Source organism: Rhodamnia argentea, chromosome 2 (assembly GCF_020921035.1).
Source record: "Rhodamnia argentea isolate NSW1041297 chromosome 2, ASM2092103v1, whole genome shotgun sequence".
NCBI classification, from domain to species: domain Eukaryota; kingdom Viridiplantae; phylum Streptophyta; class Magnoliopsida; order Myrtales; family Myrtaceae; genus Rhodamnia; species Rhodamnia argentea.
Window position 1 is genome coordinate 15,993,024 of NC_063151.1, and position 72,089 is coordinate 16,065,112.

The 72,089-nt window shown below is 38.5% G+C and overlaps 2 protein-coding genes, 1 long non-coding RNA gene and 1 other non-coding gene across 9 annotated transcripts; 1 reads left to right on the plus strand and 3 right to left on the minus strand.

Annotated features, from left to right (window-relative positions):
• Positions 1–1,511: 1,511 nt before the first annotated feature.
• LOC125313903 lies at positions 1,512–3,946 on the minus strand. The gene is made up of 3 exons (XR_007197616.1): positions 3,792–3,946; positions 3,340–3,344; positions 1,512–1,633 (listed from the first exon to the last, which is right to left on the minus strand). It is a non-coding gene; the product is annotated as an uncharacterized LOC125313903 (long non-coding RNA).
• Positions 3,947–4,821: 875 nt separating this feature from the next.
• Positions 4,822–4,894, minus strand: TRNAA-AGC. The gene has a single exon. It is a non-coding gene; the product is annotated as a tRNA-Ala (tRNA).
• Positions 4,895–17,864: 12,970 nt separating this feature from the next.
• Positions 17,865–28,624, plus strand: LOC115727106 (sugar transporter ERD6-like 6). 4 transcript variants are annotated; one of them, XR_007197603.1, is made up of 18 exons: positions 17,868–18,387; positions 18,651–18,713; positions 18,792–18,881; positions 18,993–19,052; positions 19,141–19,206; positions 19,295–19,360; positions 19,449–19,524; positions 20,507–20,571; positions 20,654–20,746; positions 20,936–21,194; positions 21,439–21,485; positions 21,594–21,656; positions 21,729–21,788; positions 21,887–21,952; positions 22,048–22,107; positions 22,778–22,892; positions 23,001–23,165; positions 28,590–28,624. XR_007197603.1 is itself a non-coding variant. In XM_030657263.2 (18 exons), the coding sequence occupies exons 1-18, from the start codon at positions 18,196–18,198 to the stop codon at positions 23,111–23,113; spliced, it is 1,461 nt and encodes a 486-aa protein (XP_030513123.1). In that variant the 5' UTR covers positions 17,874–18,195; the 3' UTR covers positions 23,114–23,495. The 4 variants fall into 4 exon arrangements, 3 of the variants coding, with proteins under 3 accessions (XP_048131000.1, XP_048130999.1, XP_030513123.1); XM_030657263.2 differs by lacking the exon at positions 28,590–28,624 and having other exon boundaries at positions 17,874–18,387; positions 20,936–21,016; positions 21,110–21,194; positions 23,001–23,495; XM_048275043.1 differs by lacking the exon at positions 28,590–28,624 and having other exon boundaries at positions 17,865–18,387; positions 22,778–22,921; positions 23,155–23,495.
• On the minus strand, positions 24,308–28,825 carry LOC115727107 (7-methyl-GTP pyrophosphatase). 3 transcript variants are annotated; one of them, XM_030657264.2, is made up of 10 exons: positions 28,665–28,824; positions 28,376–28,447; positions 28,210–28,284; positions 27,845–27,928; positions 27,032–27,112; positions 26,664–26,733; positions 26,493–26,584; positions 25,372–25,413; positions 25,185–25,265; positions 24,308–24,602 (listed from the first exon to the last, which is right to left on the minus strand). In XM_030657264.2, the coding sequence occupies exons 1-10, from the start codon at positions 28,689–28,691 to the stop codon at positions 24,531–24,533; spliced, it is 696 nt and encodes a 231-aa protein (XP_030513124.1). In that variant the 5' UTR covers positions 28,692–28,824; the 3' UTR covers positions 24,308–24,530. The 3 variants fall into 3 exon arrangements, with proteins under 3 accessions (XP_030513124.1, XP_030513127.1, XP_030513126.1); XM_030657267.2 differs by lacking the exon at positions 27,845–27,928 and having other exon boundaries at positions 28,665–28,825; XM_030657266.2 differs by lacking the exon at positions 27,032–27,112.
• Positions 28,826–72,089: the final 43,264 nt, after the last annotated feature.

A 72,089-nucleotide genomic window follows, 5' to 3' on the forward strand; every position in this document is an offset into this window, starting at 1 on the left:
TGATCTAACATGGCACGTTTATGTGATCGAATATAAGTTTAGGAAATGTTTAAGGATGTTTGTAATTTTTAAAGATGGTGAATTTCTTTTCTCAAGGCATATGTTACTGCATTTATTGTAATGGGAGTACCTTTTTTATATTGAGAAAGAGTCCACTTTGTTGTGAATTTTCTCCGTTTGAAATCTTTAAGCAAAAGAAAGAAAAATAAAAATAATTTTTTTTAAATTTTTTTATACATATCCTTAACATTGTTGTCAATATACAAATTTAAAAGGTTGCATAATTTTTTTCATCATTAAACAAATAAAAAATTAAAAGCCTAAATTAATGGGCTTTTCAAATGTGTTTCTACCAAACATTGCTTGCCAAAGCACAATTTACCAAACAGTCTTTGCATATATCCAAAGTTCTATAGGAAACTCCTTTGCATTTCCTCCGAAGCCCATTGGGAAAAGCTGAACCAAACATAGCCTGAGTTATTTTAAGAAATAGAGATTATTGCAAGACCAAGAAGATTGCTTGAATTGAAAATGGACTTGGAAAATGCTTATTGGATGGTAGATATTGATGTTCCATATTATCTACGCAATCGTTATATTTTTAGCTAGCACGCCTTGAAGATTCATTTTGTGTTTGCTTTCATTGTACGAACAAATTTGGGCAGATTTTAGATAAAAGCTCGAGATTATAGTTTCCTTTTGTGTTTGTTTTACTAACTAGAGAGATTATAGAATGCGCCTCTCGATTGCGTCCTTCTCATATACGATTAGGACGAAAAGGAAAATTCGGATATGGGTACGATACGTTTGACGGTAGAGACAACGCCTTTACTAGCATCTTTTGAATGTATGCATACTAATCAGATAACGCACTCATCGAAATGTTTTCTCTTCTCACCAAGCTATGGACCTAATAAAAATCCAGAATTATCATAGGTTTCCTCAGAATATCTATACTTGTCGATAATGTTTCTATGATCTTTGAATTGGGATCTAATACCCCCACGCAAGCTGATAAAATGCTCAAGCAAACCCACTTGCTAATACAAAAATATCACATCAACATGGGGCTTCACAGATTGAATTATCCCACAGAAAGTTCTCAACCTTTAGCAATGATGATTCTTGTACACCTCTCTAGTCCTAAATCAAGGGAATCACATCTTGTTAGTATATTTCAATTTCGATTTTATTTCAAAAAAAAAAAGGCCAACTTGGAGAGAATCCCAAATCCTCCCTTGCTTATAAGTAGCCTCATCACTGCAATCTCTCGATATATTCCACAAACCCTAGACCTTGAGTCTTCAACAAATCACACACAAATCGTTCTCTTTTCTTCTGGGATTTTTTTTACTCCTTGCGTCTTTCTCGTATCGTTTTTGGTTATTAAGGACGGTAGTTGACATGGCATCGTCATGGACAAGAGAGCAGAACAAGAGGTTTGAGGATGCGCTGGCTTCGTTCGATGAGAACAGTCCGGATCGTTGGCAGAAGGTGGCGAGAGCGGTCGGTGATGGGAAGAGCGTGGAGGATGTGAGGAGGCATTATGAGGCCCTTGTCAGGGATCTCAACATGATTGAATCTGGCGAAATCCCTCTGCCCAACTATAGAGGATCCGGCCAAAGTGAAGAGACTCGTAGGTAGTATCTGTCACTTTCTAAGGAAAGTCATTCATTTGATAATTATTCTCTATTTCGACATGGCGAGTTTTTTTTTTATTTTCCCCCGTTTGAAATAATGCTACGTATGCAATGATTTGTTTACAAAGTTGGTTTACAAACTTACCTGACAAAATGTACGTGGGTATTCTGTTATGATTCAGTCAGAATCGATCGTATCTCTTCATGAATAGATCGTGATATACCTAGTATTATTCTTGTTTTTGTCCTTATCTCTTCGGCTTCAACACTCTATTTCATTAGAAACCCAAACTGCACGAGCGACTGTGATGCTATCGTAGTGCAGGGCATAAGAGCTTTCATAGAGATAATGAAGTTGAAAACCACTCCCCTAAAAAAGGAGGCCTTAATTGTGTAATATGAAAGGGTAACTTTGTCTCTAGCAACATGTATCAACTTGTCTGAAAAACCCGTCTTTCTATTCCTTTTCATCGCAATATTATTCATTGTTATTGCAAATTTTACTGAAGAAGGAACATCGAAGGACAGTTGAAAAAACGAATCTATGTAATATTTTTTGAAAGAACCCGTCTTCTAAATATATTCCTAAAAGTGTATCCCGAAAGATGCCAAGATACTTTCAGGATTGTGCGTATATTTCCAAGAAATGTCGTCACATTAATATAATCAACAATTAAAAGTTGCTTGATTAAGTCAAATGACAATGAGACACTTGAATTATTATTATTTTTTTATTCTGGAAAGTTCCATGTCTACATTTATACAAGTTTTGATTGGATGAACGATTTTCACTTTTCCATGTACCTTAAGGTACAAGACTCGAACCATGTCCTTACCTTCGTTAAAGCGAAAGTTCCACTAACCCTAGCTTTCCATCGTTTAAAGTCCGACCAAACTTCTACCAACCATCTCCCGAAGAAGCAAAGTGATCGCTCGCTATAGTCGTCTCTCATGCGCATGCCAATGCATTTTATGTAGTTTAAAGCGTGTTGCATGGGAATAAATGATCTCGGGGTCATGTGCTGGCGATCTAAAACAAGGAAATTTAGTTAAAAATTTTCATTTGGAAGCGTAATGCAACCTCATATTTCCCAAGTTAAAAGGGTAGAGCATAAATTACACCTTACTCTATAATGATCAGCAATTCATGGGTCTAAAAATTCCTTTTTTAGCATCGCAATTATCGTGCTATGAAAATGATCCGTCTTAGTTTCATCTATCTATCATGTATTTGGTTAAAAGGTTTGTCAAAACATGTTAGAAAAATGCTTTATTAATTCAAGGACGAAAAACCATGAGTTTTTGGCTCGATGGTATGTGAAAGCAACATAATAAATTTTTTTTAAAGATGTTTAATTGCTTTAAGACTATGAACACACTAGACTACCTTTCTTTACTGTCTCCTTGGGGGCAATAGAGTGCAAAATCTATAAGAATATAAGAATAACAAAGTACATTGGCGGCTGAAAGAATATTGACAAGGTTGTAAGGAACCCAATAGAAGTGTACGTCTTTCCATGTGTAAAGTATGATATTTCTCGAATTGGAAGTAAGTTCTCAACTTTACTTCAAATTTCATAGTCAAGAACATTATCTAAGAATATATTTTCTTAGTTTCCGATTTTTTGATGTGAAGTTTCTTAATGAGAGCTAGTCAAAATCTTGAGATTTTGAAGAAATTTTCACATTTTAGGGGGACCAAGGCTACGAATTTTTGTAAAGTTCTCTTGTTAAATTGGGTCGACAATTAAATTGATTTGGATCGTAAGAAAATATGGTGGGGCTCGACTAAGAATGCAACAGTCAAGACCGTATTTTATGTATCGGTGATACCGCGTTGGCAAAGTGACGAGCATTATCCAATAGTCACAATTCTTGAGCTTGTTGACATTGTATACTCCCAATGAAGCCTTTTATATATTTTTTAGTGATAAATTTTTTAGAGGGAATAATCAATTCAACATTAATATCATGTTGTCAACATGACACGTGATATAATCAATTTACAAAAAATGCAACTTCCCACTATTTAATAACTAGATAGGATGTGATTAGTCGCTACCCCTCGAATTGTTAACATATCATATCATATTTCTTATGACAAGGCATGATTAAATTTTTCGTTCTTCTAAAGGTTTTACCTCTCTTAACAGGCTCATGAGGAATATGAGGCTCCACTGAAAGCAAAAGGGTCACACTTTTCAGATCAGGAGCTCCCTTAATTTAGCTCTAAAGATGCTAAGTGGGTGGCATATATACAAAAATAACTGTAAGTCAAAGAAGCCTAAGTAATTGGGAAAAAAAAAAGGGAAATAGGAAGAAGTGAAAAAGAGTGGTGATATTATGACGCTAAAAGTACTAAGACTTGTGGATCCTTTTTTTTTTTTTTTACCGTGTAAAAAGCCTACTTTCTTCTGTTCCCTTTTCAACTTGTATTCGAGCTGATAGGCTTTGCAAAGGACCGTCGGGTGTGCTTATTCTCACAAGATCCTTAATTGCACTTATTAACTTACAACTACATGCTAGCATGATAGTTTAACAATATTGTTATTGTTTCTGACCTCATAATATTTCAATTAATGAGCACTTTATACACACGGTGATGATGTGTAGATCTATGATCAGAACTAATTGAAAGTCTTATCAGAGAAACATTCTCCAACACGTCTATGTACTTACGTCTTTTTGCGGGCTAATAGAGAGAGTGGTAGAGCGCGGTACATCTGCCAAATAAAGTGCATGCCGGCAAATTCAAGACATGTTTATTTTTACGAGAGGCCATGGAGTTGAAATAACTTAATTTTACGACATCAACATCTGCGGCCCCTCAGCACTTGAACGTAGCAAATCTGCTCTTCATTTCATCAGTAAAAGTTCAATGCGGGACATGTCGATCTCTTCGGATCGTTTCTGTGGGTAGATTTCTTTTGGTATCTCTTTCTTTGGGTGGTGAGAATAACAGATATTAGAATTCAAAGTGAGTTTTTGTACAAGGAAAATAAATCAATTCAAATTGAGTAATTGCTTCCGACCAATCTTGTAGAAAGCCGATCGTACTCCACAAACAGAAAGTCTCGACGATGAAGCCCAGCCAGTAGCTTCTAGTACGAAGATGAGCTGATACCATAGGTGGGGCAAAGAGAGCCAAAAAAAAAAAAAAAATAGAGACGAAACACATGAATGGAGATGCGGGGTATCGATCCCCGTACCTCTCGCATGCTAAGCGAGCGCTCTACCATCTGAGCTACATCCCCATCTTGACAGATAAGTCACATGTAATTTTCAACACCGCAACATTACGCAACTTGGAATCTAGGGGTGCAGAGTCGATGACAAGTGTGGTAAAAGGTTTAACATAAAGATTCCGACAAAAGATAAAACTCATCTATCGTGACGATTAGTGGCTGACATTCTATCTTGGGACCGCATCGCATTTTCCCCGTTGGAATTTATCTTGCACGACGTGTTTGTCCGATGAGATCCACGTCGTCATCGCTCCCATCTTTCAAAAGGATCTTTCCTTTTTATTTTTTGTTCTCATAGCTTTATTGAGGACGTCAACAGGTTCGAGTCGAGCAGGTTTTTATGATATCTGATCCGACTGTAAACATTAAGAAAGTGTTTTGCTACAACCCGAACCACATGTGGCCAGACCGAAAAGACCATTTCACTTATATTTTGCCACACAACTTTTGTACTTCGCCGGAATTAAATAAAACCGACACGAAAAGATAAGTTGGGAGTATTTTCTTGAAATTATAGTAACAAATTTCCATGCGTTATACAGGCTTGCAAGACCGTACTCTTATATGTAGGCTTCTTCTTCTTTTTTTTTTTTGTTGTTGGGTCTGGATATGTGGGCTTCATTTGTTTTGTAGAAAATGAGTGATTTGAAACATATTTTCCTAAAAATGATTACATATATCGCTTAAAATAATTAGTCAATGGAAAATATTTTCTAAAAATTTGCGTTGATACTGAAAATATTTTTCGTTCATTCAATTTTGCACGCAATGTAAGCAATTATTTTTTCGAAAATGTTATTAAAATCATTTATTTATCGTGAAACAAACGGAGCGGCAACACGTATATTACTACTTTTATTTCTTACTTAATTATATTTAGCTTAAAAATTGGATCGTGCGATAATTTGTAGCTTGATTATTAGAAATGCTCTTGAAGAAGTGACGATTATTCACAAAGCCAGTTGCTCTGCACAATTTGAATGGTAAGAGCGCTAATCAGATGCAAAATATGTTGAATAGTCTCTGAAATGGCAAAATAGCTTTTGTATTACCATTCTTAATATTCTAAAAGGAAACATGTCAACCATATTCAACATGGAGGATCTTTGAGGAAATCAAAAGGTACACTTCCATGCACCGCACAAAATAAATTGAAGAAAAAAGGAGAATAAAAAAAACAATGGCACATCAATTATGAGAATTTGTACATAGTAATTAAAGAATTTTAATCTGCAAAATGAGGTTAAGATAGTCAAATGTTAAGATATTGTTCCACGTAGTTGACGACAACTAATTATGTAAATCGAAACGTCTTAGTTTCATGATCTTAAGGTTTTTAATTAATGATCTTATTTACCTATTGCAGCTCCTTTCCTATAAAAAAAAAAAGTACAGATAAAAACTTAATTTATTTATCTCCAAGATGATAGATTGAAGACAAAATGCCTACTTTAACCTAAACCAATAAACATAAGAAATCACTTTAACCTTCGACATCTATTTATAGAAGTTGGAGATTGAAATTACATTTTCAAAAGCATGAAATAATTTTAAGTTTATGTCCAAATAATTGTTAGTATTGGTGTTAATTTCTTGTATTAAAATTAATGAAGGGGCTTATTTATGAATCACCCTGTCACATAATGACAAGAAAAAATCAATCTATTAATACAATTTTTGTTAATTCAATAGTATATCACGCCAATAAAAGTAAGAACCAACATAGTCACGCAAATTATATTTGCAAAATGTATCGAAAGTAATTGTTTAGTTTATTGTCAAATTAGAGGTCTCTAGCGCGTAACTTTGACCAAATCCAAAGTCTATTATGGATGGTAATTATACGTAGGAGTGTGCGTTGATCCTGGCCCAACCCCAAAAATCGGACAGGTTCTAGATGGTTCTTGCATAAATCAGTCCGGTTTCTGGTTTGAAATTTTTGGAACCGTGAATAACCAATCCGATTTAGTAACCTAACCGCCCGGAATGAATTGACAGAATAAGTCCAAAGGATATACTTTTTTTCAGCAAGAACAAAAAGTACAAATTATTGGCCAGAGTAATCTCTTTCTTTTCCTAGTATCTTTCATGTGATTAGTAATTTCATTCTATACTAAAATGACGTGCAATATATTTAGGAATTTTGAGAAGGAAAATAAAATATTAAAAAAACACTGATGATTCTCAGGACGACCCAAGGAACTCAACTAGGACCAACCGATTGTCTAATCCGATCCGGTTCCAGGGGATAGACAAGGTCGGTATCCGACTCCACGGATTGGAAAAAGCAAACCCAATCTAGTCCAGCTCCCATTTCTAGGTTGGGAACTGGTCCACCATGGAGTGGTCACCCCCATTTACTTGTCTAGCTTATGTTCATGTTGCACTTTCTTCCATGCACAAAACCTTTTAGGGCCAAATCATGGATTGAAAAATGGCAAGCATTAATGAGCATGTTATGGTATTAATATAATATAAATGCCACATGTAGTAAAATTGTCACGTGGCACACAGTCAACTCCATTTGGCACAAATGTCACATGGCGAAACAACACTAATTCTCCCAACTTTATAATGATATATGGGTACGTTTAATATTCAGGATAAAATAAAATTTATCTTATCCTATGTCTAGTGCATGCTCAAAGCAGGATAAAGTTAGATATAAGAGTAATATTACTTGATAAGTTTATCTCATGAGGAGGTAAATAAATAGAATGATATTTGAATCATAATAATTTGATCATATGAAAAATTCAAAATAACAAAAAAAAATCAGAAATTTCATTTTCATTTATTCATGTTTTATTCATATAAACGAATTTTTTATATCTTATAAGGCACATTCAATATAGACATATGTATATATCTATATAGTATTTATGTTTTATTACATATTTTTAGGTATTTCAAGTATATTAGTATAGTATACTGATTATAAAATTTTTATTAGAGAATGAGGGACGGGAAAAGTTTAAGAAATAATAAAAAAAAAAGACAGGAAAGAATGATAAAAAAAAATAAGCAAAGAAAAATGAAGTAGGCAATAGTGTCATGAGATATACTTACCATCTCAATTTGTAAAATTTTCAGGTTCATTTATACCGATATGTCATTAATACCACACAATGCATATGATAAGTTTTAAAAATATCCGACTTTATTACTGTTATTCACCAAATAATGGAAATGATATAACAAAATTCATGATTCCATATTTTATCCTATCCAGTCCTATCCGACTAAAAATTCAGATAACTGAACGTAACTTGTGAGATTTGGATCAACGAGGGTAAAAACGGATTAAGTATTGTGGCCTAGGCTTTCCTTCCCGAACAAATGGGGTAAAGACGATGATAAGGTCGCTTTGTGTGGGTCCCCCGGTCCAGTGAATCCCCGTTATCAACAATTGTGATGCATTTGGATTTAGGCAATAAATTACCGCATCTATGATCACCACCACCAACATGTGACTTGTGAAGGATTCAAGTCCCCCCCCGGCTTGAATCAAACCCGAGGGTATGTTTTTTTTGGGGATATGTCCTCCTCCAGAACGCTCCATGTTTGTCGCCTATGAGTAACGAACCATTTTTCAAGAATGAGTCTATCTCCACACAATAGAAAAAGTGTCAAAAAGTCCTAAACTTATTGTATTTGTACCAATTCGGTCATAAACCTTTCGACCAAATTAATTTAATCCTAAACCTTTATGCATTGATACAAATTCAATCCATCTAACCAATTTTAGTCAAAAAATATTAACGTGGATGCCAATGATGCCACGTAAAATTGTCGACGCCGACATGGACATTATTTAATTATTTTTAAAAAAAATTATTTCTTTTCTTTTTTCTTGAAATAATGGTTTGGCCAACGAGGTTCGCCAAGAACCCTCGCCGACCCTGGGCAAGGGCCGACCTGCCCTCGACAACAACCGAGGAGGGCTGGGCAACCATCAATAGCCGCTAGCGAGGGTCGCGGCCCTTGCCAAATCGGGACGAGGATCGCCTTGCCGAGGACTGCCTTGCCAAGGGCCATCACAACCTCGTCAGCCCTAGGAGACGACCTTTGTGGCCTCCCACGCAGCCGCAAGGGCTCATCGGCCCTCACCAACCAAACCCTAATTTTAGAAACAAATAATTTAAAAATAATTTTTTAATAGAATATTATTAAATAATGTTCACATCAATACCGGCCATCTTATGTAGCATCGCTGGCATCCACATTAGCGTTTAGCCAAAATTGGCCGAAACGACTAAATTAGTATCAATGCAAAAGGTTTAAAACTAAATTGATCCAATTGAAAAGTTTATAACTAAATTGATACCGATGCAATAGGTTTATAATTTTTTTTGTACTTTCCCCTCTACACATCAACTCCTCTATATCACACATATATCTTCCTCTTCCAATGGGGCCATAATGCCTGTGAAGTAGTGTCCTTAAATTCGAGAATCGCCCGAGCTCCCGGTTGATAGATCAATCGCTTCAATCGGTTGAGTGATCGTGTCAATGAAATTAGACAATTCACTAAATTCGTATTATATACAAAGGGTACCCACTATGAACACCCATTCTAGGGATTAAGGTGCTTTTTTATTTTATTTGGGTTTCTGTGCAGCCTCATCTGCCTCAAATCTTCATATTCTTAGACCAAAGTTAAAACACTTGTTCTTGACCAATCCAGGTTGAACAGGAAAAAACGGATCGGCACACAGTCCTATTCCTGGTCAAATGGGCCAGTATGGGGCTTGAAAACACTGCTATCGAGGGCCTTTCCACTTTCTATGGTCGAGTCTTGAGCCCAAAGAGTCCGAACTTGCTTGAGTAAAGACTAGTTTATCCATAAATTTCGTGTTGCCAACTTTAACATGTGTAATTTATATAAATTTAGCTAAAATTCAGAATTTACAGCAATTCGTAGAAAAGGAGTGTCCTAGAGAATAAAAATAGAAATGCCTTCAAGATAAGAGTTAATATAATATAAGAAAACTATACGATGCCTTCACTTCAAAAGAGAACTATCTATTTCCTCGATCACTTAGTTTCAGCATGAGCGTAGTGGGTCGTGTATATCACTCTTTGTTACGAGCCCTATTCTTTTTCTACTATAACTTTTGCTTATCGTTTCCTTCAAGATTAACAAATAAAAAGTTACTGATTCTAAAAAAGTTAGGTTAAATTCTATCCGTTAAAATGTAGAAAGTTGAAAGGTTTCAAGTCCTTTCGTTTTGAATAAAGTGTGGATTGATGTGAAATCTGTATAAACAAGCCTAAAGTTAAAATTGTAAGTCAACACAAAAATTAAGTTTTGTTCTTCGAGTTTCTTTTAAGTTATTAACATGCGCATGGACTTGAATCTTTATTGATCTTTTGCCTCCTTCCTTCTACTCCCCATATGTGGGGTGCGCCTTAGTGCGGTCTTCCCTCGACCCTCATCGTTCTTCATTTATCCTGCACAATGCACATGTATCTAGAAAATCATACTCTAGATACATGTTTGTCCTCTAAATCAGCATGACTTACGGGCATGTCTAGATTTACTTTCCTCTTTTTCTTTTCTTTTGTGTTTTAGCTTGATACAAATTTTATATTTCATGTACTTTGACTTTTCTTTTTCTTTTTCTTTTTCTAAATTCGAGACTCCTCAAACTTTCACAACACTTATATAATGACACGCAAATCTAAATATGATTTTGTTGATAACTTTCTAAAATATGAATGTCATTTAAAATTTGATGAGAAAGGTAAGACCACATTTTGCTTGTGTGAAGTAGGAGTGAGCAAGATAGAAGTCATCGGTTCCTCAAGGTGGGAACGGGCAGTCTAGTTCCCGATTTTAGTGGGGAACAGGACCAATTGACCACCTACTCGGACTGTCGATTTTTTTTTTTTTCAAAATATTCTTATACACAAGCAAGTTCAACTGAAAATGCATGTGTCAATACCTTTAAGATAGATGTGCTAAAAACAAACTAGAGCTGCATTGCAAAGCCAAGTGCATGTGATTGAACCCATCTGGGTTCAGCTTCCGAGCAAGCAAGAGCTTCAAGGTGGCCAATGCCACAGCGAAATTGGTTTTTCCGACAACGGCAGCTCCTTGTAAAGGAGTACTATTCAACGACATCTTGTCCATCAGAAACAAATGCCATTCCCTCTCTCGTCTGGGGACTATCCATCTCATAGGAAAATGTAATAATTCAGCCAATTATAGTTATTTACCTTTTGTTTTCATTTTTTACCAATTTCATTGGATTGCTCGGGATACGGACCGGACTAGTGGGGTCCAGTGGTCCGGTCTTGTCCGATCCCCGGTTCCGGAAATTGAAAACCGGAACCATTGATCCGGTCCCCGGTTTCAGAGAGAACTGGACTAATCTGGACTATGTTCACCTCTAATATGAAGTGCAAAAAAAAGCAGACCAAACTCTGTCAATATGCATAAAACCAAAAAATGGCCGAGCAAGAAAAGGTACAACGATCTTCATATACAGAGAATAGAACACAGACATCACGTTCAGGAGGAGGAAGCACCGACTTCTTCAGGAGCTGACCGGTAGAGGCGCGATGTCTGGTTGGCACGTGACCTGGATCACATTCATGTGTACGAGACTGTCCACCGGTCCAAAACCATAACTCTAGTGGCTATAGTTTCCCACGTGCAAGAATCTAACAGGCGGAGTTTGGTTAGGTGATGTGAGTGGGATACGCGACCCTTACTAACAAGGATTATGTGTGAAATCCCAGCTCCGCGGATTTCATGACGTGGTCTACTGTTGTCGCCACAATTTATGCATCCAATGCTTTTTCTTGGCGTGGACACAGAAAGGTCTGACCTTGTCATTGATAGATAGTTAGGTGAAGCTATGGTCTCCTCATCGTGCCGGTTGAACCCTTTCCTTATTTCTCAAAAAATTACAAAAAAAAAAGTCATGAACGTATTACATTTGTACTAATTCAGTCCTAAACATTTTAATTGGACCAATTTAGTCATAAATCATTTTGAATTAGTACCAATTAAGTCCATCGAATCAATTTTGGCTAGAAATTACTAATGCGAACGCCGATGTAGATAATTTTAATAATATTATAGTAATTTTTTTTTTATTTTACATTTTTTTCTTCTCTTTTTTTTTTTTTTTTTTTTGCTAAGAGCCAGCAAGGGTACTCTCGTTCGTGTTGGGTGGAGGTGTGCCACCACCACCAGCTTTGGGCGAGGGTCGCAATGCCTCATCGACCACTAGGCGATGGCTCACGACACTTGCTGTGGCCGCCTAGGGCATCGCGGCCTTGCCTAGGTATGGCAAGGACCATGACGCCCTTGTTGTGGCTTGTAAAAGCTTGGAGTGGGTCGCTAGGTACTCACCGGATTTGGGCCAAGCGAGGGCGTCAAGGCCCTTGCCGGCTTTGAGGCCCTTGCCCGCCTCCGACAAGGCCACAATGTCCGGATCGGGCAAGGGCCCAAAGCCCTCACCCATGGCCGATGAGGGGGCCCCGGGCCTCGCCCGTGATCACCGAGGGTCGGCGAGCAACCCTTGCCCACCCTCTCCAAAAAAAAATAGTAAATTAAGGAATTGAAAAGAAAAAAAAAAAACCAAAAAAATTATCAAAAAAATGATCAAAAGATTATTAAATTAAAGATATCCACATCAACATCGGTTATGTCATATAGGACGGTTGGCACGTCAGCAATTTCTTGGCAAAATCGGCGAGCTTGACTCAATTAATACCAATACAATAGATTTAGGATTAAACCGATCCAATTATAAATATATTATTAAATTGATATTAATGCAATATGTCTAAGATTTTTTTTATACTTTTCCCGCCAATCTCCACATGCCGCAGCTAAATCCAAAAAGTGCTATCAAATTGGGCAATCTAGTTGTCAAAACACTACTTCAGATAGGACAATATATAAGATTGAAGTTAATCCCGAAATTCGGAATATGACACTATGATCATATCCAATCCCAAAATATTATTAGCATGGTATATTGGTATTTATATCCGTTTGGTACAATGCTGGATATCCTGCCGGATGTAATCGTATCCATTTCCGAAAAAATATTCGGAGAACCTAAGTTTGAATTGGATGCAAATTAAAAGTATCCAGATAAATTAATTGAAAAGGATAAAAGCATAGGCTTTAATACCCTAAAAAACTTTCAATTTTTAGATCCAATCCCAAATTTATTCTAAACTTTTTTTATCCCATAAAAAATCCTCAACTTTAGGTCTAGTCCTAATTCTACACTAAATTTTTGTTGTCTCATAAAAAACAACAAACTTTTACTCGAGTCCTAAATTTGCCCCTATTAATCCTTCGTCAAAAATAGTCTTTGATTTGTTATATCTACGATTGAGTGGGAGAAAAATGCGGTTCGCCAATAATCCCAACTTTTAATTGTCGACAGCTTCGCTAACGCGATTCACAGACGAAATTATTCCTTTTTTTTTTTTTTATCAATTCAGATGATAAATTTCTAACCCATCCCCCTAAGACGCCCACTAATTACCCCAACTAAGTTACCTACCATTATGTTCAGCCTTATTCGCTTTTGTCCCATCCAAGGGAACTCATCGTACGTTGGATCAAATAACATCCTTACATCTGAGCTACAATCCGAGTTGTACTTAACATGCCTTTAGTACGGAAAAAATATCAAAAAAGTCCTAAATTTATTGTATTAGTATTATTTCGGTTCAGTCATAAACCTTTCAATTGTACTATTTTTTAGTCCTAATTGATACCAATAATTGCTGACATGAGCGTATGTTGTCTTATGTAGTATCGTCGACGCCGATGTGGACATTTTCAATAATTTTTTTGAATTTTTCCTTTTTTTTCTTTCTCATTTCTCTTCGCCAGTGGGGACCACAAGAAAAACCGGCGTCTACGTTAGCGATTTCTTAGCTGAATTGATGGGATGGACTAAATCAGTACCAATACAAAAAGGTTTGGGATTAAATTGATCCAATTAAAAGATTTAAGACTGAATTTGTCTCGATGCAATTAGGTTTAGGACTTTTTTGGTACTTTCTCCTTTTAATACCAATACTAAAAGGGAGGTTGACAAGAAATCAACATTTTTGCGCCGCCCGAACACAAGCTAATATAGAATTTCTCGATGACGAGAACGCACTCACTAATTAATCCTCTTCTATATTTGTGATGACATCATGCAGTGTTTCCGAGAATGGAGGAACCTTTTTCATTCCGGCATTTTAATTGGCGGATTAGCACATGGGTATCACTCGTATTTTTATTTTGTTACCTTTTCATGAACATAGTGTCCGTAACTTATAAAGTGTCGATCCGTCGTTAATAGACTGAGGAAGAATACATATAGCTCGCACCAAGGGGCGTAAGGTAAGTACATGGCCTTTATTTTTATTTTTTTGACCTTTCGGATGACGTGGCGGTTGAATTTTCAATCAAATCAATGGTTTGTCATATTCACTACTGATTTGGTGTCGAGACCGCTACGTCACTAGTCACATGGACCTATAAGTTCCTATGGCATGGAAGGTCCTACACGACCTCTATAATTGAATAATGTGCTCCCAAAACCAATTGAATATTGGCAGCGGTATATAAACAAATGCCATGAGCCGCTCGGGGTGACGTGATGGACAAGCGAGAAGGAATCCAAGGTCCACATGGTCACCATTAACAATCACAGGTCGTTCGTTGGGGTTTTTTACTCGCACCCCACTTGATCCGTGAGTATAACGGTAACTTGGTCGAGATTGGCTACTTGAGATCGGCTTATTTCTCGTAAAAAGGAAAAAAAACATGTGGCCGTTCAATCTGTAATTTTGGTTGATTCGGCGTGTTTCGATATACAACGATGTAAAATCCTCTCCTCCTTGCAGTTGGCCTCCAATTTGCAAGCCGCGTTTGCACTTCCTACTATCAAAATTCAAAACAACATGAAAACGTTTAAAAAGATCCGCATACGAGCTAAAGACGTCACACGCACGTGCGCAAAATCTCGGAAGTGTTGGGAGTGTGAGGCCCTCCCTCCGAATATTTCACGTGCTGGATTCATGGAGAAAAGGACCCATCTGATTCTCGATGACACCCTGGCGATCAGATCTTTTCCTTCCTTTACGCCACATGCAGCGTACGGCTGCGGTCACGTTGGTAATATATAACTTTGGGTGCATATGGGAGAACGTCTGAGGAAATCTTTCCATTAATTCAAATGATTTTAAATCAAACGAAGGGTTTCGTGAGATGTAAATAGCGTTTGGGTGAACGCTCTTTTACAAACTTTGATGATCCATTCGGGAAAAAGTAATTTTTAAAGATTAAGATTTAAAACGAAAAGAATTTCAATAAAAAAAAAAGATAAAGAAGAGATCGCCGGACAAGCGAGGCTAGAGTCGGCGGGACGCCACCTCGAGGTCGCGTGATGTAAATGCCATGGTTGCACGATCTCGGCATCGCCACCCCGACACCACCTAGAGGTCGAGCGGTGCCATCCGAGTGCGCGTGAACCCAAGCAACCATCGCCTTAGGTCATGTGACTTTAGATGAGGATCACCAATGCCAAATCTAGATCGCCTAACGTGGGCAAGGCGACTCTAGGCCACGCAACCTCAATCGATGGCTGCTATTGGGAGATCTGACGCAAAGCCAATCGGATCTAACCTTGCCAACGATGACGCACGATGCGATCGGTCACGAGTAAAATTAAAATTTCGATAATTTAATAACGACAAAGTTGGACGATAAAATTCCATTAACCGTAAAAGCAACAGTGTTAAAATACCAAATGTCAATATTAAGTGCGTCTGATATTGGCTTAAAGGGTTTTGGAAATGCTAGCTTTACTTCTTCTTCTTTTTTGGTAAACGGCCTTGCAATTTCATTTCAATGCACATTATAGCATTTGTCAAAGCTGGGTCAAACAAAGCCAAATTCGTCACCTTATCCGCGGCTTGGATGCCTCTACTAAGCTCCTCTGTAGTCGAATTTCCCATTGTGCCCTCATGGGAAACAATTTTGGAATTTCCTTTACTTCAAGAGTGAGCAAGACGGACCAACCGAACTGAAAATTACCCGGACTCATTATTTTAAATTATATTTTTATTTCTTAAATGTAAACCTAATAATCCATCGATTTTTTTTTCTTAAATGTGAATCTAACTTTGATTAATATATTAAAATTAAAGTTCATGTCGTTTACCGATTTCATTGGACCGTTTGAGAAATCCTTTGTTGCATAATGTATATTTTTGTGGGAAATAATCTATCTGTTTCTTTGGACTTAGAAAATGACTATTGCAAAAGATTAGATCTCCCTAATTCGAAGACATCGAATCTTTTCATACAAAAATGTGACAAGGCGATAAGTAAATTTATCAAAAGTTCATCGTCTCGCGGCAAATCTATTTTGAAAGTGAGGTCGGTAGTTTGAGCTAGAATCTCAAAGTGGAGTGGGGGAAAGAGTCATCATAGGAATCCACGAGCCATTGTCACACATAGCAAGATAGGATAAATGTAAGAGACAAGAAAGGGTGGTGCTAGAGTCATAGCTCTCAAATAGGTCGGTTTTTGGTTTGATTTTCGATTCAAAGTTAGGTAAAGGAGTAGTCTATCAAATCGCTTGTGAATCTCTAGATTTCCTAGCGAATTTTCGATTAGATGCCTATTTGATTCAACCCGATTCATAATTCTTGTATGTTTACATATCAAATAATGCATATTTTGTTGTTGTTTTTTACTCATTTGAAGCTGTCTTTGATAACTATAGAGAATGAAAAAGTAAATTTCACAAATTTCGATAACGATATGACCTTTGTGGCTTATATTTACATGTCATCCTTGGGTTCATAAGACAATGGGGAGGCAATACCCGTTTATATTATATTATATTATATTATATTATAGACGAAAACGTTCACGAAACATGCCAATTCTTCGCGGAAGTGACCAAATTATGACAACATGGGATCAAACATGCCATCATGATGGGAGGAATTTTACCTGATAATTGTTTGCACTCGTGAGGATTGGTCAAATAGAAGATTCAGACATTATTATGGACAATCGCATCAAAAACTCCAAACTAGTACATTATTGCTGCATTTATTCCAAACCGGTGCACTCGAACCGTGTTTACCCGCAAACTAATTTTTATGCCACAAAGGCCCCGAATTGATATACACACATGTTGCATTTATTCCAAACCGGTGTACCATATTTACTCTAAAATATCTCATATTTACCTCAATTCGAGGTAAATGTAGCAGGATGTATCGGTTCGAGAGTTTCTATGGCACAGTGTGACATGGATGCATCGGTTTTGAAGTTTCGATGGTATTAATCCAATTATTATTATAATAAAGAAAATAATCAGATGGACCAACATGATAAAAAGAAAAAGGCCGAAACACAAAAGCCTAGAATGAAGAGGGACTTGGGGGCAGTGGTTTTGCTGCAAGCTTGTACCCTTGTCCATTCTCTCTAGCAAATTTTTTTTTATCATTTTAAGTCTTGTTGCGTCATATCATGGATACGGCTTTGTCTTTTTTTATGATCTTATGTTCAAGTTTTGTTAGGGACATTGGTAAAATCACAAATGTATCGTATCGACAGTTGAGATACGCGAAACCTGGCCCAGTCACCACCTGATCGTTATATGAAAAAAAAAAAAAAAAAGTAATTTAGCTAGATATTTCGCCACGAGCGACAAACGAAAATATCTGTGAGAAAACAAATAAAGTGAAAAAGGAAAAACAAAAACTCCAAAAAAAAAAGAAAAAAAGGAAGGGATGAACAGTTGGCAGATTTTAATCCCGTTGTTCAAAGGGTGGATACAGGAACGAACGCAGAGATGGACCCTGCTAATCCAATCGCGGTCCAGCCAGTAGAGAACAAACTGTTGGAAATAGAAAATTGTGGAGGTCGCGGCATTACAGCTGGGAGCCCGGGAATTCGCCAGATCAGCGCGCGAGCTCGACAATAGCCCGGATGACAACGACACGACACGACAGTTGCTGCAGCACGTTCTGGTGTGCTATGATTATTTTTTTTGCCTATTATTAAACAAAACGAAAAGAAGCCCCATCCCTTGTCTGCTTCTGATCCTACTGTTTCCCATCATCAGCTCTCCCCCAGCCAATTCTCCGTCCGTCGTCCTTGCGTTCCTTTCGGGTATCTTCCTGTCTGTCGCTCGCGCGGGCATTTCAGCGGACGGGTAGAGGGGCAACCTTGCAGATTGGGTGCTGGGCTCTTTCGATTCGTCCATTCTTGATCCGATTGAGGGGAGTCTAGTGTTGGGAGTGTGTGGGAAGACATGAGCTTCAGAGAGGAGAATGAGGAGGGGAGGGATCTTAGGAAGCCGTTCTTGCACACGGGAAGTTGGTATCGGATGAGCTCGAGGCAATCCAGCATGTTGGGCTCTTCTCAGGCGATTCGCGAGAGCTCCATATCGGTTGTGGCCTGCGTCTTGATCGTTGCTCTGGGTCCTATTCAGTTCGGCTTCACTGTAAGCAGCTTTCTCAATCTGTTCTTGTCGATTTATTTGCCCGTTTGGTCACTCGAGCACGATTGCGAAAGCACTATACTATACAGCGTGAAAAGCCCCTTTTTCTCGATTCTCAAACAACGAAATCAGCTCTGGTCGAGAGCAAATGAGGATGGGTACCTTAAAAAATTGACATTGCTTTTGAACTCAATTCGTTTGACTGAAAATGGGGCAGTTTAGTAGCTGTTGATGTTCTTATCTGAGTGTTGATTGCTTATGAACAGTCGGGTTACTCTTCGCCTACACAAGCTGCGATCATAAAGGATCTTGGTCTTAGTGTCTCAGAGGTGTGAATCTTTCAACTCTCTATCTCAAATTTGTATTGGCTTTTCTTGAGTACAGCAGCTAATCCGATTCTGGGTCAGTTCTCCTGGTTTGGTTCGTTATCAAATGTAGGGGCTATGGTTGGGGCAATCGCCAGCGGTCAGATTGCGGAGTATATTGGGCGAAAAGGGGTTCGATTGAATTTTTTTATTAGCTTTTCTTTGTCAACATTCCTTTTTTGTTGTAAGATTTGTTTATCTTGATTAATGTGACGGAGGTTTATTTTATGTTGTCAACTGCAGTCTCTGATGATTGCTTCCATCCCTAATATCATTGGCTGGCTTGCCATTTCCTTTGCTAAAGTGAGTTTTTGTACTTAACTATCTATGCCATATGTTGGGGCATCTAGGAGAGAAGTGGTCGAGCGTGACATTTCCAATGTTCTCTTAGGATTCTTCTTTTCTGTACATGGGAAGATTGCTAGAAGGCTTTGGTGTGGGCATAATTTCTTATACGGTACATTCTATGCTGCTCTAGTGTGCATCTTTTATAGTTGATTAGAGAATGAGAAAAGTGAAGATGCAACCTATTTTGATATCCATAGGTGCCTGTATATATAGCTGAAATCTCACCTCAAAACATGAGAGGTAGCTTGGGCTCAGTGAATCAGGTTGGCATTGCTTAATCACTAATTGAGGTTTTCTTCCTGAAAAAGGCTGAGTCTCCAGGTAGTAACAGTGTGATTTGTGTGTTTTTAGCTCTCAGTTACTATCGGGATAATGCTGGCTTATCTGCTGGGGCTTTTTGTCGAGTGGAGGATACTTGCCGTTTTAGGTAAAGCACTCAAAGCTTTGTTCATAGTTTTTAAGCGCATATTTTCTTTTATCTATTGTTGTTTCATTAGTTGGTTAATAGAATCCTTTAACTTGTAATTTTATCTTAAGAAACGAAGAAGAGCTTTAAATGATATCCTTTATTAGCAATGATTAGTTGAAATTCTTGTTTCTTGCAAAGTCAGAGCCATTGTATTTTGCTAGGTGGACTCTTCATAAAGCGAAGATATTTCCAGATTGAAGAAAACAGCAATGTTGTCGTCGAATGAAAAAAAAATCTGCCTTCTCCAATTTCCTTCTTTGCTTGATAGCATCTTGTTAGAAGTTTCCTCTGTCTCAAAAGTATTGTGAAGGTGTATTGGTTTCTTCAAAGTGTTGCTCTTCTCATAGAGGTTAAATTTGCACCAAACTTCACTTCCTATTGCTATGGCTTACCTTATTTAAAATTCCATTTGTAACTCAAATCAACATAACGATATCCCAGCTTTTCAAGTACCCAACTGATCCAAGCTAGGAATGGCAGCCCACTTTTTCACGCGCATGATCTGAAAGCACACATTTTTTGCTCTTGGGGCAACCTTAAGAGGATGTGCGAGCATGTTGATCAAGATCCAGGTCTTCAACAAGGAAGAAGAATATAATTGCCACTTGAGCAATCACTTAGAGTTCAACAGCAGCATCTTGATACAATTGACGCAGTTTAACTGGTTTTGTAGCAATTTTAAGGAGAACTTAACTGAATCTGGACGTGGTATCATTACTTGAGACTACACAAGCTTGAGAGAAATAGAGGCCCTTTGTTTTGAGTACTTGAGCAATGTTAGAATGATTGAAATGAAAATTTCATGTTCGTTAGTCTTTGTTCTTTGTTTTCCAAGAAGAGAAGAGATGAGATGAATATTTAATACAGACATACTATCGAAAGGCTTCACCATCTTCTTGCTGTTTTTTTATATATACTACTTTATTGGTTACATTTGCAGGAATATTGCCATGTACCATATTGATACCCGGTCTGTTCTTCATCCCAGAATCCCCCCGCTGGCTGGTAAACTCTGTTCAGTGATATTTGTCTGCAATTCTAGTTTGAGTTTGTCTTAGTTCTATCCAGATTCATTCCTCAAATACAGGCTAAAATGGGCATGACAGAAGAATTTGAAGCTTCTTTGCAAGTTCTTCGAGGCTTTGATACTGATATTTCACTTGAAGTGAATGAGATCAAGGTAGTGTTGAGTGAATCTTTCGTTTGTATTTACAGTTGTGATTGAAAACTTGAGATGTAGTAGCCTCCTTCCGAATGAGTTCTTTCTGAGCGTGCAAACTGATGCTACATCTAGTTTGTTTCCTTTAAAGATTGTTGCAGGGGTGCACCTATTTAATTAATTACAAGTAGTTTCCTTGGTCTTTCACAGAGAGCTGTTGCCTCAAGCAGCAGAAGAACTACCATTCGATTTTCACTGCTCAAACAAAGAAGATACTGGTTCCCTTTGATGGTAAACACTTTCCGGAAGTTTTCCTTTCCCTTCCTGTGTTTTGCCATTTTAAGCTATCAGAGGCTAATTGTCTTCCACAAATGTGATCTGCAGGTTGGGATTGGCTTGCTTGTCCTGCAACAGCTTAGCGGGATAAATGGGGTTTTATTCTATTCTAGTGCCATTTTTGAGGATGCTGGTAAGCATGTTGTACTCCTTCCTTCACATTGTTGTGAAGAAGAATTTCCAGTTGAATTAGCTTTAATATTAGGCCATGGACATTACTTTTATCCATGCTGACTACCCTCTGGCTGTCTGCTATGTTTATCATTTAAGTTTGAGTTTTTTGAGCAAGCAAGTTGACTATGTTTCTTCTGCAACAACTTACCCTTATCAGTAAGCATCTCTCTAATTTCCTTGGTGTTTGCTTTTGTCTCAAATAGGGGTCACATCAAGCAATGCAGCAACAGTTGGAGTTGGTGCAGTTCAGGTAGAACATAAGTAGGCTATTAACAGGCTTTTACATTTTGTGATTGGAGATGTCAACCAAAATAGAATATCTTCCTAAGGCATGATTAAGGGACGATATGGCTTTTAGGTTATTGCAACTGGAGTTACTACTTGGTTGGTGGATAAAGCAGGTCGCCGGCTTCTTCTTATTGTAAGTATCACAAACCTTTCAGTTTTCGGTATTGCCCAGCTCTAGCAAAATATTGATGACTGTCTATTTCAGATTTCCTCAGCTGGGATGACTGTTAGCCTTCTTTTAGTTGCAGTGTCCTTCTACGTGACGGTAATACTATAGTTTGCTCCGCATGTTCAACCGAAGAATATTTCCTCTAGAAGCTTTTGGAAACTTTCTCATCAAGGGTTTCTTCTTGATGATTACAGGACTCCATATCAGACAGTTCTAGTCTTTATAATATTTTTAGCATCTTGTCAGTGGTTGGGGTTGTGGTAAGTCACCATGTTCGATGCTGGTAGATACATGTCCCGTATATGAAAACGTGAGAATGTGTGGTAACACTGTCCTATCTCTGTCTTCCTATCAGGCTATGGTAGTTGCATTCTCGCTAGGAATTGGAGCCATACCATGGATTATAATGTCAGAGGTAATATCACTTGGATTAAATCTGATCTTGTTAGAACTGGCAGTCATTCTGTTGAATGTTGAAATGACAGAGGGGTTTTGCAGGGAACTCCACTGACTTTACTGTTTATTTATTGAGCCAGATATGTTTGACCTACAACTATATTTTCATAGTCAACAAAAATCTTACTCTTCAAAAAGAATGGAAGCAAGAGGAACTTGAAACATGTTTGTAAGCAAACTAAGTTCAAAAAGAATGGAAGCAAGAGGAACTTGAAACATGTTTGTAAGCAAACTAAGTTCAAAATTTTGGATTTAAATTATGCAGCCTATCATTTTTATGTCCTTCCTTTTTGGCTGGACTAAGTTAAGTTTCCTAATGTCCCTTTTTGGCATAGGGAGAATCCAGGATCTTTCAATCCTGACTTTCACGATAGAATAAACACAATCTAGTGAGCCTTACTTATGAAATGCTGGGTTAGATGTTTACTTTGTGCAGTAATCGATATCGTGAATAATAGGATGAAGCAACTGGCCCACTAAAGTATTTTTGATGCTGAAGGAATCTGTTCATCTTGTATTGGTGTGGGGAGAGAACCACCATGGAGAAGATAGCAACTGTTCATTTCATATGAAAGAAATTGTGATCTTGTTGCATCTAAATTTGAGGTTTATTCTTCTGGTGAATGCAGATTCTTCCAGTTAATATTAAGGGCTTAGCTGGAAGTATTGCCACACTCGCCAACTGGTTATTCTCTTGGGTGGTCACCATGACAGCAAATTTGCTTTTGACTTGGAGCACCGGAGGTCTCTCTCTCTCTCTCTCTCTCTCTCTCTCGCTCTCTGTGACTTGCGTTTTCTCTTATTTCCAAAGTTGGGTGTGTATTTGACTTGGCTCCCCTACATCTTAAACAGGTACCTTCACTATCTATATGGTTGTTAGCGCTTTTACTGTGGTGTTCGTTTCTCTTTACGTGCCCGAGACTAAAGGAAGAACTTTAGAAGAAATTCAAAGATCCTTCAGATGATGGTCTCTCCTTTCCTCTGGGGTTGCTGTCCTCCCTTTCCTTCTCTCTCTCTTTGAAGAGACAATCTCTGTATTCCCCGGCATCGAGGTTTGGCACATGCTCTGAGGGGAAGCAAGATGTACAATCACCTACCGTATAAATGCAGGCATTTTCTTTGGCCAGCAACCATTTTGCGACTTTATTACTTTCATGGCTTCATTAAGTCACTCTCCAGAGCTGTATTCTTTACAAGAACTTGTTAAGCTTCTCGGCATTGATTTTAATTTATCTGTCACTTGAGGGAAGACTGGATTGTTAGTGAATCTGGAGAAAGGAAGTTTTGATGGAGTTGTTTTGCTGCTTTTGCTCATCATTGAATAGAATCCCAATACTTTTATTTGTATTTGGCAGTACATTGATATACTCTCCAAAGTACCCATGGACCTGTTTAAGCATATTTCATGTCACGACCATCTTAAGCCAATGGATTTCAACCAGAGTTAGGATGTGAGTTGTGTTTATGAATCCTCAGACGTAATATCACTCTCTACATTGTTATTTTTCCCCTTTTCCAGAACCACCTAACTAGTCAGTGCGGCCATAGCCTGTAAGAGAGACAGCAACCAATGTATTTTTGTTTTTTTGGCCAAGAGAAACAAATACACCGACCGTTCGCAGTATGTTTCGAGTCAAAGGTTGCACTGTCCACAATGAACTAGCCATCTGATGGTTCAATGGCCTGTGGTTACAAAGTATTTTAGGCAACAGCCGAAGAGTGAAAGGTCAATTCAATTTCCTCATGTACCCTTATTGGCTAAAAAGAGACAACTGAAACTGTACAATAATAGACGTACGCTGTGAATCAACCCAATGAAAGAACGTGAAAAGGCTTATGTCACGAAAACCCAGTTTCAAAGGCCTTTGAATATCCGAAACAAGCTTCGAATGTCTGAAACAAGCACCATAGTTTCTATCTGAATCGGTCCTGAGATTTTTGTGTAGGCTCCTTTTCGCTGTCAACTTTCTATTATAGAGGAGAGTCATCTATAGATGAAATTTATTGAGTCTCGGAGGGGGAGGGCGGGCTATTTGACCGCGCGCCCCCCCCGCCCCGGTTACGGGAGTCTCTTCCTAGTTAACTTTGTCAAACCAATATACCAAATATTCCTGGATTCAGGAATTGATTCAACTGTGAACCCGATGGAACTTGTGAGCCTCAATATTACATTTGACATGTAACTGAAGAACGTAGCAACGTAACAGTGTTTTCCAACATAAGAGAAACCCGAAACTAGGAAAGCAAGTCACAAAGTTTAAAGTTGGTGCAATGTAATTTTAGGTAATTGGGCTAAAAAACCATTCTCACAAAAGACCAACAGTAGCATCTTTAATGAAGCATCAATATAGGGAAGGTCAATAGTAAGTGCTGTGATCGGATTCACAACACTTCCTTTATGAGTTTCTCAGTGAGAGATTTGGGGAGTCCCATGACGCTATCAGTTGTTCCTATCTGCAAACGAACATTAGCAGCCAGTGTTAGTCTGCTGCAGAATGAAGATGAACTTCATAAGTAGACTAGACTGAATGAACATGCAAAACCATCGCATAGACTTGAGAAGCCACCAACTCAGGGTTGTGTACTTGAAACATGAAGATAACGAAATGAAAAAGCATTTCATGTATAGACTAATCTATCTGGGCACTTTCACAAATAAGACCAGCCTCCTTCATCTTTACTCTTTTTGAACACTGTACCAGTCAAACAGTTTTGTAATGATCTCTGAACAATGAAGCACTACCTAAGAAAAGGAGCAAACTATCGCATTCTCCAAAACTAGAAGTCTACAACCATACCATGCTTGATTTATACAGAGCTGATGGAATAATATAGTCAAGGAAAACCACTAGAGATGGGTTCTTCGATAAGAACACCAAACTAACCAAAATAATTGTGAAGGATCCTCGAAATCGCACTTAGCATATCTTAATTAATCTCCCGCCTAAATGTATCGTAGATTATGAATGGTGATGCCACAAAATCATTGTTGACATTGCTGTGCCATTGTTAAATTACAGAGGTAAGTAAACCAACCACTTGCTTCACAAAGGGCAACATCAATGGATGTTCTATGATTAGTCCCCCAGCAACGTTAAGCACAATTCCTTCCTCTACCTGTACAACAAGAGAATATGAATCTTATTAGCTTGCCATGTAATCACAAACCAATATTTGGTCGAATCAAAAGATGACATTAGAAAAAGAAATGAAGGTTCTTCACCATTTTCTCAATGATCTCGTCTGGTATTTCATGAAAGAAGATCTGCAGGGCAGTACCACAAAATAATATTCAATTAGATCTTCGTTGTGGGAATAGTACATGTTTGACTTTTGTGTGCAACTCTATCAGCATCATGAAAATCCACTTTGAAATAACACAGCAAAATGAAAATAGCAGGAGCACATACAGGAGCGACAATGTTAGTTTAAAAAAAAAACTGATGAAATAGCAGGAGCTTCTAAAGACCTTGAGTACTGTTAACTCCAAAAGAGCTCTAAAATTTAGACTCTTATAAAATTGCAAAAACCAATCAGATTAAAGGCTCGCTCTATTTATTCAACAAACATAATTTGACAAAATAATAACCCAGAGATCTCTCCAGTCACCAGCGAAAGTTAAAAAGCTAGACCTCCAAAGCACACTTAATCAACATCAGGCAGTGAATAAAGTACTGTGTAAAGTAAACAACACATTACACAATGAGTCTACACATGTTTTCAAGAAGTTAAGCACAGGACATCAGCAGACAACGGCTTTCTATAATACTATTAGCTCAACAATAAAGTTGCACCAACAGATAATACACATTTGAAACTTATTTAGCCCGCCATTTGGATGACTGAAACTTGTCACTTCTTCAGCTTCAACATAAACTTTGCACCCTGTTGGCCAAAATTCTTAAGGTCAAAATCAATGTTTCCATAACGTACTGGAGATATAACTTAACGGTGTTCAGCATCTGTTGAAGCGATCAGAAGCAACCAACAAGCCATATCAAAAGCTGTATCTATAGCTAGTTGAATATGCTATCGATTGAAAGTGCGACCCACCATGGGAGCTTCAAATGACCACATAAAAAAAAAAAAATTATCTATACAGATGACCATAGCAAAACATTCACCATTATACAATTCAGCCCTGCTTAGCCCTACCTAAGACAGAGCAGCACTTCCCTAGTCCATCCACAGCAGTAACCTCAAATTCATCTTGACAAGAAATTATCTATATAATATGACAAAAGATGTATCACAAGCACAAGGGCTCCAGCCTAATACTGATTGAAACACTCAAATCATAATGGCATTCATTTCTTTTCTCTATGAGAAGGAGATAGAAAGTACCTCCACACGATCCCATTCTCCTTTTCTAATTCCAGTTCTAAGATTGGTAACAAGAACAGATCCAACAGTTGCGGCATGTCCACCAGAATATCCTGCGACCTATTTGGTTTAGATTATATGGTCATGGAAAAGGCATCAATGATAAAGTGGATTGAAACATTTTAAGCAAACCTTTCAGAAATTCTCGTGCTTCTTCCTTACTGGATGGTTTTTCCCTAACGGCATCTCCATAGACCACCACCTCCAGATCAAATTCACAGTAAGAAAAAACACAAAGCAGGCTGTTTCTAGAGAAGACTTTCCAATTAAGCAAAAGAACATGTTTTATCACCATCCGGGACAGCCATCTATGTTTGAGGATACAAGGTGTTTAGGAAATTAATAGATAGATATGCCACAAATTTCTCCTTTTAATATGCGGACGTATGAGCACTTCTAACATTGCAGACACAACAAATATCGACAGTAAACGAGTTGGTCAAGTATATTGTAACTTCGACCAAAAAAAAGGTATATAGTAACAAAAAAAGGACTTTTACTTGATCACAAGTTATAAGTAATGTTGGATCAGCATCCTTGATGTGGTCATCAAGAGGTATCTTCTGAGAGATGGCTTCTGCCTGACATGAGGTTCCATGAAAGAAAGTAAGCACCTGAGTTATGTCACACTGCAACTGCCAATGTCATCCAGGCGCAATGACAAACAAATCATGCAACTTAATGAGATCACCAATTCTCTAGCTCCCGTTACACAAAGACGGACTATCATTTAAAGAATGCAACATCTTGAGCATTAACTTTATCTAATGTTAATATCATTCAGCACCATTCGTAGCTTGTGACTATAAGAGATTAACCAGCACATTCACGACCAAAGAATTCCTACAACCAGGTGTCCAGTTAATTTGGAAGGGATTTGCTCAGTATTTCGTATAAGGTCAAAAGGTTCAGAATGCAACTCAGGCCAGGGCACATAGGAGAAACCCAAATAGATAAAGGACTGTACCATGCTTTCACCTTGCCAAGGTACATCATAGCTTACAGGAAAAAAGAATTGGCCCTCCCTGGTCCTCCCTTATCAAGTTCCAAGTTCATGGGGGTTAATTCCTACTTTCAGTCTCCTAACCCCAACTTACTTATTGAAAGAAAAATGACATTGCATGTTTCACAAATTTAGAATCTCAAAAGCTGTGAACCATCAAAGCATGAGAAGATCAGAGGGTGAAAACTATAAAGTAATAAATCAAGGTATCCTCAAATCCATAGATGGTGCTAGGTAGGTGACACAGGACTTGACCAATTGAAAGGGTTTATATAAGGAAATTTGACAAGGAAGTGTAGGAAAGATGTACTGTGTCTGCTGCAATCAGAATTATTGGTTCAGAATCCTTCTCTTGGCTATTTATCCACTGTAATTTGGATGTGATAGCAGTGGCCTGTAATGAAACTCAAAAGCAATTAACGGAAGAGCACACAAACCCAAACTATATCTAATTCAGTCCTACAAGAAAGAACCAGAAACTGGAATTAGGCAAGGCTGAGGACTAAGAACCTGCTCCTAACATGATATGTTATGCTAAACTGAAGAGTCCCTTCATCACTAGTAGCTTGACCAACAAATCTTAGCGTCACATATAATGATGACACATCCATAACACTCAGTAACCAATTAGCACATAATTTTCAAAATATGCGGCACAATTCACTATCCCATCACCTTAGCCTCTGCGAGAGCCATCACCAACTCCTCCGGCTTATCCTTCCGGATTGCTTTCTCATCAATATCTGCAGTCTACCTAACAAACCAAACCTTAACACAAACTTCCAGGCAACACCCACGAATCACAATAACAACAACAAAGTCTATGAGAGACAATTCTTACCGTGATGGTGAATTCATACCCCATTTCAGCCAATATCTTCCTCCGGGCTACTGAAGAAGAGCCTAAGATTATCTGCACAATACAAAGCTTGGCAATCCATTTTCACTTCAAGTATAACCCAAGAGAGATTACGAGTTTCTTTCTGAAACGAAAATGCAGCAACTCGAGGCACCAATTTAGCGGCTTTTTCTAGTTCCTCCTCCTCCTCCTCATCCTCTCTCTCTCTCTCTCTCTCTCTCAAGGATGAGAACATTAATGGAACGGGAAGTGCGACAGGACAGAGGCGTACCTTGAAGGGAGAGCAACCGGCTTCCATCTCTCACGGCGACAAGAAAATTGAACTGTTCCTTCACCTCCACTGTTGTTGGGGTTGCTGGAGGTCTGATCGATGTTTTATTTGCTTTGCGAGGCGAAACGACATCGTCGAGACTGATATACCTTCGATTCGAGCCATTGTACCGAGGGTCTACTTTGAAAACCGAATTGAGTCGATTTGGTTCGACTTTAGTCTCGCTTTTGTGAATATTCCTATTCGGTTTTAAACAACTCTTCAACTAAGCGATTAATGTAGAATCCAACTTGTCTGGAAACAAATTTTAATTGATTATATGTGTGCTTATTGCCTTAATAGAAACTCAATTCTCGTGAGGATGATAATTTTATGGTAAGTGGGCATAAAGATATTAGAAATGCTAAAAGTTTCGTACGGCATTCACTTTAATGTCAAAAGTTTTAGTCGGCTCACTTAAAGTGTCAAATAGAATATATTTAAGCGCCTCTGGTGATAAATTCTGACAAAAAATAATAAGTGATTTTTTAAATTAAATGTGAATGTCTAGATGGCTTTTTCATAAAAAAGAAAGTCCAGGATGAACGATGAGGTGACCTTTACTCTAGAAAACGACACCGTTCTCTCTTTTGTTCTCTTTCTTTCTCTATGTTCTCTCTCCCCCTCTCTCTACTATATCACCACCATGCCGAATTTTTGCCGTTGCTTCTGCCATCGCCTTGTCTCTCCTCTTGCGCCTTCTCTTCCTTCTTGGCGGCATTGACTCTTTCCCGGGTAAAAGCATGGAGATTAGATCAAATTACTCTAAAAATCAAAATTCAGGAAAAAAAAAACAAAAATTGAGGTTAGTTGAAATGAACGAGGGTTTGAATTTTATCTCGGAGATGATCTCGGACTCGAAAAAATTGGCCATGCTATCATCTAGATTGTCCGAAGTCGACACGGACGAGGGTCTCACGTTGGCCACGGGCTGGTTTGGTTTTGGAACCGGCCCGTGGAAAAACTAAAACCGGCCCGGCCCCTCACGGGCCGGTTCCGATTTTAAAAAATTAGGAACCGGCGCAAAAGAAAAAAGGAAAATGGGGAAAGAGCCGTTGGCTCTTTCCCTCCCCCCCCCCCCCAAAAAAAAAAAAAAAACCCCTTATGGCCATTGCAATTATGAAACCCCCCACCCCCACTTTTTTTTTTTTTTTTGCTTTTAAATTTCCTATAAAAACCATTCTCTTCCCTTTCATTTTTTCTCACAATTTCTCTCAAATTCTATTAAATTCTTTCAATTCTCAATTCTCTCAAATTCTCTCAATCCGCTCAACCCCGACTCAATTTGTCAATTTTCTTGAATTAGCTTTCCTCTCAATTTTCTAAAAAAAAAATGGCAAGTAGAAGCGGAGTTGGTGATTAGGGAAAGAGCCCGATGTCAATGGGGATGGGGGAATCCGATTATCCTCAACCTCATGATCAATATGATTCTCGTGAGTTTACATGTTGGGTAGATGATGATGATAACATCAACTATGTTCCCAACGTCGAGCACGTCCCAATGCAAGAAAGTCTTCATCCTTCTACCGGCATTGAAAAAACGTCGACAAAGAAGGAGCCGGAACGGCAGGCCCGGGAGAGTACATCTAACTTATGACAACACTTTGACAAGGTACATATAAGCGGAGACAAGTACAAGATAAATTGTAAATATTGTATGAAATCATACAATTTTAATAAAGGAGACGGCTATGGAACATACCGTTAGCATCTGACGTAAAAACATGCAACGCAAGTGGAGATCGACACTAGGCAACAACAAATTTCCGGGCACGCCAATCCTAACACTTCTTCTTTATTTCGTTATATTGATGAATTTTATAAAGAAACATTAGCTCAATATGTCGTCATTAAACATTTACCTTTTACTATTGGTAAAAATTTTGGTTTGAATTTTTTTATCAACACTACATGTATTCTGCGAGCAAAACCTGTTCCAAGAACTATTCTTAAACGTGAACTTTTTAGGGTGTATAAAAAACAAAAAAAGGCTTTGCAAAACTTTTTTACGGATTTCAATGAACGTGTGCATATAAGTAGCGATATTTGGAGTGATCCTTGGCAAATTCGTTCTTATATGGATATCACATGTCATTGGATAGGTGAAGATTGAAACATTAAAAAAAGAGTACTTGCATTTCAAGTGTTTGATGAAAGGTATACCACCAATAATATTTATAGAATAATTAGACAAGTTTTAGAAGAATATAATTTGATTAATAAAGTTTTTTCAGTTGGTTTTGATAATGTCGCGTCAAATACCGCTTTCATTCTCGATTTAGAAAATATTTGTAAACCCTCTTTTGGTGGACAATTTTTTCACATTAGATGTGCATTTAATGTTTTAATTTATGTGTACAAAATGGTTTACGACTCTTGAGGCTTTTCTCACCCCAATAAAGAAAGTAATTAAATTTTTATGGAGTCATCCCCAAGTTATGAAAGAATGGGGCAGATTTTGTAATCACATGGACAAAAACCAAAAAGATTTCCAAAAGATGTTTCGACTCGTTGGAATTCTACCTACGAGTTGTTTCATCAATCTTTTGCTTATAAAAATTTATTATGTGCGTTTATTTCAAATAATGTTTCCGAAATTACTTCACTCTCTCAAGATTGGGTTGTTTGCAAAAAAAAAAAAAATAGATTTTTTGAAAGTTTTTAATGATGCAACTTATATGTTATCTGGTGTTTATTATCCTACTACATATTTATTTTTAATAGAGTGTGTTAATATTGCTGATATTTTTTGAGAATATGAGTAAGATGTTCAATTAGCTTCGATTATTATAGCAATGAAAGCAAAATGGCTGTATTATTATGCATGTATTCCTCTTGTTTATTTGGTTGCTATTGTTTTCGATCAACGTACTAAATTAGATGGTTTGTATGATTATCTGAATGATTATTATTATGATTGTTTACATTTGAATGAAACAATAGATATTAAAACTATACAAGTAAAGGTTAAAAACGCTATAGTAACATTATATAAAGAATTTTATAGTAGATATGGTTTAGGTGATAGTGGATCTTCTCAATCTAGTGGCTCACAAAGGGAGGAGAGTTGTAGACTTAGTAAAGGGTACAATCTGCTAATTAATAAACAAAAAAGACAAAAGGGAGTAACATGTAATATTTTCAAATTAGAAAATTATTTAACCATTGCTTTTGAGTTTCGTGATTCCAAACACAACATAGATTTCAAAATTTTGGAATGGTGGAAGACTCATTCAACCCAATTCCCAATCCTCACTCTCATCGCAAGACATATGTTAGCAACCCATTCTTCAACAATTGCAGTTGAACAAGTATTTAGCATCGAGTGATTAATTTTGGACGACCGCCGTTCAAGATTAAATCCGGATCTTGTGGAGGTTCAAGCTTGTGTCCATGATTGGACAAAGGCTAAATTTCGACTACAAGAGTTGGATCGAGACGATGAATTCTTTAATGATAGTGGAGATACCACCGCCATGGGTACCACAACGGGTAGCGACGATTGACGATGAGGTAAGTTGGGGTTATCAAAGGTAAAAGAACTACATGAGCTTTGATTCTTCTATCTCCAAGAAGATATGTAGGCGCTTAATGATAATTCATTAAATTCAAGCCCATTCCCTCTCTTTTTTCTCCCCCCAAATTTGATTACAATGTACAATTTGACTATAATTTATAATTGATAATTTTTTATTTTTTAATATCATAATTTTTTATTTAAAATTAAATTTTAAATTCGAATCTGGCTGTTCCGAAATGGAACAGGAACCTCCCATTCAAGGGCCAATTCCGGTTCCATCGTGGCCATGAATTGGAACCGCCGGTTCATGAACCGGAACCTGCGGGTCATGGCCCGTGGCCATGCCTAGTCTAATGGTCGGGGGATGATCAAGTCGAGAAGGGTCTTCCCTAAGATTTAATGCTTGGGGATTACCGTCGTTTGGGAGGGTAAGAGTGTGGTTTTGGGGGGAAGTCGAATTAGGATTTCGAATTTGGGAAAATCAAATTAGGGTTAAGAATTTGGGGCAAAATATATAGACGGCGTCGTTTAGGGGTATATATACTGACTTGGCACACCGATGAGCCACTTCGATCGGAGAAATTAATAAAATATGGTCACGTTGGATTTTCGGCAACCCAAATTAGAATTGACACTTAAGTGATCAATTTTTTTTTTAAAGTAACACTTAAGTAATCCGAATTTTTAACTAATATGACATCTTTTTAGCCCAAAAAATCTTACGTGAATTTCATACCTAAAAAATAAGAAAAAAGATTGCCAACTTAAAAATAAAATGTATGAGACTAAGGTTGTGTTTGGTTGGACTTTTGGGAAAAGCTTTTGGAAAATTGCAAAAGACTTTAAGTTGAACGGTGTTTTTCGAAATGCAAATTGTGTTTGTGAAATTGTACTCTAAAAGTCTATTGTAAAGCAACTTTGGGTAAAATAATGTTTGAAAAATATTATTTTTGCAAAGGACTTTTTTTATTTTGTTATTATAAAAAACCCTTAAAACTTTCCCCAAACTTGGAGAAGGCACGGGTTGCTAGCGACCTAGATTTGGCTCCGGCTGCCGTCGTCTGAGGTCACATGACCTCCGGTGGCCCTCAACTACCCTTAACAAGGGCCACCTAAGGTTGTGCGATAGAGACAACCTTCGCCGGGATTGTGCGACCTCATGCGGCCTTCGCCTTGGTCACGTGACCCTAGGCGACCATCGCTTGGGTAGCATAACCTTTCTGACCCTATCGCTGTCCACTCATTGGCGACTCTCATGCATAGAAGATGAATACATAGAAGATGAACAATAACAAGGGAAAAACCAGAAAATTGAAAAAATGGTGAGGTTAGTTTTGGAAAAAAGAAAACTTTAATAAACCTAGAGACAAGCATGTTGGAGACAATTGAAAGTCCAAGGTAGCTGAAGACTTGCTTTGGGCTTTCAACCTTTTCAAGGCTTGCTTTTTTTCAAAGCCATGTCAATTTTTTCCCAAACGCCTAAAATTTGGCCCAAGGGTATTTTGGACGCCCAAAGCCCCTTGGAAAAGTCATTCCCAAACAGAGCCTAGGGGTGCGTATGGTAATGTTTTAGTTTTGGGGAACACTTTTTGAGCACAAATGATTTTTTTTATTATGGTCCCGTGAACATTTTTGAGTAAAAAAAATGAGTTTGGTAATCGCACAAAATTTTTATTCCCAAAATAGAAAAAGAATAGAAATGCATTTGGTACGATCCCAAAAAATTTGATTCCTATTTGTTTTCTTTTAATTATAAAAGGGTTAGTGGAGGTAGTAGGGATGAGCGAGCTGCGGTGATGATAATCGGCAACGGCGGCGACACGGGCAATGACTAGCAGTGGACTCGGGTTATAAAGACGAGCATTAAGTTTCATTGAGCTTGTTTTTTGAAATGACATTATTTTTATTTTTGCACCTAGAAACAAAGAGTGCGTTTCATAACCTTTTTTTCCCATGTACCATTTCTATTCATAAATAGTTTTTTCTATTTCTATTTTCTAGACGAATTTCTAAGCAGAAAAATATGTTTGGAGCTGTATACAATTTCTATTTCCGAAAATAAAAAAAAAAATAACAGAAATGCGCTTGGTACAACCCTAAAAATTTCTATTCTCATTTTTGATTTAATTGTGAAAATGGTAGTGCAGATTTAACAATTCATGTTTTGATAAAACTGGAGTTTTGTAAGAACTTAATTGATCAAGATATTCTAAGGTAGCCTCAAGAAATCCAACACAATAGTTAGTAGGGATGTCAAAAATACTAAAGCCGGCCCTACCCAACCCGATAAAAAAATTTCAGGATTTTTCAATTCGGTGTTGGTTGGATCGAGTAATGATTAAGTGATTTCGGGTAATTTGATGGTTTGGGTTGAGTCGGCTGATTTGGGTACTATTTTTTTTTGCAGCTCTTCTTCTTCTTTTTCCCTTCTCACCTGTATTCCCAAGAATTATAAAAAACACTACAATTAACCAAAAGATAAAATTTAAAATTGATGAGGTATAACTTCTCCCTCCTCATCAACTCTCATCACACTCACTTGCGATAAACAAAAAATAGGACTTAATAGAACTCAAATGTTAACATAATTCATATGTGTAGATACAATGCATTTGAATACGAATTTAAGTGTTCTTTCGTTATTCTCAATTCTTTGATGTTGCATATGAATTTTTCAATGTGTCTTATGTAAAATATATCTAAGGGTGCTGAAAGAGAAATCTCAACGTCGAAATTAAAAAGAAATTAAATCGATTATTTTGATTTTATCTTGATATTATTTGATGACAAGTATCTAAGATAGCTAAAAGTACAAATAGTCTTTTGAAAAAAAAAAAAAACTAAAACCGAAACCGACCCAACCCGACCTAACGACTTAGGTATGCGGGTCGGGTCGAGTTGATCTTATTTTTCTTTTTGTTCCCGAGAATGAAAAAGTAATTTTCTTTAATTTGCTTATGTTCCAAATCTATTCTTTGACCACTGATCCGTTTCGGGAAATAGCAAAATAAATTGATATACACAAATAGATTTATGTTCTTTTTCTGTTTTGGGGAATAAAAGAACAAATAAACAAAGGTATATGAACATTACCAAATAGACCCAAATAAGCTACAATTTTTTTTTCAAACTCCTTGTTTCCGTTTCAAATCTATTCTCGCGAACAATTTTTATTTCGCTTGACATTTTGTTCCAAACGGGCCTTCAGAGTCTAAGACCCCGAACTATTCTCTCGTCTCCCACCGCTCTGTACCGCCTTGACATTTTGGGCTGAGAAGATACCACATCATTTAAGATATTCCACGTCGGCATCACCACATCAGCATTTTAAGGGAGTTTCTAACAACAATTACTAGGATAATCCAAGTAAGTGTTGATGATTAAAATTCAGCACCTAATGTGATTAACCTTGGTTGATGATCATAAACATAATTGATTAAACGTTCAATTAATTCAAAAATCCACTTAATCTAATAAGTAACAAAGGGGTTCTCTAATTTGTTTTAATAAAAAGAATAATTTCTGGTATTCAAATCCTGGGAAAAATTACCAAAAAAGTCCTAAACCTATTACAATTGTGTCAATTCGGTTCTAAATCTTTTTGATTTGTGTCAATTCAGTTTATCCCACCAACTTTGGCCGGTGGCAAGGTTGATATGGATCCGAGCGCCGAAGTAGCAAGTTTTAATAATGTTTTATAATATTTTTTGGAATTAGTTGATGTGTCAATTTTTAACAATATTTTATTATTTATTATTATTTATTACTTCCTTTTTTTCCCTTCATCTTCCCTCTTGCAGCCGGTCGTTGGCCGGAGGAGAGGACCAACGAGGGCCTTACCTTGCCCTCGCTATTGTCGACCAACATCCACGTCAACGCCGATCGGCCAAAGTTGGCTAGATGTGTTACACCCCGCACCCTTCGGCACGTCGGCATCCCTACATGGTCGTTAAGTTGTGACGTTCCCGGGATGCGTCACCGACCCATTTAAAATTTTATGTTTCAATTAAATGCATGTGGAAGCGATCCACTTCCCTAGACAAACATAACTATAGGGATAGATCGTAACACCCCATTTTAATACTCCTTAATAAATAAGGATTAGATGAAACGGATTGGAAGGTTGACTCATGCGATGAAAAGTAGCAAAAATTTTGGACGAAGTTGTCGTGAACGAGCCGAGAAGAGCGTGGGCCAAATCGAACTTGAGATAATGAGACTACATATATATATACATATATATTTTCGGCCCAAAAAATGTCCGGCCCGTGGAAGGAGCCATGTTGGAATAGTCGGGCCAACCAATTTATTAGTCCTTGGCCCCTAAACGAGCAGCCTAGCCAAGTTATTACTAGCCCACTTTGGGCCCAAACATTTCTGAGGGAACATGACATTGTGCGGGCAACAAAAGACCAAGCGGGACCCATTTTGTTTTATATTATTCTCCCCTCACTCTCCTCGGTTGCATCGGCAATAGAAGCAGTAGAGTTTTCTCGCGCGGTTCAACTCTCCCCGATGGCATTCTCGGGAACTTTCCAGCGATAGTTCAGCCCATGTGCATTAGCGACAACTCAGGCAAGTTTCTCTTCTAAAACACTTGCTAGCTTTTACAACGTGATTCAGTTTCGATGGAGTGGTGATGTGCCGATGTGGGGTGGTCTTAGTCGTGGGTCAACGGGTAGTTGTCGGGTGAAGCCGGTCATGTGTTTGCCAGTAGAGAGGTGGAGTTACGTGTGTGTGTATGTATATATATATATATATATAACATGTGTGTGTGTGTACATATATATATATATATATATATATATATATATATATATATATAACATGTCTAGTTGTAGGATTGGTGAGGAAGTTGTCGAGAAACTCCCATGGTGCAGTAAAAAGAAAAAAAAATGGAAAATGGAAGTTGCAATGATAAGGTCGGATGCATGCAATGGGTGGAGATGAATTTGGAGTTCGTGAACTAATATTTGGAGAGATTTGTTCTGGAATTGGGTGATGATGCGACTGGGAACAGATTTTCCCGATTCTTTAATACTTGGTTTTATTTTTGCGGAACGAGCACATGTGCACTGAGGGATGGAAGTTTGGTCCGACTGCCCAATATACGAGCGATGGGTGACGTGGATTAGAACGTATTTAGCTTCGAAAGACTACTGGTTGTAGCAAATGCCCGGGAATTGGACAAATGGGAGTTGGGTAAAAAGAACTACCGCACGACAAGTTCTTCTTGGGCAATATATGCTGAGGAATGTTTGGGTTTGAGTAAAAGAAAACAAAAAAAAGAAAAGAAAGGGACTAAGAAAGATTTTTTTTTTATGATGCCTTAGCTTTTGGGAAGGCGAGATACGATCACTAGGCTGCCGAACCATGGTAGTCGACTTTGATCCGTAAGCCTAATATCAGTTGCTTGGTGTTGGTGGCTAGTGAATTCACCTAAAGGGGGGTGAATAGGTGATAACGTATGATTTTAATATTTCATTGCGGAATTCAAATCACACGGTGTAAAATAGAAATCTCAGATGCTCAAGCAATTCAATTAATGCAAGATATGTAATAGGATCGATGCGTATTGTCCGTGTGCAGTTTAGATATCACAAAGTATTTAGAATGATCGGAATAAGAGATAAGGAAACCGCACGGATGGATTATAGTGGTTCAGCTTTGGTTAAGCCTACGTCCACTTCTTCGGCTGACGCCCAATCGGCTTGATTCCACTAATAATCTATTCGGAGGTTACAGATCGGTGATCTCCTTGACACGCAGGACTTCACACCTAGCGTTCAACACTCTTGTGTACACCTCCTCACAATTACAATGGATGGATCAAGAAGTGTGTTTAAAATGGAGTACACTCTATATAGGAATTATGAACACTTTTCCCTCTTTACGCCGATCTCATTTCCCTTTGTCTTCGAGATGTCTTTTATACTCTTCCGCCTCCAATCTAGCCGTTGCAAGGCATCTAGAAGAGATATCTCCAAATATACCCTTTTGGACGAGATGTTTGCAAAAAGAAGATCTTTTAGCCGTTGGGGATTGCCAAAGGAAAGTTTTCCCCGTTTGGATCAAATCGCCCATACAATTATGATCCCGGGTTTCCATAAATGGTTTCTTCCATTTAGAAAGTCTTGATTTGTCTTCTTGGTTCCGCATTCTTGATTGATCTCAATCAATGAGAATCTTCAAGGATGATCCAGCTCGATGGCGTCCGTTGATATGCATCAATTAAGCTCAATTAGTATTCCTCTTGAAATTCTGATTACAGCTAGTGAAGTACTTCTCTCAGAGCTTGAGCGTCATTCTAACGTCCGAGCTATCCCCACTCAACGTCCGAGCTCGAACCAGCATTTGAGACTCTCAAAAACAACATCTGAGCTAAATTCTTTTGCTAGATTCAATCCCGTGCATCCTCGCACCAAAGGATAATCTGCAAAATAAGTAAATCACAGCATTATCTTAAAATACAAGAGTACTAGGATTGTTTTGTCAACTTCAAAACCATTTACGGATTTTTTCTTAACAATCTCCCCCTTTTTGATGATGACAAAACGATCCACTATATGAATGAAAAATTGAGTTTAGAAAAGGATGAGAAACTTGAACAAAGTTACTCTAGTGATAAGCTTGCTAAGTAATAATTATGGAGTGTCGTTCTTTGTACTTTTAGCAAGAATAAGTTTCGAGAAAGAATGCATTTATATGCTATGATGAGCAATCTTGGGAACTTGTGTTATCTCAATCGATAAGTTTGTATTCTAAGTGTTTTGAGATATTAAATGGTTTCAAATACGAACAAGTATTGTAACTCCTCAAATCATCACGCTTTGTTAATGCTCAGAACTTGTCCTGTTTAGTCGGGGCTTTCAAATATGTGATTTTGAAAAAGTGGAACTTGTTCACTTGTTCCGTTTAAGAGAAGATGTTCCTTCTCGGATGATGTCTCCAAAGGTCATGCTTTTGTATTCCGGAGAACATGCTGAAATCCTGTATTTAAAGAATATTTGCCAGAATACACACGCATATAACAGATTGATCTCACGCGATCCATTCATACAATCATATATAATTATGAAGTGTATATCATGACACCATCAAAACATTATCACAAATATATCTCAATTGAATCATAACACCATCAAAACATTATCACAAATATGTCTCAATTATATGCCATTTTCTCCCCCTTTTTGTCATAAGCAAAAGGGAGTGTCCAACATAGTCGGATAGTGATAAAACATTGCTCCCCCTGAATTCAATGTCTATTCAGGTCATTTATGCAATCTACTCAAAACATACTAGCATTTAGAAAATAATGAATCATTCAATCAAATCATGATGGCATTCAATTTGTCAATCATTCAATCAAAAAAGAATAGAGTGCAGAGTATGATTCGGAGTACAGATCCAAACATCAAAGAAAATTTTCTTTGAAAACATTAATCTTTTGGTGTTTGGTGCGGACGAGAAGATGTTGGGGCTTGAACTGAAGTAGAGGCTTGGTCCACAGGTAGTTGAACAAGGATAAACTTTGATAGCTGATTTAGCTTTAAATCCAGATCCTTCTTCAGAGTGAGGATCCTATTGTCCAAGAAACCAAGCTGAGATTCCGAATGATCATGGACAGTTCTTTGAATTTTTACAACCTCATCATCTACCTTTGTGCTTAGGCCTTCAACTTCCGAGCGCAGAGAGGACCAAAGATCCGACCATTTTTGGTCCATTTCTTGTTGCCTCTATGCTATTTCCCTAAGAAGGTCCGAGGTACTGTCCGAATTCCTACATTTGTTGACTCCCCTTAAGTCCTTGCATGGTGCTTAGATGATAAAGCAGATATGTCTGGGAGATTTGCTATTGCAGCAGCATTGGTTTCTATTTCGGCTTGCTCCCTCTCAGACATTTCTTCTTGTAGAAGTTGCCCCTCTGTCTCTGTTCCCTGTTCCGGAACAGATGATGTTTCTTCTCTTTCTTTATCTCCTCCTGCTTCTATGTCCTCTTTTTCATTTTCCTGCTGTTCCAATTGAATGGCGATCTCATCCTCATAAGTTGTTCTTACGATCGTTTGGATCGGCTTTTCTAGTTCTCAATCATCTCGTTCTGAGCTGTCCGAGATGTGCTCTTTTTCAATTCTATCAAGCAGCACCTTAGCAAGTTTTCTTCTTTTGCTACTAGGTCCGGTTGATTTGTGAGCAATCATCTTGATCCTTTTCTTTCGAGTGGACTCGGAGGATGGTTTTGAAGACTTGTTTTATGAAGATTCAACAGCAGCCTCCTTCCGAGGAAGGTCTATGAGGATCACTTTCTTCTTTCTATCCCTCCAGCTTCCATTCTCAAATTTGTAACCCATCTTTGTGAGCATAGTCTCACCCACACTTCCACGATGAAGCTCTATGGATCCGAGCTCCGGAGGTACCACTATCTGCAAGTACTCAAAAATTTTGCTTATCGGAGATTCATAGGGCAGCAAACCCTTGTTCTTCTTCATTGCTCTCCTCATATGCGGAAAGATTAAGTGAGGCAAAGAGAAGGGTTGTCCATTTAGAATGTCCCGGATAAGCTTTGCCTCATACCTTGAGACATCTGTTTTTGAGGAACCCTTTGGCCTTAGGCGATTGATAACTACCTTATGCAGTATAATGGTCCTCGGAGGAAAGTGATGATGCTCAACGTGTGGCTTGTTGGCTCTTGACAAATCAGGGTTGCCAGATAGCTTTTTATAGACATCTTCATCTGAGACATGGATTTTGGTGAAGTTGAACAGCTCGGTCCGAAGAATGTCCGCCATGTCTTCAAGACTCGAATGATGTTCGCCTAGTAGGGAAAACTGAATTGCATTTCTATCGATCATTGTGAAGTTTGAATAGAAATAGGCAATCGGTTCGGTGTACGTTGGTGTAGATAAGGAGCAGAAGTTGTGAAGCTGCAGGTTGGTGAGAGGATAAAGAATCTGCAGATCATTCCTTTCGAAAAAGTCCGAATCGACAGGTCCGTTAGGCATGACTCCTCTAGCAAGTAATGTCTTGTAGCATTGTTCATGTTCTTTTGATCTGAACAACCTGTCCGCCTCTTTTTCATCAACCAAAAATTTCATGGGCACAGATTTGAAGAAGGAATAAATCAATTCATCATCATTGTCCCTCGGATGTTCGGACACGTAAATTTCCTCTTCTCTCACATCTTTCTTTTGAGCACTTCTCTGCTCAATTTCCATAGGTTCTCCAACCTTTTCTTTTCCCTTTCCAGAGGGACTACTCTTCCGAAGTTCCGTTCCTACCCTAGTAGCTAGCTTGATTTCTGTCTGAGTGAGCATCTCGGAGAATCTTTGCATTTCTCCCTCATCGAAGAATCCATTTATTTTGATAAAATCCAGAATGTCAATTTCAAACCTACCACCAATCCGCATTCCTTTAATAATATTCAACGGACCCCTAGTTAGCCTTATTCTTTTATCAACAGGTAGACTAGTGTTTTCCTCGGGGGTTCGGATTACCGTAGAAGAGATTCGTTGCTGAATCTTCTTACGTTTCTCCTCTGTTACTTTTTGATGGCGAAATCTCTGTCATATGAGCAATCGGTCTTCGTGCTTGCTCTTCGGCTTTGTTCGGCAAGGTGGTGAGTGCCGGAGCATCCCCGGATGCTCTCTGTCCTAGGCCACTAGACCGGCGAGAATCAGCCGCTGAAGATTTCTGTGCTTAGGGATTTTTGGGTGTCATGAGGAATGAGATTTGTTGGGTAATCCCGATCGTGGAGCTCCGAGAGTTTTTAGGGTTTTTGGATTTCGTAGAGCCGAGAGAGCGATTTGTGAGGGTGAACGAGTGGAGAAGATTTAGGGTATATGAGGCATTTTCTCAAAGGGGAATTCTTTAAAAAAGATTTTGAGAATATTTTAACTCAACCAATTTAATTTCAATCAAGGCAATCAAATATTCAATCAGAGCAATCAACACAATCACATAATATTTGCCGAATATTTAGGAAGATTGTGTTGATGCGTACCTTATTTGTTGCCAAAAATAAAAACGACTTACGCTCCAAGATTTCGAACGATCAAATCTTTTGTCGTATCTACTCGGAAGATGTTGTCTACAGATGATTTTCCAAGTTACGAGATCTGTAAGTTCCTTCAAAAAATGTTTCCAAGCTCTGGAGCTCTTGAAGGTCTTCGGATGATACTTTCCAAGTTCCGAGGAAATTTCTCCTATCTAGATCTCGGTTCAAATAGGAATCGTGGTAATACCTAACTCTTGTCTAATGTATTCAAATGTATTTTTATCGAGTGCCTTAGTGAATATGTTAGCTAATTAATGTTTAGAATCAACAAATTTAATGTTGATGTCACAGTTATGCGCATGATCACGAATAAAATGATGCTTGATTTCAATATGCTTAGCTCGTGAGTGCAGAACCGGATTCTTTGTGAGGTTGATAGCACTTGTGTTGTCACATTTGATTTCCACATTGTTAGCTTTAACACCAAAGTCCTTCAGTTGTTGCTTCATCCATAGTATTTGAGCGTAATAGCTTCCTAGTGCCACATATTCGGCTTCAGTAGTTGATAGAGCTACGGTGTTCTGTTTCTTGGAAAACCAAGACACCAGCATTGATCCTAGAAGTTGACATGTGCCTGAAGTACTTTTTCTATCCAACTTACAACCTGCAAGATCAGCATCCGAATAGCCATGTAATATAAGATCCGATGTTTTGGGATACCATAATCCTAGGTTTGGATTAGTTCCTATATATTTGATGATTCTTTTGATAGTAGACATATGAGATTCTTTAGGATCGGATTGAAATCTCGCACACATGTATACACTGAATATAATATCAGGTCGAGATGCAGTAAGATATAACAAAGAACCAATCATGCTCCCGTATAGCTTTTGATCAACTTGTTTGCCATGCTCATCCTTATCTAGTTTGGATGAGGTAGACATTGATGATTCTGTTTTCTTGCAATTATTTTGACCAAACTTCTTCACTAGTTCCAAGGTATATTTTTCTTGATGTATGAATATGCCCTGATTAGTCCGATTTACTTGTAGCCCTAGGAAGAATTTAAGTTCTCCCATCATGCTCATCTCGAACTCATTCTCGCATGTTCGAGAGAAGTTCTCACAAAGATATTAGTTAGATGAGCCAAAGATAATATCATCAACATATATCCGGGTAAGCGGAATGTCTTTACCTTCCCTTCTGATAAAAAGGGTTGTATCGACTTTACATTTTTCGAAACCTTTTTCAGTTAGAAAATTACTTAACCTTTCATACCAAGCTCGAGGTGCTTGCTTCAGCCCGTAAAGAGCCTTCTTTAGTTTGTACACATGATCCGAGTTCTTTGGATCTTCAAAACCTGGAGGTTGTTTGGCATAAACTTCCTCCCGATAGCTTCCGGTCTTGCCACTAGTGCATAGGTTTCATCATAATCAATCCCTTTTTCCTGTGAGTAACCTTGTGCAACAAGCCTTGCTTTGTTCCTGACTACTTTTCCTTTGTCATCCAAATTATTCTGGAAAACCCATTTGGTTTCAATGACAGGATGATTCTTTGGTTTGGGTACAAGTTTCCAAACTTCATTCAGTCTGAATTGTTGTAACTCTTGTTGCATAGCTTCAATCTAGCTTTCATTTTTGAGAGCTTCTTCAATTCTTTGGGTTCAACTTCGGAAACTAGAGCAAAGGCATTTATTGTATCCTTGAGTCTAGATCCGGCTCTGACTCCTTCATCTATATTCCCAATAACTTGATTTTCGGGATGACTTGATTTGTATTTCCAGCTTCTATTTGATTTGTCATGTTCGGTCTTAGTGAGGTCTTCATCATTTGATCCTTCAGATGATGTGCCTTGCAAGGTGTTTTCCATGTTCTGAAATGTTTCGACTAGTTCTGCGTCTTCGGATGATGGTTTTTCTTTTCGAGATGATGTGTTCTGAATTTCGGATCTTGTTGTTTCTTCGGAATCCATCGTCCGAGTAATCCGTTCTTCTTCAAATTTCACATTCATTGATTCTTCAACTGTTTGAGAGTTCTTGTTGGAGACTCGGTATGCTTTACTAATAGTGGAGTAACCCAAGAATACACCTTCATATGATCTTTCATCAAACTTACTAGTCCTATCACTTGCATTCTTAAGAATATAACATTTACTACCAAACGCATGAAAATATGAAATATTTAGTTTTCTTTCTTTGTAGAGTTCATAGGGAGTTTTCTCAATCAATGGTCCGAGGAAAACACGATTGATTACATAACATGCGATCGAAACGACTTCAACCCGTAAATGAGGTGGAGCTTTACTTTTAATTAAAAAAGTTCGTGCCATTTCTTGCAAAGATCTATTTTTCCTTTCAACAACTCCATTTTGTTGAGGAGTATATGGAGAAGAAAAATTGTGTTGAAAGCCATTTTGATCACAAAAATCAGCAAAGTAGTTATTTTCAAATTCTCCTCCATGATCAGGTTTGATACTTGTAATTGAATAACCGTTTTTCATTTTGGACTTTTCTAGAAAAGGTTTTAAAGAATGAGAATGCATCACTCTTGTGAGTAAGAAAGAATACCCAAGTGAATCTTGTATAGTCATCCACAATAACAAAGCAATACTTTTTACCTCCAATACTACGTGTTCGAGTGGGTCCGAAGATATCCATGTGCAATAGTTGCAGAGCATGGGTAGTGATGACCTCATTAATGGGTTTGTAAGAATTTCTTACTTGCTTTCCGAGTGTGCATGCTTCACAAAGTTTTGTCTTTTCAAATCTGGCATTTGGAAGTCCTCTCACCAGCTTCTTTTTGGAGAACTTGTTTATTTGCTCAAAGCTTATATGTCCTAGCTTTACGTGCTATAGTTCTGGATCGTCTTTGACGGATAGAAGACATTTTTCATTTTTAGATGACGTGTCCGGAAGGTATATGTTCCCATATCTTCGTTCGATAAATAATGACTTGTTGTCTTGGCTTGTACCTGAGCACTTATTTTCCGCAAAAGAAACTTTGTATCTAATATTGCATAATTGGCTAATACTAACAAGATTGAAGTTTAAACCCTTGACTAATGAAACATCTTTGATGAGTAGATTGCCAATCTTCATAGTTCTTTTGCCAATAATCGTTCCTTTATTGTTGCCTCCAAAGGACACGTTTCCTCCATCAAATTTTTCGAGATCAATGAACATGGATGAGTCACTAGTCATATGTCTAGAGCACCCGCTATCAAGTACCATTTGTTTCTTCTTTTGTTTGGTACCTGCAATGATCAAAGATTCTCACTTTTTCTTTGGTACCCAAATTTGTTTGGGTCCTTTGAGGTTAGTCGTAGAAGTGTATCTAAGAATGTTAAGTGTTAATCAATTGATCTTTGAGTAGTAGCTCCTGGAGTGTTTCGGATCACCACAATTTGAACATCCCGAGGGGTGTTGTCCTTCAAATATTACAAATTGTTCCTAAAATGACTTTGATAAGCGTGTTTGGAAGGTCGCCGCTTAAGTCTTTCTTTTACGGTTGGAAAATAATTTTTCTCATCACTTTCTTTTTGAAAACCAAGTCCCGACTTGTTATAGTAGGGAGCTTGTATGGAAAGTATAGGTTGCAGAGTTTTTGAACCGGATGAGAATTTTTTGTGTATCTCTAAAACTTTCTTTTTCAAAACAGAATTCTCTTTTTCGAAAATATCTTTTTCCTTTTTCGGAGAAATGTTCTCCTTTTCAAAATGATTTCTTTCCCTTTTCAAGAAATCGTTTTCTTTTTCGAGAAATTCTATCCTTGATTTCAATTGCGAATTTTCGCAAGATATAGAATCGGATTTCTCATTTAGTTGCCAAAATTCCTTTTCGAGAAAGCTGATTTTATCTTTTTGTGAAATATCCTTCTGTCTAAAGACGACAACTTCCTTTTTCAATTCGGAAAGTCTCTTAAGGGTAGCCTTGTATTCTAAACATAACTCATCTATATACGCAGATATTTTAGGAGAGATGTTTGGGTGAGTTACCTCGATATCATCATCCGAATCTGCCATTAGACAAACATTTGCGTATTCTTCATCACTTTCACATTCGGTGTCGCTCCAAGTTTTCGCTTTCAAGGCTTTCTTGGATTTTTCATCCTTGTCTTTCTTCTTTAACAGAAGGAAATTAGGTTTGATGTGGCCTCTTTTCTTACATTCGAAGCAAATGACTTCTTGGCCTTCATTTTTGGTCTCGGATGATCTTCTCCGATTGAATCGTCTGAAACCCTTTTTGTTTTTGAAGTTCCCGCCTTGTTTGGCCATTCGTCCGAATCTTTTGACCATGAGTGCTAACTCTTCATCATCTTCGTCTTCAGAATCTGAAATATTAGAATCAACATTAGATTTTAATGCAATTGACTTCTTACCTCTAGTTGTAGTTTCATCATTAATCCTTTCTTCTTCATAAGATTGAAGAGTTCCAATGAGCTCATCCATTGACAAGGGAGATATTCTTTGAGTCTCTCGAATGGAAGTTTTAACATTATCCCATTCCTTTGTAAGAGCTCATAGTAGCTTGTTGATTCTCATAGGTCCAGAAACCGGTTGCTCGTGATATGTGAGACCATTCACTATTTCGGTGAACCCGTCAAACATCTCTTTCACTGTCTCATCGGGCTTCATTTTGAATGCTTCATATTGTCCGAGTAGAAAGTTGACTTTTGTCTCCTTTACTTTGTCTGTTCCTTCATAGGTGACGTGAAGCTTATCCCAAATTTCTTTTGATCAAGAGCAATCTGCAATACGTCTATATTCGGTAGGAGATAGTGCACTATAAAATGAATAAATGGCCTTTGCATCAAGAGCATCTCTCTTGGTTATCTCTATTGCGATTAGAGCAGCCATCGTGTTATCCCCCGCACTTGTAGTCTCTGTCATTGGATTTACTCCTTTTTGTACGACATCCCATATTTGAGGATCCTAGCATTTGAGAAATGCTTTAAATTTGTTTTGCCGGTCTCTATAATCTTTTCCTTCAAAGTATGGTGGCCTGTTGTTGCTTCCACCTTTGATCCAAGAAAGAGAGAAATTGCTAGCCATAAAGATTGTTAGCTCAGAAGTAAAAAAAACACTTCACAAAATACGAGCACCTAGCTACGATACCAATTGTTGGTGGCTAGTGAATTCATCTAGAGGGGGGTGAATAGGTGATAACGTGTGATTTTAATATTTTATTGCGGAATTCAAATCACACGGTGTAAAATAGAAATCTCAGATGCTTAAGCAATTCAATTAATGCAAGATATGTAATAGGATCGATGCGTATTGTCCGTGTACAGTTTAGCTATCACAAAGTATTTAGAATGATCGGATAAGAGATAAGGAAAACTGCACGGAGGGATTATAGTGGTTCGGCTTTGGTTAAGTCTATGTCCACTTCTTCGGCCGACAACCAATCGGTTGGATTCCACTAATAATCTGCTCACAGGTTCTGGATCGGTGATCTCCTTGACACGCAGGACTTCACACCTAGCGTTCAACACTCTTGTGTACACCTCCTTACAATTATAATGGATGGATCAAGAAGTGTGTTTAAAATGGAGTACACTCTATATAGGAATTATGAACACTTTTCCCTCTTTATGCCGATCTATTTTCCCTTCATCTTCGAGATGTCTTTTATACTCTTCTGCCTCCAATCTAGCCGTTGCAAGGCATCTAGAAGAGATCTCTCCAAATCTACCCTTTTGGACGAGATGTTTGCAAAAGGAAGATCTCTTAGCCATTGGGGATCGTCAAAGGAAAGTTTTCCCCATTTGGATCAAATCGCCCATACAATTATGATCTCGGGTTTCCATAGATGGTTTCTTCCATTTAGAAAGTCTTGATTTGTCTTCTTGGTTCTGCATTCTTGATTGATCTCAATCGATGAGAATTTTCAAGGATGATCCAGCTCGATGGCGTCCGTTGATATGCATCAATTAAGCTCAATTAGTATTCCTCTTGAAATTCTGATTACAGCTAGTGAAGTACTTCTCTTAGAGCTTGAGCGTCATTCCAACGTCCGAGCTATCCCCACTCAACATCTAAGCTCGAACCAGAATTTGAGACTCTCAGAAACAACATTTGAGCCAAATCTTTTTACTAGATTCAATCCTGTGCATCCCCGTACCAAAGGATAATCTGCAAAACAAGTAAATCACAACATTATCTCAAAATACAAGAGTACTAGGATTGTTTTGTCAACTTCAAAACCGTCTAGGGATTTTTTCTCAATACTTGGGGGCAATGCGAAAGTGCTAAATACTTAGTGCAGGCTAAGTAGTTCCTTTCGTCGACCGCATCAACATTCCTTTATTGTGACACTTATAAGTCATTTTTTTTTATGCATGGAATGTGTCCGTTTTATTATACTATAATAAGGTGGGACGCAGTAAAATACAATCCAATGAGACATAAGGCACGCATTAGGCATGTGAATGGGCATAGTCTCACATATCTTGAATATGGACCGATTGCGGTTCGTGGAATTGAGCCTCGTGCTCGAATGTATTTATACGCCATGGCGTGTGTGGGAAGACCCTGCTGTGTGACTGGGTGGTCCTCTTGTGTAATCCGGGCCGCTCTCCGAGATGGTACGAGACGTTGCATAATTTTGAGTCAGAAACAAATGAATCATGATCATGTCGGTTTACATGTTGTATGTATGCATGTCGATACTTGTACTCCATATTAACGCATATGTTGTGATTCCTTTGAATTAAGCAGATTGGGTAATTATAAAATGCATTTACCTTGAGTATGGGTGTTACTTGCCTATGCCGTTATTACAATTCGTGGTTTACGTTAGCCGGTGTTTTAGAATTGTGACTTGCTGAGTTTATCTCACTCCTTTATTGTTGATATTTTTAGGTAATGGGTAGCCCTCGGATGGTTTTCTATGGCTTGCCCACGGAGGTTTTCATTAGCGTGGAGCCTTATATGAGTCCGAGATTTCCTGGGTTCGACTTGGTTCGTGTTACGATTACCGTTCGGGTGAACGGTGGGTTGGACGTGGAGGATTTCCTCCACGTCTACGTGACGGTTTATGGAGTCCTAGAGGATGGGTTAGGTTTTGTGGGCCCACCGCCCTTTGACTACGTGGCCCCGTAGGAGCCATATGGAGGGTACCGGTTGTTAGCACGATACACGCCGACCTGTGGATTTACGATCCAACCGACAGTTAGATGGGGAGTTTTTGGGGAAACAAGTGTTTCTATTAGTTTGTTTTTGCGTGTACTGGGTAGAGGCAGCGGGCAACTTTTTGAAGGCCTTCCTATATGGTTCTCCCCGGCATGTAGTTAAAAAATTGACCTGACGTTTGTCGGCTCTTTAATAAATAAAGTATTGTGTTTTGGTTGCTTATATGTGTATTTGTCTTTAATTACTCAATTTTATATTACTCGTTAGTCGATGTGGCGAGCTTGGGACACTACATAAACAATAGGAAATCCCATCAATCTACATCAGCAAAAGTCTATTTTATTAATAGTTATTCGTTAATCTTGGAAAGTACATTTATACACATAAGCTCCACTTCAAGGCTATTTCCTACAATCATCAAAAGTACCATATTAGGGTTAGTGGTTAACTCTACTCCCAGCTACTCCAAAAGAGATCCACATTCTTCTCACAATCGGGATCGCTCTTCCAAGCTAAGAGCTTGAAAATTAGTTAATAATAACGGGTGAGATATAAAATATCAGCAAGTTAAAGGCCTAAGCCTCGATTATAAGGTTAACTCAGCTCAGATGCATTTAGAACTTGCAATGTAATAAAGTATAGATATGCACGAGTATGCTATCACATAATCATAGGCAACCTTACTTGCCTTGGCACGTGCCTTGCACGTTATAATCCACTGTACACAATTCCGTGCAATTAATTCAATAATGCAAATAGAACACATGTCAACTTTCTCGTGCACAGTGCGCTCAAGCATACTCTCGTCTTTATGGCCACTCATGCACGCCCATCCTCACATGGGACTCTTCCGGCTCTACCGGATATTTATTTATTTATTTATTCAATCAATCATTGCTGATCGAGGGCATGCTCGTCTTCCTACGGGGTTTTTCAGTTTGTATCGGAAATTTATCCATTCGATCGAGGGTACGCCGACCTTTCTACGGGGGGTCTTCCAACTCATTTGAGTATTTATCCTTTTGATTAATCATGGCCGATGGAGGGAATGCCTGTCTCTTTACGGGGTCTTCCGGCTGTATTGGGAATTATCCATTCGATCAATCACGGCCGATAGAGAGCACACGCCAGCCTTTCTACGGAGGTCTTCCGACTCATTTGGATATTTATCCTTTCGATCAATCACGGCCGATTGAGGGCATGTCTGTCTTTATACGGGGGTCTTCTGACTCATTCGGGTATTTATCCTTTCGATCAATCACGGCCGATTGAGGGCGCGTCTGTCTTCATACGGGATCTTCCGACTCATTCGGGTATTCTCATACTAACTCAATTCTCATGTCATGTATGCGGTGAGTTTCAGCCCAAAAGGTCGACGGGGATATCCTATAGGGTACTTTCGAGATCGGCTCCGTCCTAAGGGCTAGTTCGATCACGAACTCTACCTCTCTCTAGTGGCGGTTCCGGTAATTTCTTAGGAAAAACATCCGAAAACTCGCGCACTATAGTTATGTCTTCTAACTTCGATTCATCCATCGTCGGATCAACCACCGCAGCCAAGTACGCTTGGCATCCTTCATCTAAAGCTTTGTCACTTCCAGTGACGAAATCAAGGGAATTGAGGTTCCTCCTCGACTCCCTACAAACTCGAATCTAGGGCAATCGGTGGAATGAAACCTAATCACCCCGCTTCCACAATCCATAACAGCCCCTTGCCTATCCAACCAATTCATCCCGATTATAACATCAAAATCGTACAAGGTCAATACGGCCGGATCTATCCTTTCCTCACTACCACCAACGACTATATTACAATCTGTACATCCTAACAACACAAATACCTTATCCTTTAGAGGGGTGATAACATGCAATACTACACCAAACGGTTCCAATTTCATATCGCCCAATTCAGCATGCGCCCGTCCCGCTCGGGCGTTGTCCATTCCCGTGTCTTCTTCCACACTGGTGACAGTTCCAGTTGGTTTGATGAATCGGCTTCCCAATATTCCTTCTAGTTGGAGGAACGAAGCATCAATTGTTTGTCATCGGCCTCTGTTGAGAAAAAATCCCTAGACAGTTTTGAAGTTGACAAAACAATCCTAGTATTCTTGTATTTTGAGATAATGCTGTGATTTACTTGTTTTACTGATTATCCTTTGGTGCGAGGATGCACATGATTGAATCTAGCAAAAGGATTTGGCTCGGATGTTATTTTTGAGAGTCTCATATCTTGGTTCGAGCTCGGACGTTGAGTGGGGATAGCTCAGGCGTTGGAATGACGCTCAAGCTCTGAGAGAAGTACTTTACTAGCCGTAATCAGAATTTCAAGAGGAATACTAATTGAGCTTAATTGATGCATATCAACGGACGCCATCGAGTTGGATCATCCTTGAAGATTCTCATCGATTGAGATCAATCAAGAATGCGGAACCAAGAAGACAAATCAAGACTTTCTAAATGGAAGAAACCATCTATGGAAACCCGGGATCATAATTGTATGGGCGATTTGATCCAAACGGGGAAGACTTTCCTTTGGCGATCCCCAACGGCTAAGAGATCTTCTTTTTGCAAACATCTCGTCCAAAAGGGTAGATTTGGAGAGATCTCTTCCGGATGCCTTGCAACGGCTAGATTGAAGGCGGAAGAGTATAAAAGACATCTCGAAGACGAAGGAAAATGAGATCGGCGTAAAGTGGGAAAAGTGTTCATAATTCCTAGATAGAATGTACTCCATTTTAAACACACTTCTTGATCCATCCATTGTAATTGTGAGGAGGTGTACACAAGAGTGTTGAATGCTAGGTGTGAAGTCCTGCGTGTCAAGGAGATCAGCGATTTGTAACCTCTGAACAGTTAATAGTGGAATCCAGCCGATTGGGCGTCATCGCCGAAAGAAGTGGATGTAGGCTTAACCAAAGCCGAACCACTATAATCCCTCCGTGCGGTTTTCCTTATCTCTTACTCCGATCATTCTAAATACTTTGTGATAGCTAAACTGTACAAGGACAATACGCATCGATCCTATTACATTTCTAGCATCAAATTGCTTGAGCACATGAGATTTCTGTTTTACATCGTGTGACTTGAATTCCGCAATAAAATCTTAAAATCGCACGTTATCACCTATTCACCCCCTCTAGGTGAATTCACTAGCCTACAACAATTGGTATCAGAGTAAGGTGCTCGTATTTTGTGAAGTGCTTTTACTTCTGAGCTAACGATCTTTATGGCTAGCAATTTCTCTCCTTCTTGGATCGAAGGTGGAAGCAACAACAGGCCACCATACTTTGAAGGAAAAGATTATAGCGACTGGCAAAACAAATTTAAAGCATTTCTCGGATGCCGGGATCCTCAAATCTGGGATGTCGTACAAAGAGGAGTAAATCCCGTGACGGAGACTACAAGTGCGGGGGATAACACGATGGCTGCTCTAAGCGCATGTGAAATAACCAAGAGAGATGCTCTTGATGCAAAGGCCATTTATTCATTTTATAGTGCATTATCTCCTACTGAATATAGACGTATTGCGGATTGCTCTTCATCAAAAGAAATTTGGGATAAGCTTCACGTCACCTATGAAGGAACAGATAGAGTAAAGGAGACAAAAGTCAACTTTCTACTCGGACAATATGAAACATTCAAAATGAAGCTCGATGAGACAGTGAAAGAGATGTTTGACAGGTTCATTGAAATAGTGAATGGTCTCACATATCACGGGCAACCAGTTTCTGGACCTATGAGAATCAACTAACTACTACGAGCTCTTACAAAGGAATGGGACAACGTTAAAACTTCCATTCGAGAGACTCAAAGAATATCTCCCTTGTCAATGGATGAGCTCATTGGAACTCTTTAATCTTATGAAGAAGAAAGGATCAATGATGAAACCACAACTAGAGGTAAGAAGTCAATTGCCTTAAAATCTAATGTTGATTATGATGTTTCAGATTCTGAAGTCGAAGATGATGAAGAGTTAGCGCTCATGGTCAAAAGATTCGGACGAATGGCCAAACAAGGCGGGAATTTCAAAAACAGAAAGGATCTCGGACAATTCAATCGGAGAAGATCATTCGAGACCAAAAATGAAGGCCAAGAAGTCATTTGCTTCAAATGTAAGAAAAGAGGCCACATCAAACCCAATTGCCCTTTTTTAAAGAAGAAGGACAATGATGAAAAATCCAAGAAAGCCTTGAAAGCAGAAACTTGGAGCGACACCGAATGTGAAAGTGATGAAGAATACGCAAATGTTTGTCTAATGGCAGATTCAAATGATGATATCGAGGTAACTCACCCAAATATCTCTCCTGAAATATCTGCATATATAGATGAGTTATGTTTAGAATACAAGGCTACTCTTAAGAGACTTTCCGAATTGAAAAAGGACGTTGTCGTTTTTAGACGGAAGGATATTTCGCAAAAAGATAAAATCTGCTTTCTCGAAAAGGAATATTGTCAACTAAATGAGAAATCCGATTCTATATCTTGCGAAAATTTGCAATTAAAATCAAGAATAGAATCTCTTGAAAAAGAAAACGATTTCTTGAAAAAGGAAAGAAATCATTTTGAAAAGGAAAATCTTTCTCTGGAAAAGGAAAAAGATATTCTCGCAAAAGAGAATTCTGTTTTGAAAAAGGAAGTTTTAGAGATACACAAAAAATTCTCATCCGGTTCAAAAATTTTGCAACACATACTTTCCTTACAAGTTCCCTACTATAACAAGTCCGGACTTGGTTTTCAAAAGGAAAGTAATGAGAAAAATTATTTTCCAAATGTAAAAGAAAGACTTAAGCGGCGACCTTCCAAACGCGCTTATCAAAGTCATTTTAGGAAACAATTTGTAAGATTTGAAGGTCAACATCCCTCGGGATGTTTAAATTGTGTTGATCCGAAACACTCCGGGAGTAATTACTTAAAGATCAATCGATCAACTCGTGACATTTTTAGATACACTTCTACGACTAACCTCAAAGGACCCAAACAAATTTGGGTACCAAAGAAAAAGTGAAAATCTTTGATCATTGCGGGTACCAAACAAAAGGAGAAACAAATGGTACCTTGATAGCGGGTGCTCTAGACATATGATTGGTGACTCATCCATGTTCATTAATCTAAAAAAATTTGATGAAGGAAACGTGTCCTTTGGAGGCAACAACAAAGGAACGATTATCGGCAAAGGAACTGTGAAGATTGGCAATCTACTCATCAAAGATGTTTCATTAGTCAAGGGTTTGAATTTCAATCTTGTTAGGATTAGCCAATTATGCGATATTGGATACAAAGTTTCTTTTGCAGAAAATAAGTGCTCGAGTACAAGCCAATATAACAAGTCATCATTTATCAAACAAAGAAATGGGAACATGTACCTTATGGACACATCATCCGAAGATGCAAAATGTCTTCTATCCGTCAAAGATGATCCGGAAATATGGCACAAAAAGCTGGGACATATAAGCTTCAAGCAAATAAACAAGCTCTCCAAAAAGAAGCTGGTGAGAGGACTTCCAAATGCCAGATTTGAAAAAACAAAACTTTGTGAAGCATGCACACTCGGAAAGCAAGTAAGAAATTCTTACAAACCCATTAATGAAGTCATCACTACTCATACTCCGCAACTATTGCACATGGATATCTTCGGACCCACTCGAACACAGAGTATTAGAGGTAAAAAATATTGTCTTGTTATTGTGGATGACTATACAAGATTCACTTGGGTATTCTTTCTTACTCACAAGAGTGATGCATTCTCATTCTTTAAAATCTTTTCTAGAAAAGTTCAAAATGAAAAAGGTTATTCAATTACAAGTATCAAAGCTGATCATGCGGGAGAATTTGAAAATAATTACTTTGCTGAATTACGTGATCAAAATTGTTTTCAACACAATTTTTCTTCTCCTTATACTCCACAACAAAATGGAGTTGTTGAAAGGAAAAATAGATCTTTGCAAGAAATGGCACGAACTTTTTTAATTGAAAGCAAAGCTCCACCTCATTTTTGGGCTGACGCTATTTCGATTGCATGTTATGTAATCAATCGTGTTTTCCTCAGATTTTTGATTGAGAAAACTCCCTATGAACTCTACAAGGGAAGAAAACCAAATATCTCATATTTTCATGCGTTTGGTAGTAAATGTTATATTCTTAAGAATGCAAGTGATATGACTAGTAAGTTTGATGAAAGATCGGATGAAGGTGTATTCTTGGGTTACTCCACTACTAGTAAAGCATACCGAGTCTTCAATAAGAACTCTCGGACAGTTGAAGAATCAATGAATGTGAAATTTGAAGAAGAGCGGATTACTCGGACGATGGATTCTGAAGAAACAACAAGATCTGAAATTCAGAACACATCATCTGAAGACGTAGAACTAGTCGAAACATTTGCGAACATGGAAAACACCATGCAAGGCACATCATCCGAAGGATCAAATGATGAAGACCCCACTGAGACCGAACATGACAAATCAAATAGAAGCTGGAAATACAGATCAAGTCATCCTGCGGATCAAGTTATTGGGAATCTAGATGAAGGAGTCAGAACCGGATCTAGACTCAAGGATACAATAAATGTCTTTGCTCTAGTTTCGGAAGTTGAACCCAAAAGAATCGAAGAAGCCCTCAAAGATGAAAGCTGGATCGAAGTTATGCAGCAAGAACTACATCAATTCAGATTGAATGAAGTTTGGGAACTTGTACCTAAACCAAAGAATCATCCAGTCATTGGAACCAAATGGGTTTTTCGGAATAAGTTGGATGACAAAGGAAAAGTAGTCGGGAACAAAGCAAGGCTTGTTGCACAAGGTTACTCATAGGAAGAAGGGATTGATTATGATGAAACCTATGCACTAGTGGGAAGACTGGGAAGCTATCGGTTGCTACTTGCTTACGCTTGCCATCATGACTTCAAGTTGTACCGGATGGATGTTAAAAACGCATTTCTCAATGGGTACATCAAGGAGGAAGTTTATGTCAAACAACTTCCGGGTTTTGAAGATCCAAAGAACTTAGATCATGTGTACAAACCGAAGAAGGCTCTTTACGGGCTGAAGCAAGCACCTCAAGCTTGGTATGAAAGGTTAAGTAACTTTCTAAGCGAAAAAGGTTTCGAAAAAGAACATGCAGAATGAGTTCGAGATGAGCATGATGGGTGAACTTAAATTCTTCCTAGGGCTACAAGTAAATCGGACTAATCGGGGCACATTCATACATCAAGAAAAATATGCCTTGGAACTAGTGAAGAAGTTTGGTCAAAACAATTGCAAGAAAACAGAATCACCTATGTCTACCTCTTCTAAACTAGACAAGGATGAACGGGGTAAGCGGGTTGATCAGAAGCTATACGGGAGCATGATTGGTTCTTTGTTATATCTTTTCGCATCTCGACACGATATTTTATTCGGTGTATGCATATATGCGAGATTTCAATCTGACCCTAAAGAATCTCATATGTCTGTTGTCAAAAGAATTATCAAGTATATAGGAACTAATCCAAATCTAGGATTATGGTATCCCAAAACATCGGATCTTATATTACATGTCTATTCGGATGCTGATCTTGCGGTTGTAAGTTGGATAGAAAAAGTACTTCAAGCACATGTTAACTTCTGGGATCAATGCTGGTGTCTTGGTTCTCCAAGAAACAGAACGCCGTAGCTCTATCAAGCTACGAAGCTGAATATGTTGCACTAGGAAAGCTGTTGCGCTCAAATACTATGGATGAAGCAACAAGCGAAAGACTTTGGTGTTGAAGCTCACAATGTGGAAATCAAATGTGACAACACAAGTGCTATCAACCTCACAAAGAATCCAGTTCTACACTCATGAGCTAAGCATATTGAAATCAAGCATCATTTTATTTGTGATCATGTGCATAAGCGTGACGTCAACATTCAACTTGTTGATTCTAAACATCAATTAGCCGACATATTCACTAAGGCACTCGATAAAAATACATTTGAGTACATCGGACAAGAGTTAGGTATTACCATAATTCGTATTTGAGCTGAGATCTAGACGGGAGAAATTTCCTCATAACTTGGAAAGTATCATCCGAAGACCTTCAGCAGTTCCAGAGCTTGAAAAGCATCTTCTAAAGGAACTTACGGATCTCAGAACGTGGAAAATCATCCGTAGACAACATTTTCTGAGCAATTATGACAAAAGATTTGATCGTTCGAAATCTTGGCGCGTAAGTCGTTTTTATTTTTGGCAACAAATAAGGTACGCATCAACACAATATTCCTAAATATTCGGCAAATATTATGTGATTGTCTTGATTGCTCTGATTGAATATTTGATTGCCTTGATTGATTTTAAAATGGTTGAGTTGAAAATATTCTCAAATTATTTCCTATTTTATCAAGATTGGGATCATCTTTTACAAAATCTTTCTTTCTAAATTGAAGTCATTTCCTCATATTTAAAAAGGGGTGGTCTTTACACTTGTTTTTTCCCAAAACCTTCTTTCATAATCTCAGTCTCCTATAAAATTCATCGCCATACAATTCTCATGGAGCCTAAAAACATCCCTTCCTCAACAAACTACCCCGATCTTTCTCAAAGTGATATAGAGAATGATGATCTTCTTTCCCTCAACGAGTTTGTTGAAAAAGTCAGAAAGGAAAGAACAACATCCATAAAAGCAAAACTTGGAATTCCGGAAGAAGAAGACATCTATCATAAAGAGATGTTGGCAGAATACTATGACGCTACGATTGAGAATCGTGAAGAAGAAACTGCTGATCCAAAGCAATTGTACGTAAGTCAAGGAGAAAAATCTCGGGGGGAGGACATGGAAACAGAACTAGGCATTGAAGAAGAAGAAATGAATCGGAATAATGATTTGGGCCTGTTGGAGGACATATTGTACTACCAGGTCGAGATGAAGTACCAAATCACTGGAATGTACAATTTGCTTTTTCGGGAGACAGGAGAAATGAGAGAAAGGCTGATGGAAGAGTTTAGTGCACTGGCACGGGAACTCTCGGAGAAAGCAAGACAAATTCTCTTCAAAGCGGCCAGATTAATCAATACGGTGGATACACTTTAGGAATCCATCAACCAAAAGTTGGAAGAATTCTCAAAACTAGTGCTGATAAAATTCCCACAAGACTTCATACTATCTACGACATCACATAGCTCCTTACAACCACCAAGGAATGAAACTAACCAGCATTACGAACTAGTAAAGTCTCTTATCGCAAAAAAGGCTGCCTTTTATCTTGAAAGGAAAATAAGGCTGGCCAAGGCTGTTAAAAGGACAATTCTTATCGCTCAACAAAAAGAAGATGATGAGGAATCGCGGAAAGCCTTGATAAGGCATAATGGGTTCGTCTCTGAGCAAGAAGTGTTTGAATATGCAACAAAACCAACCGAGGAAGAATTGAAGAAGGCTTCACTACAAGGAGTTCAAACCGACAACGAGTTGAATCTGAATGATTTCCACATTCATGATCTTCTTTGGTTTTGCAAGGAAAATGAGCAAGACTTTGCTCGAGCGGAATGTGCAAGAGCAATGGTTGAAGATCAGAAATTGGATCCAAGCTACATCGTGAGTGGAATACAGGCTCTTGAAAAGCTATCTACGGAGATAAACGGGGATATTGTCCAATGGATTCAACAAGATAAAAAAGATCACACTCAATGAGATTAGTGTCACTTCTGGGACACAAAGAAACCAGAAATCTTTGACACAAACAAGTTATGGGATATTCTGTTTAAGCGGGGTAAATGCAAAGATAATCCGAGGAAGTTTAGCACAGAATTCAACATTGAAATGAGCGCAATCAAAGATCGGCTGAGTTTGAAGGGACTGATTCTCAAAGAAGATATGAACAACAAATACCATCTTACGGGCTTTGAGCTCGACCAGGCTGAATAGAATCTGCACAAGCTAGCAGCTGCAATCAATGAAAAGTTGTCTCACATGACACGAGCTGTTGTGTTTCAAATCTACTAAAGCTCTCTTCCAATTTTCTTCTATCTTAAGCTCGCAACACTAAAATAAGAACCTCATCTGTCACACTCTATTCTTCTTTGATTGAATGATTGACAAATTGAATGCCAGCATGATTTGATTGAATGATTCATTATTTTCTGAATGCTAGTATGTTTTGAGTACATTGCATAAATGACATGAATAGACATTGAATTCGGGGGGAGCAATGTTTTATCACTATCTAACTTTGCGGGATATTCCCTATTACCGATGACAAAAAGGGGGAGAAAATTAATGTTTTGATGGTGTTATGGTATTCATGATTGTATGAATGGATTGTGTGAGATCAATCTGTTATATATATGCGTGTGTATTCTGGCAAGTATCCTTTTTAAATACGGGATTTCAGCATGTTCTGCGGAATACAAAGCATGAACTTTGGAAAACATCATTTGAGAAAGAACATCTTCTCTTAAACAGAGCGGGTGAACAAGTTCCACTTTTCACATATTTGAAAGCTCTAGCTAAACGGGACAAGTTATGAGCATCCAACAAAGCATGATGTTTTGAGAAGTTACAATCTTCATACTTGCTTGTATTTGAAATTGTTTTATATCTCAATGCACTTAGAATACAAACTTATCGATTGAGATAACACAAGTTCTGAATATTGCTTAACATAAGTATAAAATGCATTCTTTCTCAGAAATTATTCTTACTACAAGTATAAGGAACGAAACTCCAAAATTATTACTTAGCAAGATTATCACTAGAGTAACTTTGTTGAAGTTGCTCATTCTTTTCTAAACTCAATTTCTTCATTCCTTTAGTGGATCGTTTTGTCATTATCAAAAAGGGGGAGATTGTTGAGAAAAAATCCCTAGACGGTTTTGAAGTTGACAAAACAATCCTAGTACTCTTGTATTTTGAGATAATGCTTGTGATTTACTTGTTTTCTGAGATTATCCTTTGGTGCGAGGATGCACGGGATTGAATATAGCAAAAGGATTTGGCTCGGATGTTGTTTCCGAGAGTCTCGGATGCTGGTTCGAGCTCGGACGTTGAGTGGGGATAGCTCGGACGTTGGAATGACGCTCAAGCTCTGAGAGAAGTACTTCACTAGCTGTAATCGGAATTTCAAGAGGAATACTAATTGAGCTTAATTGATGCATATCAACGGACGCCATCGAGCTGGATTATCCTTGAAGATTCTCATCGATTGAGATCAATCAAGAATGCGGAACCAAGAAGACAAATCAAGACTTTCTAAATGGAAGAAACCATCTATGGAAACCCGTGATCATAATTGTATGGGCGATTTGATCCAAACGGGGAAGACTTTGCTTTGGCGATCCCCAACGGCTAAGAGATCTTCTTTTTGTAAACATCTCGTCCAAAAGGGTAGATTTGCAGAGATCTCTTCTGAATGCCTTGAAACGGCTAGTTTGGAGGCGGAAGAGTATAAAAGACATCCCGAAGACGAAAGGAAATGAGATCGGCGTAAAGAGAGAAAAGTGTTCATAATTCCTAGATATAGTGTACTCCATTTTAAACACACTTCTTGATCCATCCATTATAATTGTGAGGAGGTATACACAAGAATGTTGAACGCTAGGTGTGAAGTCCGGCGTGTCAAGGAGATCATTGATCTGTAACCTCCGAACAGATTAATAGTGGAATCCAACCGATTGGCTGTCGGCAGAAGAAGTGGACGTAGGCTTAACCAAAGCCGAACCACTATAATCCCTCTATGCAGTTTTCCTTATCTCTTACTCTGATCATTCTAAATACTTTGTGATAGCTAAATTGCACAAGGATAATACGCATCGATCCTATTACATTTCTAGCATCAATTGAATTGCTTGAGCATATGAGATTTCTATTTTACACCGTGTGACTTGAATTCCACAATAAAATCTTAAAATCGCACGTTATCACCTATTCACCCCTCTCTAGGTGAATTCACTAGTCTACAACAACCTCTTGCGGAACTAGCGGTTGTTTCTTGCCGGGGCAAACCGCCATCCAGAAGCGGCCGCTCTTTCTTTCATGTCTCTCTCAACCATCTAGCCCCTTTCATATAGTTTGTCGTAGTTCCTCAAATTCAGCAATATTAGCCGATCGTGGAGTTCCGGCCTCAATCCATCCCTAAATCTCCGCACCCTATCCAAGGGATTCTCAACCATCTTTGGAGCATACTTCGACGGTCTTGAGAACTCTGCTTCATATTGGTTGATCGTCAAGTGGTTTCGACGTAGTTGTTGAAACTCCACCAATTTCTACTCCTATGCAGTCCCGGAGAAGTACTTCCCATTAAATACCTCAAAGAAAGCAGTCCAATTTGGTATTGTGCCTTCATGGAAAACTCTTCCCTTAGTGGCCTTCCACCAATCATTGGCGGTATCTTCCAGCTAATACATGGCCAAGGTTACTTTTTTTAGCCTCCGTGCACCCTATCACCTCAAAGGCTTTCTCGAGTCCTTCAATCCAACGAGGGGTGACCTCGGGGTCTCCTTTACCATCAAACTTAGCTAGTTTAAGCTTTAAGAATTGCTCTACCAGCTAACTCATAGGATGATTTTCGTTCCCATTCTAGTTTACATCTCCATTACCGTTCCCGTTGTACCCATTGTTTCCATTAGCTTTATTTACATCAGCAACGATAGCCTTAGCGACTTGGGCAATAGTGGTAGCTCGTTCTTCAATTTGCCTACCCATCGATTCCCAATTTCCTCCAAGTGCTCTTAAGACCCCATCAACTCTTGGGTCTTCCATTACTTGTGGCCTTGATCTAAAGGCTCCTCCGGTACCCCTATTCCTGTTTTCATCCTTGCTAGACTCACTACACCTAACCCATATAATTCCATTCAAGAATTAAAGACCTAAGTCATCTACTCAAGCCTAGCAGTTATAAGCTACTACCACGGTAGCATTTGCGATCAAAGCAATCGGTTCTCAACAAACAAACAGGAGTACTACATCCAAGGTTTCACATTCATACATCAAGTCCGGATGCATCCGCAACTTAGTACAATTACCACAGCAAGCCACTCAACAAATAGTCATTAGCCAGACATCACCAATTGCCAAGTACGAAGCTTAGTTACCCTTAATCACTCAAGATGTTACTAAACAAGTGTGCGAATCACAAGCGCAAATTCACATGTCATGCGTATCGTGCCTAACTCTAGCGAGTCCCTAGGTTTCGCTATCTAGTCATCCTAAAGTCATCTCTCCTTATTACTTCGGGTCTCAACCAACTTGGATCGAGTTGACATTGCTCCGATACCACTTTAACGGGGATTGTACGCCCCAAACCCTTCGGGCTCGCCAACATCTTGCTACGGTCGTTCTCTTTCAATTATTTCCAAGATCCAATGATGTACATCTTAACGCGATATGATATGCACAAGCGGAAGCATAGACAAACTCCGAACAAATTGAAACAAGATTACTTAAGGAAAACATCATAATATAACGCATAGTATTTTAAAACACGAGGAATAAAGCAAAAAGGGCCTTGAGGGTTCAATAAAGATGCTACAAGCCAAAAGGATACTACTACCTAAACCCAAAGGGATATCAAAAGCTAGGTGTTACAGCTACACCTAGGGATCGAGCTCACTATCATCGGATGATTCTTCGTCATCGAGGGGCAGTCCACTGCAGAAGCGTCTGACTCGGAGTTCCATGAGGTCTTTTGCTTCCTTCTCCTCCTCGAGATCGGATTTAGCGATTGATAGGATGTCCCACTCGTCTTCCATCTCGGGTTTCGACTTAGAAGGTTCTCCGGGTTCAGCCTCGGTATCAACATTAGAGGGCTCCACGACCTCGTTTCCTTCCTGGGGTTAGGTGGGTCCTGAAGCTGGACTTCGGACTTGACAACCGGGTCGAGTACTTCACCATATGGGGGAGTAGCACTAAACCATCTAGGAATGATACTAATGGGTATCTCAAAAGTCCTAAGCGGTCCAAACTTTATATCATCGTCTTTATAGAACCAGGCTTCATAGGAGTAGGGCTTCTAGAAGTCGTCCCCTTTGTCTACCCAAACCGTGCTTCCCTTCCTAATATAGGCCTTGCCCTCGCCCACCGGGTACTTAGTGACGGATGTATCGATGTCCATCGATACCCAAAACGCTTTGGCGGCATGGCTAGGACTTAGGGTTTGAAAAAGGGTATCCCGCAATGGGGTGAGAATGAGTATCTCAATGAGCTAACCCTAACCTAAACTAGGCCAAGAGTACCTCTAGAACACTTACGACTTGCAATTCTACTCAATAATGATATATGGAAAACGATACTTCACAAGAGTTATAACATTATAGCACTTCATGAATTGCAGTCAAGCTTACAATTTTAAGGGTCGAACAGTGCAATCGAACTAAGATAAGCTTCGTCCTTCGGGCAATTCATAAATCACAAGTTCATAGGGTGTTACTCAATTTCATCATAGTGGCACTCAATAGCAATAGTTCTCAATTTCGATGGCCAAGTCCGCGTTAGTACTCATCAGGCTAATAAAGTACATTGTACCCGCGTTAGTACACATCGAGTTACAATTTGCCATTCATAGACCCGCGTTAGTACGCCTTAGGTCAAATCTGTGTTAGTACACATCGGGATGTCGTAAACCCCGCGATTATTGCATTAAGGCATAATGTACATATATATGCTCATATCAAGATTTAGTCGACTATAACCATGTCCTTAGGGTAATCATATGCACATTAATGCAATTCATTCCAAATGGCTAATCAAGCCCATACACATTCTCATTCACGACCGAACTCTACATACACATCTCAATTTAGCCAAATTCATTATACAAGGTCACTCATGGCCGAAACAAGTAAAACTCAACTTGCAATTCAAGTACTTGGTCCACAATTCTCTCACAAGACCAATTGTACATCAAAGGGGTCCAATATGCCTATTCCTAAATTTTCAAATCATATCAACTATTAAGACCACCCACACTCAACTATATGTCGGTTCCAACCAATTGGAACTCAAATAAACCACAATCTACATTTCGTCTCCAAGACCCAACTTAAAGACCATTTCACACAAACTCATCCCCGGTGTCCTCATTACCCCTACTCAACCGAACACATGTACCTCTCTATGACCTTGGTCTCAACTACAATAATCATCAATCAATCAAGCAAGTAGGGAGCCCCAACTAGTCAATCTCAAGTTTGGGATAAAACCCACTAAAATAGCTCATTAAACATGTCAAATCTCATCCACACTTGGTTTATTAGTAACCTCAAGTCCTAATATGAGTTTAGAGTTAACTCACCACTTAAAACAATCTTTCCAAGCCATCGGAACAGTAGCAAACTCCGGCGACCAGATCTGAAATTTGGAGCGGTTGTTTTGATTTCAAGCAAACACAACCGTTTAGCCTCTAATCCAGCATTAACTAAGCTTCAATCAACATACCAAGGTTTTACAAGACTTAAACTAAGTTTAGAGGTGCCTTATCGAAGAATCAAGCTAAAATAAGTTCCCAAATAACCTAGGATGCTTCTCGAGGTTCGGATTGGTTTGGACAGCGACCTTTGCTGCTTCAAACGGCTCTACAAAACAAACGATTAGGTGGATTTGGGCTCTTAATATGTTGTTAGAACGGCAAGAGGATAAGATTTCTAATGGTAGGTGGTTCACCTCCATCCGATGTCGGATGAAGAAGTTATGGATGGAACAGTAAAGGCGTTGGAGTAGGGAAGCAAGAGAGAGAGAGTAAAGTTGAGAGGGAGAGAGCTCCACCCGAAAATGAGAAGTGTGAGGGAGAGAGAGAAGCTTCACCATCTTGTATCAAGGCTCAAGATTTTAAATGTGTAAGTGGGGTGGTTCATGGGGTGGGATGGAGTGTGTAAGAGAGTGAATAGTGGTAAAATAATGTAGTTGTTTGTGGGATTTTCTCTTGTCAACTCAATGGTCATTCTTGTCTTCTAATCATGTAAGAGCATTATGGACCATCCTACCCTACAACATTTGATCACATGGAAAATTTGATTAAGGACCATCTTGCCCTTAGTCCATCTTAAAGGTATGAGCACTCATCGGGGGCAAAAATGGCAATTCCACTTTTCGGTTCAATTTTCACTCTTCGAACTTTCTAGGATGAACCTTAATGCTAATTGACCTTGATGAGGCGACGCCCAATTTTTCATAGTTGGAATCCTTGAATTCCCGATGCCCAAGTTTGAAGTCTATTTCATGGTCAAAATCGTTCAATCTCGGTTTCGGTGTATCTCAAACTAACGGGTGGCTTTTTGTTACACGTATTGACCCGTGATTAATGTAACGTTTAAGAGTCATTCGAGCCATGACGACTTTAGTTGTCATGTAATTGACGATGATCATTGAGGATGGAAATTGGTTTATATTGATTTGCAAATCATACAATGGTCAAACGGAGTCACCCGCAAACCCATCGTATAACACTAGCAAATCGTTCTAAGACCAATTTTAGATCGGCCTTTAATGGTTCAAAACTTCTTCTCGATAATCCTTTTAGTCAAAGTACTAGTCCATGGTCAAGTTCTTTAGTCCACGTACTTAAACCCTAGTTAGCCTTTCCCTTTTTGGTTAGTTATTTCAAGAGCAATCAAGTCTGAGCGAGATTTAACTGAAATACATCAAAGGACATTTTATTCATTCATAGACCTCAAAAGGGTCGAAATTTAGAATGACAAACATGCCTGCCCGTGGTTCTATTGGTTACGGTCTTTACACAAAACACAATTTCAAACAAGTTTGATGCAATCTTCGGATCTTTGGGAATCAACCTCTAAGCATTCCGTGGCACAATCTAGACCTCTACGGGACACATCGCTATAAGCACATACAAACAACACATCCCTTACATGGACGGGATCTTCTCCAACAACTACTTCCCAGGCAGTCCGGGCATTTCCACATCCTTATCCATGGTACTTCAATCTACTCATCATTCTCTCATTCACTACTTTGATCATGAGATACAATGCTATGCATTTTCAAATTTTTTAACCAACTTTAATGTAATGTATCTTTTAATAAATATCGGACTTAGCCCGATACCTAGACCCATCTTTTTCAATGCATGACTTGGTTCATTACTACCCCCTATCGCCATCCTAGAAGTTTGCCACAAGCTGCTCCTTGCTAAGCCATTCTACCTCGACATCACTTCTCGCTCTCATCGGACCGGGTCGTTACAAGACCTTCCCAAGCCACATATCTACGAAGTTGAGTCATGCTCGACATGTTCCACACTATGTCTTACGGTTTATAAGTATCCTATTCATCTCATCCCATACCAAGTGACAATTTATCAAGTTTGACAAAATAATGATATGCTCATGCGTGCACGTTTCTCAATTTTCGTTTTAATGCAATAGACACATGTAATGCATGATCGTCCTCACTATTCTTCATGTATCACTTGCTTTCACATTAATCATGATCTTAACTTAGAATGCTAAACCACCAAACAATCATCACATCAAAGATCAATTACCTAAGATCGATCTATAACTTCATGTCTGATCATTGTCTAACAAATTTCATATGCATTCAATCACACCGCCCTTTGGTCCAAACGTTCGTCATTCACTTTCTCGTGAACAACCTTTTTTTTAATCAAAACCGTCACTAAGAATCAATAACTTAAACCATCAAAGTGCCACACAAATTCAAACCTATAATCCATAATTATCAATCATCACAATCATTGCAAACAGGTTAGCTACCAAATTCCAAAGATTCCAACCTAATTCTTCACCTTCCGAACTTATCATCCAATCCACTTGTCAATCACTATATTATATCCTCAAGTTTGATCATTGACAATCCAAAATCAAAATCATTTAATCCAACTAGCCATTCATCCATAAATAAGTCATTAAACTTTCAAGCACATTCATCAGCTCAAATCTACGCTTAAAGCTTCCCGGTTCTCGTTAGCTTCTTTGCGAATCACAATCATATCACCACTCAAGACCATTAGTAAAAGTCGATAACTAAAATCATTAAAATATAACACAAGTTCAAACTGATATAATCTACCAATCAAGCCTATCGATAAGTTTTTTCCATTTTTGACTTATCGTCCATCTTTAACATTGTGTCAAAGGTTTAACTATTGCGGAGAACCTTCCACGACACGTTATAATAGCTTGCTAAACCTAAGAAACTTCGAACTTTTGTCACTATCGATGGCCTTAGCCAATCCATGATTGATTCAATCTTAACCGAATCTCACTTAAATTTCTTTTTTAGAGATTACATGACCAAGGAAAGATACTCGATTGAGCCAAAACTTCGCACTAACTAAACTTGGCGTAAAGTGCGTATTCTCTTAAGGTCCGTATAACTGTTCTCAAATGTTGTCCATCCTCCTCAATGCTTTTCGAGTATACCAATATATCGTCGATAAACACTATGATGAACTGATCCAAGTACGTCTTGAACACTTGGTTCATTAAATCCACGAAAGCAACTGGGGCGTTGGTCAAACCAAATGGCATTACTGTAAACTCATAGTGATCATAACGCGTGCGGAATATCGTCTTCGATATATCCTCCTTCCTAATCCTCAACCAATTATAGCACATCCTCAGGTTTATCCAAGAAAATACCGAAGCCCCTTACAATTGATTGAACAAGCCATCTATCATTAGCAACAAACACTTATTCTTGATGGTCACTTGATTCAACCGCCGATAATCAATGTACAAAGGCAATGAACCATCCTTATTCCTTACGAACAATACAGGGGCTCCACACGGTGTTGTGTTAGGACGAATAAATTCTTTATCTAGCAACTCTTTCATCTGCACTTTTAATTCCTTTAATTCTGACAACGCCATTCTATAAGGCGTTCTAGAGATTGGCTATGTCCCGGGGCCAACTCAATCACAAACTCAATTTCCCTTTCAAGTGACAATCTCGATAATTCTTTCGGAAAGACATCGGGAAAATCATGTACCACAATTATATCTTCCAACCTTGGTTCTTCAGCCAATGAACTAACTATAGTTACTAAATAAACTTGGCATCCTTTATCCAAAAACCCGGTTGCCTCAAGCAACGAAATCAAAGGGATCGAGGTTCCTCCTTTGTTTCCCACAAACTCGTAACTAGTATAATTAAATGGATTCAACTGAATTACTTTACGGTAGTAATCTATTATAACTCGTTGCTTGGTGAGCTAATCCAACTAATTTAACAAATTGTTCATCTAGCGGGCACCTTATGGGGCCCCGCTTACCCCCAAATGCAACGCATATCAAGAATAGTGACTCATAAATCACTCAGCAATCACAAGCAAGGTTTTAATCCTACTAACTATCCCAAAATCCGACACACCTTATCACTCCAAGCCACGACCAAATGGTTCAGGTTGACCTTGCTCTGATACCACTTAAACGAGGATGTCACACTCCACATCCTTCGGCACGTTAAACCCCTACGTGGTCGTTAAGTTGTGATGTCCCGGGACTCGTCACCAACCCATTTAATATTTTATGTTTCAATTAAACGCACACGAAAGCGATCCACTTCCCTAGACAAACATAACAATAGGGATAGACAGTAGGACATCCCAATCAATCCACATAGGCAAAAGTCTATTTTATTAATAATTATTCGTTAACCTTGGGAAGTACGTTTATACACATAAGCCCCACTTCAAGGCTACTTCCTACAATCCTTAGAAGTACCGGATTAGGGTTAGGGGTTAACTATACTCCGAGCTACTCCAAAGAGATCCACATCCTTTTCATAGTCGAAGCTGCTCTTACAAGTTAAGAGCTTGAAAATTGGTTAATGACAACGGGTGAGATATAAAATCTCAGCAAGTTAAAGGCTTAAGCCTCGATTAGGAGGTCAACTCATCTCGGATGCATTTAGAACCTGCAATGCAATACAATATAGATATGCACGAGTATGCTATTACATAATCATAGATAATTTTACTTGCCTTGGCACGTGCCTTGCACGTTATAATCCATTGTACACAATTTAATGCAATTAATTCAATAATGCAAACAAAACACATGTCAACTTTCTTGTGCACAATGCGCTCAAGCATACTCTCGTTTTTATGGCCACTCAGGCACGCCCGTCCTCACAAGGGACTCTTTCGGCTCTACTAGATATTTATTTATTCGATCATTCACGACCGATCGAGGGTACGCCTCTCTTCTTATGGGGGTTTTCTAGCTGTATCGAAAATTTATCCATTTGATCAATTACGGCCGATCGAGAGCACGCCCACCTTTCTACGGGGGTCTTCCGACTCATTTGGGTATTTATCCTTTTGATCAATCACGGTTGATTGAGGGCACGCCCGTCTCTCTACTGGGGTCTTCCGGTTGTATTGGGGATTTATCCATTCAATCAATCACGGTCGATCGAGGGCACGCCCGCCTTTCTACCGGGCTCTTCCGACTCATTCGGGTATTTATCCTTTCGATCAATCACAACCAATCGAGGGCACGTCCGTCTTCATACGAGGGTTTTCCGACTATTTTAGTATTCTCATACTAACTCAACTATTATGTTATAGATGTAGTAAATAAATTGCACGTGGCCAAATACATAATAAATAAATTGCACGTGACCACATACTTAGTAAATAAATTGCACGTGACTAAATACACGCAATTCAATCACCGTCCTTGTATATTGCCAAACAATTTATTAGAAATGCCAATTTATATGGCTATTCCCATTAGCTACTTCATAACATAATACTAAATATTATACTAGAGCATATTAATAAATAAAATATCTAATTGCTAAAATTTAATTTTCTTAATTAGAGAATGATAATTAATTATCAAAATACCGATAGCATATCGTTGAATTTGATAGCCTATCATAAAAATATGTGATAGCTTACCGTAAAATAGGTCATAGCTTATTATTAAAATATGTGATAGCTTATCAAATTTTTGATAACTTATTAAGTCCACTTATCACTTATCACTTATCAAGATAATTTATCGACCATGATTAATTAACTCAACCATGGTTAACAAAAGTAACTACCGTTAATTAACCCAACCAAGGTTAACTAATTCAATCATGGTTAACTCACCTAACTATGATTAATTAACCCAACTATGGTTAATTAACCCAATCATGGTTAATTAGATTAGTACTAAGCATATTTAAACTAATCTAAACACTACCTAATCAAGTTTAGCATACTAATAAAGGGATTAGGGCGATAACTCACATGATTGCAAAATCGAGAACACCGACGCATCGGCGGCGGCGAGGGCTACGCGGGACTTAGTCCAAAAACTACATGAGACCATCGAGGACCATCGAATAGCAGCTACACGGACCCGGTGGCTGTTCTTAGCTTGACGACGTTTGATTCAACGATGGAAACCGTGACATCCTGAATTCCGACCCTATCTCGAAGCTTATCAATGAATGAATGTCTATCGGTGTATTTCATTTAAATTTCACTCAAAATTGATCTCTAATTGAGTCAACTAACCAAAAGGAAATGACTAATTAGGATTTAAGTACACGAACTAAAGAACTTGACCATGGATTGGTACCTTGACCAAAAGGATTGTTGAGGAAATATTTTGGGCTATCCAAGGCCGATCTAAGAATGATCTTAGAACGGTTTGCTAGCGTTATGCAATTGGTTCATGGGTGATTCCGTATGATCATGACATAATTTGTGAATTAACCTAAACCGATTCCTAACGACCGCGTCCTTTGGAACTAGTGATTGATTGTTGTGACTCTTTTGCCGATTCGTGCTTTAAAACTCTTCAACAAAATGCAAGCGGGTTAATGAGCCATACTTCGACCTGGTTGACAGTGGATCTCGTGCGCGGGTCCACCCAAGACCCATTACTCGAATCACGACAGGAAGAAGGTATAGGAATCAAGATCGACCTTGGTGTGGTCGGGTGGCATGTGCACGGTGTACATGTATATGGAGTCGCCACCGATCAATTTTTGGAGGATATGATTGGGAACCCTATTGAGCGGTCGGGAGAAACCGTTCGATTCTACGAAAACCAGAGAAGTGGGCCAGGGACTTGGTTACGCCGAGATTTACATTGACGCCCTTTCGGTTACCGAGGTTGAGTGATTTTCTAACCTAGGAATTCATGCAGATGAAATTCAAGGTGGAGTAGGCTCTAACGATTTAGGATATCATGCAGATGGGAATTCACTATCCTATCAATTACAATCAATAAATAAAATGGGCAATCAAAATAATCACAACCAAATCAAGCAATCAGACAAGCATGACATCTTTAATACGGACTTATGAGAAAGATCTAATCGAATTCCGGGATGGTTTGGGAAATCTTTGGGGCCAAATGCCCCTAGGGTAAAATTGTCATTTTTTTAAAGGTTCGGGACCCAAAAATCACAAAATAGGGTCGGGCCACTTGAATGTGGCCATTTCCCTTTTTTTTTATTTTTTAGAAACTTTTTGGAATTTTCTAATTTTTGAAATTTTTTTATTAATTTTCCAAAAATTTATTAATTTTTCGGATCAGTGTAAATTGATCCTCGGAACTTCAAAAATTTTCGATCTAGACTATAGGAGTCCCGAATTGACCTAAACATTTTTGAAAATTTTTTGGAAAAATATGGGAATTTTTTTGGATTTTTTTATGAAATTTATTGATTTTTTTGGATTTTAAGAAAATTTTTATGAATTTTTTATTAATTTTTCGGAATGGGTCAACCCGGTCAATGCCCGGTCAACCCGACCCTGACCTGGACTCAAACCCGCTAGGCCTAAAAACGACGTCGTGTCCTA

Coding starts and splice junctions, on each gene's coding strand:
- LOC115727106 (XM_048275042.1), top strand. CDS start 18,196: ATGAGCTTCAGAGAGGAGAATGAGGAGGGGAGGGATCTTAGGAAGCCG. Junction 20,747..20,935: donor TTGAAGTGAATGAGATCAAG/GTAGTGTTGAGT, acceptor GGTCTTTCACAG/AGAGCTGTTGCCTCAAGCAG. Junction 21,789..21,886: donor CAGTGTCCTTCTACGTGACG/GTAATACTATAG, acceptor TGATGATTACAG/GACTCCATATCAGACAGTTC.
- LOC115727107 (XM_030657264.2), bottom strand. CDS start 28,691: ATGGAAGCCGGTTGCTCTCCCTTCAAG. Junction 26,734..27,031: donor TACTTATAACTTGTGATCAA/GTAAAAGTCCTT, acceptor TTTGATCTGGAG/GTGGTGGTCTATGGAGATGC. Junction 25,266..25,371: donor ACGAGATCATTGAGAAAATG/GTGAAGAACCTT, acceptor CTTGTTGTACAG/GTAGAGGAAGGAATTGTGCT.